This window comes from Silene latifolia, unplaced genomic scaffold (assembly GCF_048544455.1).
Source record: "Silene latifolia isolate original U9 population unplaced genomic scaffold, ASM4854445v1 scaffold_233, whole genome shotgun sequence".
NCBI lineage: Eukaryota > Viridiplantae > Streptophyta > Magnoliopsida > Caryophyllales > Caryophyllaceae > Silene > Silene latifolia.
This window is the reverse complement of record NW_027413184.1, coordinates 118,135-190,223: the sequence shown is the minus strand read 5'-3', so window position 1 is coordinate 190,223 and position 72,089 is coordinate 118,135.

Here is a 72,089-nt window from a genome sequence, read left to right as displayed (position 1 = left end):
ATGAATCATCCGTTACGTATTCTTAAAAATGAGATTTAAACATGTGATCATCATGATCGACAATTGTGATCGCATTATTGTCGGGGACACTCCAACAATCTCCCACTTGTCCTTGACAAGTGTGCATCACCAATTCTCTTGTCCAATTACTATCTCCCACTCAATGCAAGGTTCTTTCAGGTCGTACTTGCAAGTGATCACATCGAGAGTGGTTTCCTCGATCTGGAGAATAACTGATTGACCGGAATTATCTACCATAGATACCTTCCGAGCGTGGCCACACATTTCCAGTTCATTACTCCTCGAGTGGCCCTGAGATATTGTTTTAACCCTGACAAGGGGGTGGACAATTCCTATCGCACTATTCCCTTCGACTAGCCACATCCATCATAACCCAAAATATGCCTATTTGACCCCATTTACGAAGGTCGTAGAAACATAAATCAAAGTTAATCTGAAACCGTTCCACCTTAGGCGAACAGTCTTTAGTCAAAAGAATTGACTAATTAGAATACTATAGTAGCTCTCGCCACGGCCAGGCTTTATAAATTTGCCAGAACTCTATAAGCGGTCACTGCCCGACAAAGTGTTCCTAACAGTCTGCCTATGTGATCGACTAGTCATCTTACATGACTCTATGGCACTTGAACTTGCTATCAATCGCATCACACTCTAGTCACTTCGAGACGTCACCTCATACAAGTGACTATGGGCAAATACCATGTTAATCCGAGTTCACTTTAACGGGGTTCAATATTGTCTCTACAACCCATTTGGATGTAACAAAGTATAAAAGGAGTTTTTAGATTTAAAAACTCGAATGACAAATGTGATTATATCATATGAATAGTCAATACCTGATTACTACTTCATATTTTTATAATCAATTTTCATCTTATATGTAGTTGTTCATCTCAATGCAATTGAAATGACATATGACATGACTCATCATGTTAAGCCTATGAGAAGGCTTTGGTTAGTAGGTTTTATCAACTTCTTGTACCTTACTCAACCTTACTACATACTCGTTTTCCTTTGTAATGTATACATTTGCATTACAAAACTTTCTGAGTACGTGTCTAGATCCAATCTAGACATAGGCCCTCTAGCCTTAGAATAGCTCCCACTGTTTTCACAGTGTGCATGACTCATCCCTCTTGCACATCCCATGATTGCAAGTGTACTCAATTTCCGTTGTAAATATTTCTCATTGTTCTTTATTGCCTAGAACGATTCTTGAAAATCTATTTCTTAATTAACATAGCCACAATGGTATCTTAACCATCCTAATGTATTTTGATTATGGTTTTGTCGGAAACCATGCGCAATCTCAATTGTCAATTGTCATTTGTGTAACACCCTTACACAAAATTGCATCAAAAACACTTTGCTTTACATCCTTAATGCTTCTGCAGGCACTTAAGGGTAATCTTTATGGCTTACTTGGTAACTATTACTTAAATTCGATTTTAAAACAATTCATCATACTCAAAGTATATGAAGTGTTGTATATCATTACTCATTTAATTGATCCGGCAGCGGAAGCAAATGGAATCAATCAAATATGTTCAACTTGATTGAACTCGTCATGAATCTTATCAACATAAGACTTCTTATTTGACGCTAATATCATGTGGATTTATCTTCATAAATCTGGATATTAAAGATGTATTATATTACTCCAAGTCTTAAATCATTCCCAAAGATCAATATGTCATCCATATATTAGACTAATTAAAATTTTTGTAACTCCCACTAAACTCCATGTATAAACACAACTTCTCGACTTATCGAGAAAAGTTTTTTAACATGATCAAAACATTGATTCCAACTCATTGATGTCCTACTTAAGACCCTCTCTTAAGTTTCACTTTATCTTAGGATGACAAGAATCTACAAAACTCAAGACATGTATTGAATACATTCCTTCTAATTGAAAAAGTGGGTTTTAGATTCACTTGCTATATGTATATCATCATAATGAAACACAATCCCTAAGAAGATCCAAATAGACTTAAGCATTTCAACTAGTGCAAAACCCTTTGCAACCAATCAAGCTTTGATATCTAACAATTCACTTGGAATTTATTTCGGATTTCTCTTTACTTTCTAAAAGTAACTCTAATTCATCATCTTCAACAAGTGATGACTTTAACCTCCTAGGTTTTGAAGAAACAACGTCTTACAAAACGTCTCACATAGCCAAGAAGGACCAGTTTCTTGCGACATAACATTCTTTGTGGCTCTTGAATAATTTTTCCCACTCTGTCTTCTAGAAATAAACTTGTATTCTAGAAAGACAGCTTCACGAGCCACAAACCCGTTGTACTCGTGATTATAGTCAAGAAAAATGAGCATTTGTTTCTTTTGAAAACTTACAAACATGGTACCCTACCATTTCATATCTCATATGATTCGTTTTAGATTTAGTGGAAAAATAATTTAGACAAAATGATAAAATTCCCAAAAGGATCAAGTAACTCAAAGTAACTTGATTGAATTCCAAACCATATCGAATAGCGTTTGATTTCTTTATCCAATCACACATTATCCCATAATGCGTGCTAAGAGAGATTAATTTGTGATACTATATCACATTTCCTTTGGCTTATATCAAAGTCTTCACTTTGATAATCCCATCACGACTAAATCGTGATTTTTTGAACTCTTTGAACTTCTTCAAAGATTTCTTTATTTATCTTATTAAGTGAACACATTAGTGTCAACTTAAATCGTTGGTAAAAGTAAATGATCAACCTATTCTGTATCAATGATTTACATTCTCGATCTCCTTTTCAACCAAAAGCACGAGACCTCTTGCTTTGAATACAAGATACGCATATACCATAAGATTAATAATCTAATGGTTCCAAGAGTACTCGATAACTCTTTGCGTTCATCATTCTAGAATTTAAGGTTTAATCTTGGGTTACCAATTTGAGTCTTGCATCATCTACATGATATATCATTCTAGTTTGGTTTAGAATATAATCACCTTGATAATGGGCTAGCCATACATCAAATCATGGTGTATAGGGTCACAAAAGTGAAACCTCTTTTGTATCTTAACAAGTTTATATTCTTATTTAGAGTTTATGCACTTAATAGTCACAATTAAGTACAACTCTAAACCCAAAAACTAGATTGAGTACACAATGACTCTATCTCTCAACATCATTGTTGCTAGTCTTCATATTCTAATCATCCTATGTATCAAATACAATGATGAAAACCTCCACTGGTTTCTAATATTGACGAAGTAGTACAAGCAAAATTTATGTCAATCAAATAAACATTTAAAGAAGAAGGTCCCATTAGATGTCCCACAACTAACTTGCTGATTCTTCAATAATTGGGGGTAGTTTCCTTTCTAGTGTCCAACATTTAAGACAATGGAAACTTTATCGGTCGGGATTGATAGGTTTAGTATCGTTATTCTCAATAACTTTACTTTTAACATTACCTTGTATCAATTCCATTCTAATTTTACTTCTTTAAAACCTTATCCTTTTCTTAACGGTTTAAGAGAATGCTCCCACTAATTTCAATGAGTCTTTGCTAAGAGAAGCAAAAATGAAAATCATGAAGACTACTCTTCATTCGTCCGTTTAGTCTTAAAACTTTCATTGAAGTGGTTGCGGTATTTTGGTCAATATTGATTTCAAACAAATCTAGTTACCAAAATGATGTAACGTTTCAAAGTACTTAACTCAATTAAGCATATGAGAAACAATTCATTGTAAGTAGATATGTTAGTCAAGAATCAAAAACCCTTTTGATCACGAATAACTTTTATCTATACTCTTCACAAGAGATCCTTAGCAATGGTTCATATGAGGTTTTAGAAGCAAATTCATATTTGTCTTTAGTTACGATGTTTTAATGGATATTTGAATCAAAAATCGAAATGATATCGTATATAAATTGTGGTAAAGAAATAGAACAATATGATAACGGAATAGTGGAAAACTTAACATTTATCGTTTTATTAATACTTATAAATAACAAGTAAAGCATTTACATAGTGACCTCTACCCAACTATGATAAATGATTCCAAGATCCAAATTCATATTAATTTGGGCATCGGTAAAGCCGAATACAACCCTCCTCAATATAACTCGGTGGATTAACTCTTTAATCGATTCTACTTTTAGAACTCTTGGTCGATAAAATTACATTAATATTTATCTTTAGCCCGAAACACATCCGGCAACCGTTGAGAATACTTTCGTTGAGTTCAACCCAAATTTCGAATAAATGTGTCCATGATCCAAATTTACATCAACTTGGGCATCGGTAAAGCCGAATACAACCCTTTTCTTTATAAATTCGGTGGGTAGACATTTATCACCCACTTCCCCTACGTAACAAGGTTTGTACCCCGGTAGGGCCGAGTGCACTCCCTCATGAAATAGGTTTTCATGGTTTCTACTTTTTGGTAAGGCTAAGTCTCAATTGTTTATTTTAGCGAGAGGTCATGTCAATTTATTATCTATCACGTTTTAAGTGAACTAAAGCGGTAAACTACGATAATTGTAATTGACACGGTCGATAAACTCGATATAAAATGCATGTTTAGTTATGGCGATTTAGGGATGCATGCAACATATAAATAAAATGCAAAGCATAAATAAAATCCTAGTATGGCTTTCCTAAAATAGTAAATCAAATAAACTATTACAAATTCGGAAACCAACTCCTTTTGTGACACCCTCACTTATCGCGGAAAAGTAAACACGTAATTCTAGAATAAATCTGCATGGATATGTTTGTAATAGGTTCAATTGGGTAAAAACCTGTAATTTTTAAAACCTGAACCTGTTATAAAGATATCCAAATTGTAAGGTTTCAAACATATAAGGTCTAAATAGAAGTTTCGCAACATAACCATTGCTAAAGTCGTGAATAGCAAATTATACAACCAAATGTAAAGAGGGAGACATATGTCCCTAAAATGTATGTGACATAAAAAGTGTTTAAGGGTCACAATAAAATAAAGCCAATCTAGGTTCCAAGGTTACTTTGCTCGCTAGCTCGTCCATGTACCCCATATATGCATTACCTACCTGTCATTCGCATTTTATACAAATACGAAAGCCACGGTCGATGGGGAGTAACTCCGAGTTCTCCCGAATTAAACACGAAATGTCATAATTAATATAACATGTAAACATAAGAATATGAATACGAATCACACATAGCCTTAGCATATAGATGCTAGACAATCGTGCTTATCATGTGAACAACAATATAACAACACATAGTCCTAGCATGAGAATACTAGACCGACTCATACTACACTATCATGTGAATCACGTAACATCCAGGAATCCAAACTCTATCAACCATAGCGGGAGATTCCCTTTTCCCTGATTCATTTCAAACAAGCTTGCATCTCACCTTCTATGATTCATAGAATCATCAAACAAGAAAGGACAATATATCAAAGACAGGCATAAGTTCTTAGCACCGTCAATAGTCACTCTGTAACTCGAGTCTATACCACGAGGTAGGGAAGGTAATCGAACCGGTATCTTGGCTCAGAGGTTCTATCAAAACATGGCCAAGACACAACACAACCCTAGTCCTAAATCACAAGACACCTAGACATGCGGATACACACCACCGCACCCAAGACCCACAATTTTATAAAACCATGTGAGTACCCTAAGGAGTCCACCAAAGGGTTGGCTAGTACTTAAAAAGTGACCACTTACTCTCAAAATAAGTAACGAGGTCATGCCCCAACTTGGATATAAACCCACCAAGTCAGGAACACAAAGGCTATTGAGCAGTGAACATACACTCGTCAAAGACTATAATGGCCTATCTATGATGAAGGCCGAAATACTCACCTAGGACCTAAATAAAACCAATCTAGGTCCCAGCTTGAATACTTTAGCCCGCACCACACAAGACAAGTAGGACACCCAATTAACCATAAAAGGGGCAAAGAGTCCAAACTTGTACCCACAAAAGATCATACACACCCTAGTATATGAAAGGCTACGCAAGAGCATATTCAGCTGACAATCCAACAATATCTCCAATATCAATAATAATCCAAATTCCATCTAACCGTTAATCTCATAATTCATGAGAACAAGCTAAAATGGCAACAAGGCAAGAAGACTCAAGTATAAGGCAACCAATTCATCCAACAACTAACATGTGAAATGATAATCACAAATATTAAGGCATAAACATAAAACATCCAATCTCACCTCAAAGACAAACCCTCGACCCGAGTCCCGCGACGGGTCATCGGTCAAATCGAGGCTGACCGGTTTAAACCTAGTTTGACCAAACTCGTTCGGTCAATCTGCCCACTCGAGTCTTGGCCTACTTTGGCCCAAATCACAAATTTTATCGCAATATTATTCTCATGCTATTTCCAATTTCTATCATGTGAAAAACGAAAGTAAAACATTATCAATCACCTAAACACTTATCAAACAACAAACACAACATCAACTTGAGAATAGTTACCTTACGCTAGCAAAGAGACAAGTAATAACTTGAGAAAGCTTCTAAAACCCAAAATTACTCTTCATCTTCAACCACATATGAGCCACCTAAAATAATTATGTGAAAGGACGATATTAACGAATTATCTTTATATAAAATATGAGACGGAAATTAATTTAATTATATTTTAAATAAACCAAACTAGCGTCAAAACAATTTATAGACACGGCTCTAAAATTATTATGACAACCTCAAACTCGGACTAACCACCAACTACACATGGCCTCAAACTCGTGACTTAGCTAGGCCACGCTTTTCCTGGCCACGGCCAGGCCATCATTAGATCGCTAAGCTACTGGCCAGGCCATGCCAAAGCCATCGACTCGCCTAAAAGCAAGCCACAAGGAGTCCGACACGACCACCACCCGACTACCCATAGCCACCCTTCACCCTACTTCATAGCCTCGACCCAAAATCAGTCCAAAACAGAACCCAAAAGATGCCTAAGTTCGACCCCAACTCCAGTCCTCAAATGCAAAGTGAAAACCCACGATGACGGCTCTCGTCCCGCCCAAAACAGTACCAATCGTCCCCTTAAAACTCCATTCTCGCGCCTAAAAACAGTCCTAGCTGAGCCAACTAAGTCGGCATTTAAAACGGTTTTAGAGCGGAAATCCACAAGTATAAAGCAACTCAAAAACAAAAATTTAGTCCCTAAAGACTACCAAAATCGCCCCAACACAAAGTCTAAATCAGTCCAAAACAATCCCTACATGTCAAGATACACTTTGTCTCAACTATAAAACACACCAATTATCACCCAAAACAATCCATACATGTCAGCATACACCGTCTTAAATATACCACTTACTAGCTAGCATCCCAAATGATCCCTAGAGGTCAGTATACACCGTCTCAATCATCTCCACATATCAGTATACACCGTCTCAACTATACAACTGACTAATTAACATCCATAAGGATCTTTATATATAATTATACACCGTCTCAATTATAAAACAGACTAACCAGCATTCGAAATAAACATATTTTACAAGTAATATTGAGTAACCTATCATTATTACCTTTTTTTCGATTGAACTAATCATTTATGACTAACAAATCTTCTACCGGACTGTCTCTATTTTAGTACATACAACCGTCTTATAATAAATAAAGCTGAAAATATAAATTGGGTTTGTAGAAATACATAACGAAAATGAATGTTACTTACATCGGAATGACGAGAACGACGAGAGGAGCGCTATGGAACAAAAATAGTTGAAAACGGATAAGGAACGGGCAAATGTACCGACGTCGATTAACAGATCAAATTTTGAAAAGGAAATAAAAATCGCCAGAAGAAGAAAAAAAGAACGAAGAAGAAGAAAAGAGACGTGAGAAATTGAAATGAGACAATGAAACTAACTTAGCCTTTGCTATTTATTATACGTATCTTTCTTCATCGTTAAGTAATTTCGCTCGTTTTTAAAACCGTCTCGAGTTAATAAAATCGGTTTTAGTAAAAGTTTCAGTAATAAAACGGAATCAATAATAAATAAATTTAATGAGTGAAAATAAAATAAACTCAGCCAGCTAACGGAAATAATAGGAATTCGATTCGAATCGGAGTTATTAACGATTTTTACGAAACTAACGGATATTAATAAAAATTGCTAATTTAGTGAAATAAGCTCAAAATAGCTAATTGGACGGTTTTGTTCCCAAAATCCATCTCGGGTTCACTTAAAACAACTTTCATAAGGACTCGTAAAGAAACGGAAATTATTAAATAAATAAACTCGAACTAACTTCAATAAACTCGAACTAACTTTAAATAAACTTATTAATGATTATTAAAATTAACGTATCGAATTATGATGAAATTAATTAATTAGCTAAGCATATATATATAAATCGTTAAATGATGTAATTAAATTCAAAATAGCAATTAAAAGAATTTTATCCAACTTAATAAAATACGGGGTGTTACAATCACCCCATCTTTTAAAAAGTTTCGTCCTCGAAACATGAAAGTATAAATGAAAGGTTATAAAAATAAAACTGGAATTGGAATCGGTAACCAAAACATTTTAAAGGTTATTTATCGTAAGAATCAAAATTCTTTCAAGAGCTTCAACTAAAATTTTCTGTCAGAACCAGATTCTCATCAAAGGAACGGAAGTGTTCTCTTTACGTATTCAAGAACATCACATTCCAAATCAAAGATAAGGTCAAAAGGCAAATCATTTGTATAAATCAAAAATCAAAATACCTTCAAAAACATTAATGAAGAGTTTTCAAAAATATAAGTCTCATTCATGGAACGGAAATGCTCTTGTCGCGCACACAAGAACGTTAACTTTCCAAGTCAGAGACAAATTTAGAACAAATACTATTCGCCGACAAGCGTAGAACAAGTTATCAAACGTTTCCAATAACTAGTTCTAACATCCGATCAACGTTAAAATCAAAATAAGAGAAAGGTAATCTACTCAAATTTTCTTTTGCAAAAAGCCAAAATAGAAATAAAGGTTTCACTTTTAAACTAAAAGGGGAGTTAAATTCCTGAAATATAATATTAAACTTTGACAAAGGCATCATGATTAGATCAAAGTGAATAGAAATTGGATAAAATTTACAAATATCTCATGTTTAGCAACTCAAAACCATGATAAAGAAGTCTATACTCAAAGAACAATTAGAGAATTAAATCGAATTTTCATTTTTAAATCCTTAAAAAAGGTTAGGTTTGCGAAGTGACATAAACTTTTAAGAATGAATCGAAACTGGTAGCTTGAAAGTTTAGAAGTTGTACAAAAAGGAAAGTAACTTAGATAGCATAAAAACAAAGTATGTTAAGAGAGCTCAAACTTAACCAACAAGAGAGCTATAATGAATTTCATAGGGTAAAAATTGAAGTCAAATTTACAAGGTTGTCAAAGATAGAGTTTCACAAGATACGAGTGTCAAACTTAAAGGAGGAGCAAGATGAAGCGAGGAAATGAGGTATGAACGGTAACGCTTATGATCAAGGAGAAATGGAAATTAGACAACAAGGAAACACCAGATACTCAAATCTCAAACAACAATGTCATCACTCCCAAGGGTTTCCTCAATCGCTTATGTTACCTCATCCTAATCTATTCCCTAAAACAAGGTACTCCACTATAAGTGTGATCTCATCGCTCCAAAGCCTCAAACATCCAGAAACAACTTTCACAAGCCTAAGGTCAAGGCTTCCGACAAAGTTATATTCGTATCCAACTAGTGTCAACTATGGGTTCCTTAAAAAAAATAAACCTTCAATCAAGAATCCCAATACCAAGCTCTAAACTCCAAGAGAAGGTTCCTCAAATATTCCACAAGGTTCTCATTTCAAAACAAGGTAGTAACATACCAACCCCAAAATCTGAAAAATCAATAGGATCTCAAGTTTCTCTATCCTTTTACTTATCAAGGATTCCCAAAAGCGGAACTACACTCAGCTACACTCAGCTACGACATCATCCCATCATCTCAAGTACTCAATGCGACCTCAAGGTCTATAAAACTATAGGGTTAACAAATTCTTCTCAATACTAAGACTCTCTCAACTCAAGAACTCTCAAGAGCCAACTATACCAAATCACATCACCAATCCATTATGGTCATCAACATCCCAAGGAGTATTCTTTCAAATTTGACATCCTAAAACTTACTTACCATCAAATTCCCAAGAAACAAGGTCTTAATTGTAACAACACTTCATCACCTCAAAGTTCATAAAACCATAAATTGAAACTATGTTCTTTAACCTAACAATTGGTGTCAACCATACCGTTACCCTTTCTAGTTATTAAAACAAGTGCTAAAACTTCCCAATAATGTAGCTTACTCTCACTCTCATACCATACCTCAAATAGTAATCAATATCACTCACTAAAACCAACTAATAATCCCACCATTAGCTTTTCTCATTTGGTCATACACATTATCAAACTCTCATGTCCAAAGTGATTATGGAAGCCAATCACAACTCGACTTACTTAGTCAATCCTATATCCTCAAACCCACCATTTAGTTTCATCCCTTTTAAGTCAAGTACTAAGCACTAGTATCCCAAACATAAACAACAATGCCATGTTCCATAACCTTAGTAACCAATGCAACTCACACTTGACACACAAAATCCACCAATCCAACGTACTCACTTTATCAAGGATCTAGGTATAAGAATCACTAAGTATGTCTCATCACCTTACCTAAGTCTTTCTAACATCACAACTTCTCAAAACCGGGGTTATAGGTCAACCAGAAACAACTCCACAAGCCAAATTATCCAACCAAGGTTAACACCCCACAAAAGAAAGAGAACTATCTAAAAGGCGTTAAGGAAGGGTAAGCAAGGAACAAAGAACAAGTTAGGAGTACAAGAGTAGCTTTTAAAGTAAAACAGAAGGGAGTTTAGAAGGAGGATAAGCACCAAGAGATTAAGAATAAGGCGAGATACAAAAAGAACGAGAAACATCTTCAAAGGTTGAACAAATCTTCAATCCTCAGCAATAGGCACTAAATTTTGATCTTCGTAAAATATAAGTGTCCTTTCAATGGAACGGAGATACTCTTGGCGATCACTCAAGAACATCAATATTCCAATTCAAAGACATAAAAATACATTTTTACACCAACAAATGATAAAACTAATTATCAGACGTCTCCAATAACAAGCTTTAACACTAATTGATGTTAAAACCAGTGAAAAACATTAAAATATTTTCAAAACCTTTAGTTCAAATTTTTTTTATAATAAGGGTAATAACTCCATTAGCTATAGATAAGCTCACGGTCATTGATCCAAGAACGCAACAATTATTAAATGACAATCAACAAACAGGTTAGTACCTAACAAAGAGCAAACACAAAGAGACTACAACATAAGGTCTTAAGTCTACCCATCTTACCCATCTCTCAAGTTTATTATTTTAAGGTCAAGTTATTTATATTGGGATGCACAAACGTGCGTCGGGAGCAAATATGCTCTGATACCAACTGTGACACCCTCACTTATCGCGGAAAAGTAAACACGTAATTCTAGAATAAATCTGCATGGATATGTTTGTAATAGGTTCAATTGGGTAAAAACCTGTAATTTTTAAAACATGAACCTGTTATAAAGATATCCAAATTGGAAGGTGTCAAACATATAAGGTCTAAATAGAAGTTTCGCAACATAACCATTGCTAAAGTCGCGAATAGCAAATTATACAACCAAATGTAAAGAGGGAGACATATGTCCCTAAAATGTATGTGACATAAAAAGTGTTGAAGGGTCACAATAAAATAAAGCCAATCTAGGTTCCAAGGTTACTTTGCTCGCTAGCTCGTCCATGTACCCCATATATGCATCACCTACCTGTCATTCGCATTTTATACAAATACGAAAGCCACAGTCAGTGGGGAGTAACTCCGAGTTCTCCCAGCCACGAAATGTCATAATTAATATAACATGTAAACATAAAAATATGAATACGAATCACACATAGCCTTAGCATATAGATGCTAGACAATCGTGCTTATCATGTGAACAACAATATAACAACACATAGTCCTAGCATGCGAATACTAGACCGACTCATACTACACTATCATGTGAATCACGTAACATCCAGGAATCCAAACTCTATCAACCATAGGCGGCTTGCATCTCACCTTCTATGATTCATAGAATCATCAAACAAGAAAGGACAATATATCAAAGACAGGCATAAGTTCTTAGCACCGTCAATAGTCACTCTGTAACTCGAGTCTATACCACGAGGTAGGGAAGGTAATCGAACCGGTATCTTGGCTCAAAGGTTCTATCAAAACATGGCCAAGACACAACACAACCCTAGTCCTAAATCTGCGCACACCTAGACATGCGGATACACACCACCGCACCCAAGACCCACAATTTTATAAAAACCATGTGAGTACCCTAAGGAGTCCACCAAAGGGTTGGCTAGTACTTAAGCTGACCACTTACTCTCAAAATAAGTAACGAGGTCATGCCCCAACTTGGATATAAACCCACCAAGTCAGGAACACAAAGGCTATTGAGCAGTGAACATACACTCGTCAAAGACTATAATGGCCTATCTATGATGAAGGCCGAAATACTCACCTAGGACCTAAATAAAACCAATCTAGGTCCCAGCTTGAATACTTTAATCCGCACCACACAAGACAAGTAGGACACCCAATTAACCATAAAAGGGGCAAAGAGTCCAAACCTGTACCCACAAAAGATCATACACACCCTAGTATATGAAAGGCTACGCAAGAGCATATTCAGCTGACAATCCAACAATATCTCCAATATCAATAATAATCCAAATTCCAGCTAACCGTTAATCTCATAATTCATGAGAACAAGCTAAAATGGCAACAAGGCAAGAAGACTCAAGTATAAGGCAACCAATTCATCCAACAACCAACATGTGAAATGATAATCACAAATATTAAGGCATCAACATAAAACATCCAATCTCACCTCAAAGACAAACCCTCGACCCGAGTCCCGCGATGGGTCATCGGTCAAATCGAGGCTGACCGGTTTAAACCTAGTTTGACCAAACTCGTTCGGTCAATCTGGCCCAGCTCAGAGTCTTGGTCTACTTTAGCCCAAATCACAAATTTTATCGCAATATTATTCTCATGCTATTTCCAATTTCTATCATGTGAAAAACGAAAGTAAAACATTATCAATCACCTAAACACTTATCAAACAACAAACACAACATCAACTACTAATGTGACATTAATTCGTCGAGTAACTCGGAATAGTTACCTTACGCTAGCAAAGAGACAAGTAATAACTTGTGAATGCTTCTAAAACCCAAAATTACTCTTCATCTTCAACCACATATGAGCCACCTAAAATAATTATGTGAAAGGACGATATTAACGAATTATCTTTATATAAAATATGAGACGGAAATTAATTTAATTATATTTTAAATAAACCAAACTAGCGTCAAAACAATTTATAGACACGGCTCTAAAATTATTATGACAACCTCAAACTCGGACTAACCACCAACTACACATGGCCTCAAACTCGTGACTTAGCTAGGCCACTGCCTAGGCCACGGCCAGGCCACTGCTAAGCTACAGCCAGGCCATCAGACTCGCCTAAAAGCAAGCCACAAGGAGTCCGACACGACCACCACCCGACTACCCATAGCCACCCTTCTCCCTACTTCATAGCCTGACCCAAAAATCAGTCCAAAACAGAACCCAAAAGATGCCTAAGTTCGACCCCAACTCCAGTCCTCAAATGCAAAGTGAAAACCCACGATGACAGCTCTCGTCCCTGCCCAAAACAGAGTACCAATCGTCCCCTTAAGACTCCATTCTCGCGCCTAAAAACAGTCCTAGCTGAGCCAACTAAGTCAGCATTTAAAACGGTTTTAGAGCGGAAATCCACAAGTATAAAGCAACTCAAAAACAGTCCCTAAAGACTACCAAAATCGCCCAACACGAGTCCAAATCAGTCCAAAACAATCCCTACATGTCAAGATATACCTGTCTCAACTATAAAACACACCAATTATCACCCAAAACAATCCATACATGTCAAAGATACACCGTCTTAAATATACCACTTACTAGCTAGTATCCCAAATGATCCCTAGAGGTCAGTATACACCGTCTCAATCATCTCCACATATCAGTATACACCGTCTCAACTATACAACTGACTAATTAACATCCATAAGGATCCCTATATATAATTATACACCGTCTCAATTATAAAACAGACTAACCAGCATTCGAAATAAACATATTTTACAAGTAATATTGAGTAACCTATCATTATTACCTTTTTCCGATTGAACTAATCATTTATGACTAACAAATCTTCTACCAGACCGTCTATTTTAGTACATACAACCGTCTTATAATAAATAAAGCTGAAAATATAAATTGGGTTTGTAGAAATACATAACGAAAATGAATGTTACTTACATCGGAATGACGAGAACGACGAGAGGAGCGCTATGGAACAAAAATAGTTGAAAACGGATAAGGAACGAAGTACCGACGTCGATTAACAGATCAAATTTTGAAAAGGAAATAAAAATCGCCAGAAGAAGAAAAAAAAGAACGAAGAAGAAGAAAAGAGACGTGAGAAATTGGAAATGAGACAGCAGCCTGCTAGCCTGCTATTTATTATACGTATCTTTCTTCATCGTTAAGTAATTTCGCTCGTTTTTTTAAAACCATCTCGAGTTAATAAAATCGGTTTTAGTAAAAGTTTCAGTAATAAAACGGAATCAATAATAAATAAATTTAACGAGTGAAAATAAAATAAACTCAGCCAGCTAACGGAAATAATAGGAATTCGATTCGAATCGGAGTTATTAACGATTTTTACGAAACTAACGGATATTAATAAAAATTGCTAATTTAGTGAAATAAGCTCAAAATAGCTAATTGGACGGTTTTGTTCCCAAAATCCATCTCGGGTTCACTCAAAACAACTTTCATAAGGACTCGTAAAGAAACGGAAATTATTAAATAAATAAACTCGAACTAACTTCAATAAACTCGAACTAACTTTAAATAAACTTATTAATGATTATTAAAATTAACGTATCGAATTATGATGAAATTAATTAATTAGCTAAGCATATATATATAAATCGTTAAATGATGTAATTAAATTCAAAATAGCAATTAAAAGAATTTTATCCAACTTAATAAAATACGGGGTGTTACACCTTTGGTCCCTTGAACTTCGGTCTTGGCACGCATTTCAAGGCAACAATTTCTTTAATGGATCGCCTTCTCGAGTGGCACCGTTTTCAAGGTACTCCAGAATAATTAAATTACAAAATGAATTACATAATTTCTTATTATAAATTTGTAACTAAAATAAAAATAAATCTATTAAATTACAAAACGGTGATACGAGATCACAATAATTACAACCGAATCGATATTCCCATACATTTCGAGTAATATCAATTAAAACTAAGGCCATACTAAGTAAAATTACATAATTCAAAAATTACATTAAATTAAAATATGACAATCATAAATAAAATGCAGCATTATAATATGTATGAACATGCTCGATTTTATGCTAAATCACCTTTAAAGAGCCAATATCGTATATTAATCGGTTTTTACGGATTTGCGTGATTTAACCTTTTAAAAATCACAATAATTACATAAATTCATATTTATGTACAAGTTAATTACCCTAACCATCTTAGGACTCAAAATTAGTCTCCACAAACATTTTGACAATAATTAAACTTGTTTCTTAATATTGTTCATAAATGGACCCAAAAATACAAAATTATGCTATAAACTTCAAATTAAATCATAAAAATTTCAAATAATTTGAAAATTTGAAATTTAAACTCATGAACATTCTGGAAAAAATACCATGACACTCATAATGTTCAAAACTTATGTTAAAAATTTCGAAAATTTATCGAGAAAAACAATGTTGCGGTTTATCGGTTTTAACAATTATGACCATAAAAATATAAGAAAAATTATATTCACCAACTTTTCACTTTTAGATCTGAAATATATAATAAAATGCAACATGTGACATTTTTTCTTTAGTCATGAAGTATGTTTTAGCATTATTACTAATTTTAGTCACTATTTATATGATTTTTCATCAAAAATTCATAAATCATGCAGAAAGACTTCATTATATCCAAATATTTTACACACATCTTATAAAATTTTATGTGACAACATACTAAATTTCCATGACCAGATTCGAAATATAACTCATATTAACCTATTTACCCATTTAAATACGATTTTAACTTTAAAAATCCATATTTCGAGCAAAACAACTCATTCTATCATGACAATTTAATGGCCATCAGTAGATAATATATGTGAAAATATATCCAAAAACCACTGAAAAAATCAAAGTTTAGCTATTTTTCGTCCAAAAATGACATTTTTATCATAAAAATCACATTTTAATGCCAATATTATATAAAATGAACAATAAAATCCATAAATAAACCAAAATGTCCTAAAAATCACTTAGGACCAGAAAATTTTAATATGCAAGGTTATTTTTAGGTTTATCTTCATAAAACCAAATTAATTAGTTTTGTATGTTAATCATATAACTCGGAAAAACTATAAACCGATTTGCATGCAAATAACCTAAAGCTCATGATACCGCTTGTTAGGATTCGTTAATCTCATTATTTTACATATTCATATATGAAATGATTTATTTAGTCATAAAATAAATTGTTGATCTTATGCATGCAAACTAAATAACAAAAATGAGAAAATCGTTTTCTCACCATCAAATTTTCGGCCATTTTGGGCACCAACAAGATCTCTTACTTGTTAGTTCTTGAGCTATAATAAATATTAGGATGATCCTCAAAAAATCCCAAAGTAGAGATTCTCCTCTTGATTGCACCCAAGATTATCCCTTATCCCCACTAAATAATATTTGCTAGATATTTGTTTAGTAGTTTACCTTAAAATTGATTACTAATACTCATATATTACACTAATAAAATTAGTAATGTGATTGAACAATTTTGAATCAAGATTTCTCAAGTTTTAGAGAAAGATGAAGGAGTAGAGAGAAAGATGCATGTGAATTTCTTTTTCATGCATAAAGAGAATAATTAGAGAAGAAAAACAAAAGTCCCCTTAGCAAGTAGGAGGGTGTCACGGTTTTTGGGGAGTATATGGACCAATATATGGTCCTTCCCTTTTCCCTTTTGTTCTTATCTAAATGTGTAGGTATGCTAGCTAGTAAGACTAGGTATGATTACAAGTATTTTATCTCATAAAATAAATCAACCACAATCCACTACTACTACCTTCATTTCGGTCCATATATAAAATGGATTACCATTTTATTTTGTCAATTTGTCACTTGTCACACAATATGTCACATGTAGTATGATACATGTTATTAATTAATTTAATGCATATTTATCACATAAATATCATTTTATAAATTAATTAAATTACATACAACAAATTGACTAGTGATACTTGATCACATAAATAAAATGGGTCATTTAATTATAATTCACAACATCTTGTAATTATAAATAACCATTCATTCTCATCTCTATTGTTTCACAAACAATAAATAATTTTAGTAATAAAATATTTCAATTACTAAAATAAATCTTATTTAATCCCATTATAATAAGATATCAATATTCTCTCTCTCACAAATAGAATTGTTCAATTTTAAGGAATTGATTAACTTGTATCGTCATACAATTAATCAACTTTACAGATTAGGGCATCATCCTTTAGGTGTGACCTTAAGGGATCAATTGACCACCACCGTCCCACGACAGTAACGTCAAACTCTAGCAAGCCAATCGTTACCGATTAATGTTGATCAGTTGACTATAAAATGAATCATCCCTTACGTATTCTTAAAAATGAGATTTAAACATGTGATTATCATGATCGACAATTGTGATCGCATTATTGTCGGGGACACTCCAACAGATTCCTCGATCAACTGAGCATGGGCTCGATCAAGGAAGTTGGTGACTCAATTGAGTAAGGCCAGGCTCGATCGAGGAACCACATAATTTCATATTTTCCGCTATTTTCCTTAAGTCAGTTATGTTTTATTATAAATACCCAAACCGTACACTAGTTTTATTTACGTCTTATTTTACCTAGTTTCGTATAGCTACTATAAAACTCTCTTAGAATACTCCTAGTTTAGTTTATTTATTATTCGCATCGGATCTATTGTTTTTCATTATGGTATTGTTCTAATCTTTCCTCAATTATTATTTCAATTACTTGTTCATCTTTTATGCTTTTAATCATGTTTTTCATTAATCTTATTGTTGTTATTCCCTTTATCATGACTAGCTAAATCTATTATTTAGGGTGAAAGGGGATCTAGGAGGTTAGAAAAGGGTTAACTTATGAATTGATTATTAAATTGCTTTGGATTGTTGTTCAATTATTGTTTTACTTCTAATTAGTTAATTACTGATCAGAATTGATTAATTAGTCTTGCATAAACTAGGATTTTCACCGACCGGGTTAAGACTAGTAAAGGCCACGATAATTGAATTGGACTGACTTAGTAATAGCGATTGCATGTTAAGTTAGATCTAAAAAGACATATTAGAATAAACCGATCATATGACTTTCAACAATAATATAAATTGATCAATCAATGAATTAAACCTTACCCTTGGATGACTACCTAGTGAACTCGATCTCTAGACTCTTTTAATATATTTGAATTCATCTTTTACTTACATTGCAATTAGTTGTTAGATATCAAACAAACAAAACTCCCATAAATTGGTTACTTTAAGACGATCTAAATATAAACAAACTAGAATAATTACCTCGCCTCCCTGTGGATTCGACCCTGACTTACCGCTAGCTCTTTTGTTAGTACTAAGCTAGGATATATTTGAAAATAACCTTATAAAATTTGGCGCCGTTGCCGGAGAGGCAACAATTTTTCTCTTTGTTTTTGTTTATTTTTGTCTTTTGTCTCAGGGAGCATCTGTTCCTTGAGACAGTTTTATCTTTTCTTGTTGTTTCGTGTATGCCCAGGTCTAAGTGGTTAGATATTATACCTTTTGATCCAGAGCCAGAGAAGACTTTTCGGTACACACAAAAATTTCAAAGAGAAGTAAGTTAGGTGGAAGACTTGAGTAGACTTGACTACGAGCGGTATACATTCGCAGAAGATTCGTCCTTTGAAGAGGACACACTATTTCTGCATCCGTGGTTTTTACAACACTAAAGATGCCGACATTAGCCAGTCATTCCGAACCCACGGTTGATTCCATTCCTAAAGGCTTCAAGCTCCCTACCACCGATAAAGGGACTTTTGAGATCAAGCCTTCTTACATAAGCTTAGTAGAGAGGAATTTATTTGGAGGAAAAGCAGGAGAGGACCCCGCAAAGCATATGGAGAAATTTGTTACATATTGCTGTTCTATTCCTTTGACAGCTGGGGTGACTCAAGATCAAGTGAAACATACCTTATTTCCTTTCTCTTTGAGAGATGATGCAGTTGAGTGGTTACGGAACTTAGATACGGAGGCCGACACAATCACTAATTTTACTTCATTAGCTCTTGCATTCTACAAGAGGTATTTTCCAACACAAAAAACTAATGCTCTTAGATGTCAGATTACAAGTTTTACGCAAGGTCCTACTGAGGACTTTAATGAAGCTTGGGTTCGTTTTAAATAGCTAGCTCGGTCCGTCCCTCACCATGGTTTTCATATTTGGTTCCTTTGCAACCAGTTTTACAATGGGTTGTATGAGGATCATAGAGCCTTGCTTGACTCAGCTGCTAATGGGAGATTCTAAGATAATACTAATGACGGTAATGCTTGGAAGTTGTTTGATCAGATAGCTACTCACACTACTGAGTATGGCAATCCCAGAGGACGTAAGAGATGAAGTGGTTCAGATAGTGCTATTGCGGCACAGCTGGAGTCCTTAACGGCTCAAATAGTCGAGTTGAAGACTACTCAATCTTTGAGTAATAAGCAAGAGACGGTTCACATGGTTCAACAAGAGGTGTCCTGCGAGAGATGTGGGATAGATGGCCACACTGCGTCCAAGTGTATGAGTACCATTGATTAAGTTCATGCCTTCCAGTCTTTCAAGCAAGGTACTCCTTATTCTAACTTCTTCCCTGAAAGGAGTCAGAATGCTTATGCTCAAGCTCCACAATAAAGTGCTTATATTATTCCTTCAAATCGTAGTAACCAACCACAAGGAAATTTTGTTCGGCAAAATCAAGGAGGTTTTCAACAAATGCAACCTCCTCCTCAAGCTCCAAATAATGAGATGGTAGAGTTAAGAGCTCTCTTACAACAAACTTTATCAATGCAACAAAAGCAAACGGCTCAAATTTCCGAACTCATGGCTCACAACAAGATGTTGGATACTCAAGTTGCTCAAATGGCGGCTCAAAATCCTTCAAAACAATCCGGCCTTCCTCCTCAAGGTAAACAAGTGCATGAGCAAGTTAATGCTATTTCTTTGAGGAGCGGTACTACCTATCAAAGTCCTAGCATGCCCATTAATGATGATGAAGTTCCCTACATGCATCCTAAGGGATTGGGTAATTTGGAGCTAAGTGACGATGAAAAAGAAATTGACGATACTAAAACACGGGATTTGAAGAAAACCGAGAAAAGCAAAAAATACGGGATTGCAGAAGATCCTTGATCGAGTAGCACAAGGCTCGGTCGAGGAACCAAGCTACTCGATCGAGTTCACCTCAGGCTCGATCGAGGACCCCCCCGGTGATTTTTCGCGTGTTTTAGCTACGACATTGGACAAAAGTAGGTTCCTCGATCGAGTCTACCTAGACTCGATCGAGTCACTCCTGTAACTGACAATGATGCTTCTAAACGTAGTTCTACAACTAAAGAAGCCGAGCCAATTTAAATTCAACTACCTTTTCTTTAAAGATTGCAGAAATCTAAACTTTAACAACAGTTTGGAAGATTCATGGAGGTAGTAAAGAATCTTCAAGTGACAGTACCATTTACTGAATTGGTAACTCAAGTGTCGGCTTATGCTAAGTTTTTGAGAGAAATTTTGTCAAAGAAGCGGTCTTTTGATGAAGTGGAGACTGTCGCGTTCACACATGAATGTTATGCCGCATTACAAGCCAATTCTCCACCTAAGCTTAAGGATCCATGGTGTTTTTCTATTCCTTGTACTATAGGCCCTTTAACTATTGATAATGCTTTATGTGATTTAGGAGCGAGCGTCAGTGTCATGCCATATAAAATTTGCAATCAATTAAATATGACTAAGCTTAAATGTACTAACATAACTATTCAATTGGCTGACAGGTCTATTAAGTACCCTATGGTATCTTAGAGGATGTGCCAGTTAAGATAGGGAAATTTTTCATTCCAGTCGACTTTGTAGTGAGACATATAGCTGAAGATTCTCTTGTTCCTATTATTCTAGGACGACCATTCTTGCATACACCAGGGGCGGTTATAGATGTTAGGCATAGGAGTCTTACGTTCAACATTGGAGATGATACTATCACTTTTGGTCTTGACAAAGCATCACGTCCTCCTGATTTAAAAGCTTATTGTCATATGATTAATGCTCTTGATCCTACTTTTGATGATTGTCTTGCTTTATGTTTTGACAGGAATCCATCTGACGCCGCTGTTGCTGCTACGTCATATCCATAAAGTAAGGAAGTGGATGAAAAAGAGAAGTTGATTTATGGAGATGAACCTCCTCCTGAGATGGTTTCCAACTGTGATGCGAGTGTTGACATCGAAGCCGAGTTGGATGCTTTGGAAGCTGAGATTTTCAGAGAGGAGCCAGTCAAAGTTTTTGATGAATCTCCTATGACAGATGAAATGCCCTATCTCCTTCCATGTGATAATGACTTGAAGAATGATGAACATTGCTCATATTTTATATTAGATTTTGAGTTTGATGAGCAAGAACTTTATTTGTCATTTACTTTCTCTTGGACTATTTCTTGGTGCTACTTATGCTTGTGCGTAGCACATGCGTTACTTTTTGATTTACTGTTACGCGCTTTAAGTTGTATTGATTGTGATTTGTGTGCGCATTTATTTTAAATGCATAATTTGTGCTCGCCAGATGAGTACTCGATCAAGTGCTTGTAGGCTCATTCGAGTACCCACGCTTTTTAGGTCAGAAACGTAGCAAGACAATGATAGGAATTGCGCGGTTGATCTTTCTCCCCTATTTTTGCAGCTGGTTTGGGGGAACTCCTACGCTCTTACCCGGTATTCTCTTCCCTTGTACCTTCTTTAATTGTATTATCTATTTCTTGCCCATTCCTCTTGTTAATTGTGTCCTTTAGATTGCTGGAAATTTTGTGTGATTGTTATGTCATAGGCGTCACAATGAGGACACTGTAACATTTAGGTTTGGGGAAGGAGTCTTTAATTATGTTGTGTGAATTATTTATGTTTTGTGTATTTATATCAAAATCCATAAAAATTAAAAAATTTCAAAATCCAAAAACATGTTTTTACTTTGTTTTAGGTCGAGTCTTGATGAATTAAAAATAACAATGATGTTAAATTGCATTGTTTTTGCATTTGAATCCCATATAGTTGTCCATGTACATTGCTTTTGACCCGTTATTCATGGAAACAAAGCTCATAATTAAAGTCTTAACCGTATTGACATGACTTATGCTAATTAGATTCGACACAATTATGTTGGTAAACTACTTAAATTCTGAGGTCTATAAAGCTTCCTAGGCCAGGAACATCAATAAACTGGTCTCATTTGTCAAATAGGCTTGAGTGTGGTTTATCCTTGTGGAATATGTAATATCAAACTGCATAAGTGTGACATTGATTTCTTAATACTTTTATTGCTTTCATTTGACTAAGTACATGTGGATAGGTGGTTCTTACCGTTCAAACAAGCCTTGCATTATCCTTTTTGTTAGCGCGTTTGAACCCTTGTAGCCATTCTATATGCTACATTTATTAGCTACAATCTAAGAATTTGCCTACCTTATCGGGACAGTCACAGTTGCTTGTTTATCATGTCTATTTTACAACTATGGTTAGGATTGGGACTATTATTGTCAATTGTGGGTGTAGTACTCTAAAAAATGGGTTCATTTGTTATTTTAAGATTTGGTTTTGGTTTAGCGCTGCGACTACCGTCTTATCTCCACATTTCCATAACGTGCCTTGGCACAAACCATTTCTATCCCTTTAACCCATTTGTCACCCTTATTTTCCTTGATACATGTACTTTTGTCTACATTGTGATTGCATACTAGTTGGGGAAATCTCTATCACATTAGATTGCATGCATGTTTCATAAGTTGAGTGAGAGTTTCTACTTCTTTCTATCTTCACATATAACTTACCCTTACAATACTTATGAGTGCATGAGTGAATTCGCGAGAATCCGACTAATTTCCCTTGCAAGATTGAAAGGTATTTGACATTTGTCTATAGTATGGTGACATGAAACTTGAGCTGCGTTTTCTATTTCCCGTACATTTGAATTTGTTTTATTGGTACACTTTGGTCATTGCTTTGTTACAGATATGGATGGCTTGGGATTTGTATGTTCATCAACATTAGCTCTGAGTTATTTATTCGCCATTTATATGATTGCCTTTTGTATTGTGTGTTGCTTTGCTTGAGGACAAGCAAAGAGATGGTTTGGGGGAGTTTGATTAGTCATAATTATATACATATTTATGCCTCCCCTTAATTGCTTTTGATACGGTTTTCGTGCTAAATTATATTATTTGCATGCCTTTTATGTTAGAACGTTGATACTTCCGCTTTTTGATGTTTAATGCAGGAATGATGCATTTGAGGAGCAAAGGAATGAAATGGGCATCGCGGAGTAGGCATGGAGGAATACACGGAGCATGGCACGGGAATCCATAAGAATGAAGGAAGAGAAGTTAAGAAGACAACACGAAGAAAGAAGAGGGAACAGAGTGATTCCTCGATCAACAGATAATGGGTTCGATCGAGGAAGTTGATGACTTGATCGAGTAAGGCCAGGCTCGATCGAGGAACCACTTAATTCCATATTTTCCGCAATTTTTCTTAAGTCGGTTATGTTTTATTATAAATACCCAAACCGTACCCTAGTTTTGATTATGTCTTATTTTACCTAGTTTCGTATAGCTACTCTAAAACTCTCTTAGAATACTCTTAGTTTAGTTTATTTATTATTCGCATCGGATCTATTGTTCTTCATTACGGTATTGTTCTAATCTTTTCTCAATTATTATTTCAATTACTTGTTCATCTTTTATGATTGTAATCATGTTATTCATTAATCTTATTGTTGTTATTCCCTTTATCATGAGTAGCTAAATCTATTATCTAGGGTGAAAGGGGATCTAGGTGGTTAGAAAAGGGTTAACTTATGAATTTATTGTTAAATTGCTTTGGATTGTTGTTCAATTATTGTCTTACTTCTAACTTTAATTACTGATCAGAATTGATTAATTAGTCTTGCATAAACTAGGATTTTTAACGACCGGGTTAAGACTACTAAAGGCCATGATAATTGAATTAGACCGACTTAATAATAGCGATTGCATGTTAAGTTAGATCTAAAAAGATATATTAGAATCACCGATCATATGACTTTCAACAATATAAATTGCTCAATCAATGAATTGCTCAACTCTTTTAATATATTTGAATTCATCTTTTATTTACATTGCAATTAGTTGTTAGATATCAAACAAATAAAACCCCCATAAAATTGGTTACTTTAAGACGATCTAAATATAAACAAACTAGAATAATTACCTCGTCTCCCTGTGGATTCGACCCTGACTTACCGCTAGCTATTTTCTTAGTACTAAGCTAGGATTTATTTTGATTAAGGCCAAACGACTGAAAATAACCTTATCACTTCGCACAACAGCCTCTGGATGTTTCTAAAGGCCCGCTGGGCACTCTCGGCCCACTTAAACTCTCATTTCTTCATGCTTTCAGTGATGGGAGTAGTAATGGCACTAAAATTCTTGATGAATCTCTTGTAAAAGGAAGCAAGGCCATGGAAACCCCTTACTTCAGTAATATTTTGAGGAACTGGCCAAGATTTAAGTGCCTCAATCTTGTCTTGGTCAGGAGAGATCCCTCTGCCACAGATTATATATCCCAAGAATTTCAACTCCGTTGTCAGGAATATACACTTCTCTAGTTTACCAAACAGCTTGTTGTTCCTCAGGATTTTTGTACACAGAGTCAAGGTGACTCAGATGCTCATCTTCACTTTTGATGTAGATCAGGATATCATCAAGGTACACCACAGCAAACCAGCCCAAGCATGGCCTCAGCACTTCAGTCATCGGCCTTATGAATGTGTTAGGTGCATTGGACAATCCAAATGGCATTACAACCCACTCATACAACCCTTACTATGTTTCGAATGCAGTTTTTCATTCATCTCCCTCCCTGATCCTTACTTGATGATAACCTTGCCTGAGATCAATCTTGGAAAAAACCCTGGCACCACTCAACTCATCAAGCACGTCATCTACCCTGGGAATTAGAAATCTGTATTTAATAGTTATATTGTTGATAGCTCTACTGTCTATGCAAATCCTCCATGTGAAATCTTTCTTGGGTACCATCAAGGCTGGTACAGTAGAAGGGCTCAATGATTCCCTCACAAATCCCTTAGATATCAACTTATCAATTTGTCTTTGGAATTCTCTGGTAGCATCAGGATCACACCTGTATGCAGGTCTGTTAGGGAGTATAGATCCTGGCACAAGGTCAATATGGTGCTCAATGCCTCTCAAGGGTGGCAATCCACTTGGTAGCTCAGTAGGAAACACATCTTGGTACTGCTCAATCAATGGTTTAACCCAATCAGGAACCTGAGGTTCCTCCTTGTGTGCAATCTCCTTTGACAGCAGGATAAGAACAGGTTGCTCTTGCTGTATTTCCTTAATCATCTCTGCTTCAGACAGGAATAAGACCCCATTGAGTCCATCAGTCATACTGGGACTTCCATACCTCTTTTGGTTAGGAGGTAGAGGAGTCAAGGTTATCTTCCTGCTACCTTGCTTAATGGAATAGGTGTTGCTCCTCCCTTGATGAACTGAGTTATTATTAAATTCCCATGGCCTTCCTAAGAGTAGGTGATAGGCATCCATAGGAACTACATCACACAGAATCTCATCCTTGTAAACATTCCCAATTGAAAATGGGACCAGGCACTTACTTGTCAACCCTGACCTCAGCTCCCTTGCTCAACCACCTAAGCTTGTAAGGGTGTGGGTGCTCCTGAGTACTGAGATTCAGTTTTTCAATCAAGGTGACAGATGCCACATTAGTACAGCTTCTTCCATCAATGATTAGGTTACATACTCTACCCTGAATAGTGCACCTTCTTCTAAAAATTGGGGACCTTTGGTCCTCTTCCAATGGTGCCTGCTGAGAGTGCATCACTCTCCAAAGGACAAGACTGTGACTTGTATCAGGGTGAGCCAAGATCACATCCTGACTAGGTCCTTTCTCAACAGTCATCTCTTTCCCACTAAGATTCTCCTGTTCAGTCTCAAATATACCATCTCTTTCCCACTCTTCCACATCCATGGTTGTCATAGTCCTCTTAGAAGGACAATCCTTCCTGAAATGACCAAAACCCTGACACTGGAAACACTTGATCATGTTCTCAGTTGGGGTTGGGTTAGGCTTTGGGTTCAGGACTCCCTTTCCTTTATCAGGTGTGGGTTGGGTTGCAGGCTTAGGTGTCTCACTAATCCTGACACCAGTGTAAGGCCTGAACACAAGTTTGGTAGCAGGTTTATGATAGATCATAGATCCTAATTAGACTCTCTAATTAAAAATCAATTATCAAATAATTTCTGTTTATGTGATCTATGTAACATGCATGCAATATTAAAGCATATTAATATAAAAGATGAGAAAAATAATTTTCCTTACATTGGAAAATGGTAGTATTTGGGCACAACCAAGATCACCCATCTTTGTTGTTCTTGAGCTATTCATATTGGCAAGATCCTCCTAGAATCCAAGTCTCCAAAAGAGAAGACCTCCTTACATGATGCACCCAAGAACTTACCCAACAACCTTACAAATATTAACTAGATATTTGGTAAGATTACCTTTGAAATAATATGTGAATAATACTAACTCTTAGTATTAATTTTAATCACTAACTATTAGTAATTTTATGTGTGTTTATTTTTAGAGAGATGTAAGAACTCTTTTCAATTTTTCTCACATGCAAAATGTTCAAGTGTATAAAAATGAACCAAAAGATGGAGTGTAGTAGAGGGGAGGCCGACACATGTAGAGGGGAGGTGAAGTGTTGATTTTGTCTTATTTTAATATGCCCAATGGAGCATAGATTTGAAAAGAACAAAAATATTATGGGAAGTGGAATTGTGGAAGTGGAATGATTATGACCAAAGCAACACTCAATCCCATTTACACGATTTTCATGACCCACTTATGGGTCCATATTGGTTCTTATATTTGTCGTACAAATACGTGTAAATTTTATTTAAACATCGTTTTATGTTTAAATTCTTCCCAATTAATTTTGTCTAAAACACTCCGTAAATATACGTGTACAGCTACACATATATTTTACGTACAAATACTAATCATATTAGTCAATTAGTACTAATTTAATAATTAACTACTTAATCATTAATTTCCCTCTCAAATAATTCATTATTTAATTATCGCATAATTAATTAATAATTTTCGCGCCTTGAGTTCACAACTCAATATCTCTCTAAATTAATTAATCAACTAACTCTTAGTCAATTTATCAAGGGACTAATTAAACTGTATCTCATACAATTAATTAATTTTCGTGTTGGGGTTCGTTCCTTTAGGTGTGACCGAAAGGGATCAGCTGAACATCGCCGTCTCATGAGAGTAACGTCAAACCCTAGTTGGCCAACCGTTACCGATATACGTTGATCAGCTGACTAGTATTGCCAATGAATATCCCATGCATATTCCTTAATGAGATTTAATAATATTATCACGCACTATTGTGGAGGACAAAAACTCCAACAATCTCCCACTTGTCCGAGACAAGTTGTGCGATGATTATAACACACAATTGTGGATAACTCCTTATCCTAACAATATCCTGCTTGTACCATAGAAGGGTGTGTTACCGATTCTCTTTTGCGTTTTAATAACAATCTCCCACTCAATGCAAAGTGTCTTTCAGGTCGCACTTGCACATGAACATATCGTGAGTGGTTTTCTCGATCGGGAGTGTGACTGTAAGACCGGAACAATCTACCATATATTACTTCCGAGCGTGGCCACGCATTTCCCAGTCACAACTCCTCGAGTGGCCTTGAGATGTTTAAACCTAACGTGGGTGGACAATTCATGTCTGCCCTATCTATCCTTTTGCACAATACAGATCACCATGACCCAGTAGATGTCCTTTGGCCCCCTTTCACGGCACAACCTAGGACAAAAACCAAAGTCACTCGAAAACTGCACTTGCTCAGATAATAGTCTCCAGTTTAAATAATCGACTCATAGGAATATCATAGAAGTCCCTGCCACGACCAGGCGTTTGTAATAGATCTAAGGGACTCTATAAATGTCACTGCCCGACAAAGTGTCCAACAGTCTGCCTATGTAAACGACTAGTCATCCTTATGACCTTATGGTGCTGAACCTACCATCAATCGTCTTACAATCTAGTCACTCCAAGACGTCACCTCATTAAGTGACTAGGGGCTAATACAATGTTCATCCTATTCACTTGAATTGGGGTTCAACATTGTCTCCACAACCAATTCGGATAAATAAGGTATTCATGTTTTCTGTCAAACTGAATAAATGAGTTCTTAAAGAGACTTAAACAATGAATGCGATCATGACTTACGTAAATATTAATACTCTATCCAATATTTACATAACGATCTTCAGCAATTAAGGTATATTCCTCAATCACATTGAGATGACATAACCATCATGTCTACCTTATGCCAATGGCTTTGGTTAGAGGATTTAGCAACAGTTGCATCACTCTAATTTCCTTTTCTATTTTCCTTTTTGTTCTATGCAATCTTTTAATCACATAGAGCCTTTCTGAGTACATGTCTAACCAAGTTTTTAGACTCTGGTTCTAAAGCCAGTCAAACACTCCCACTGTTTTCACAGTCTCTCGGGAGACGATATTCGGCTAACAGAACTACTCTAGTTCCATTAAATTCCGGATATCAACTATCTCTTTTACAACATCGGATGTTGTAATGTACTTAGCTTTCATTCATGATTTGTACGTATAACACTTATACATACACATCCTTCATATGACATCTTTTATGTATGACTCCTCATACATATCTGCTTTATACATGTATAACTTATTATACATATATGTATAACTTCTTATACATATTATTCTTTATGCACATAACACTTTTACATGCTAACCATTCCTTAACGAGGCTCATAACATCTTACAAGCATAGGAATGTAATCGTGTAACCCTTTTACACCAAATTCATTAATTCCTCCAAACTACAAGAGTAAATCCTCAGTGCTTCTCAAGTACTCAAGGATGCTCTTGATAATCATCTAGTGACACTCACTAGGAAATGATTGGTAATGACTTATCATATTCTCAACATGATAAGTCCCGACAAGAGAAGCTTTTAGCATATTTAATAGATCCTGCAGCGGAAGCACAAGAGATCATATTAATAGTTCAACAACTTGAACAAGTCAAGAATCTTATCACATAAGTCTCTTGACTATAATGCTAATATCCATGGAGATCTATCTCATTAGATCCGGGTATTTAAGATGCGCCATGCTACTCTCAAATATTCACCTAAGAATATTTCTTGTCACTAATATGCCAAACACATATTTAGAACAAGAAATATCACCTCGGCTCCCACTAAACTCCATGTATCATCATGGTACCTCGACAACTCGAGTAATACCATTCTGATTGACTACATGATTGAACCCTAAGTTCCAACTCTTTGACGTATATATGATCACAAAATAGATCTTTCAAGCATGCTAAGCTTCTTAGCATTGACAAGATCAACAAAACTTCTCCCTTCATGAGTAACATTCAAGGAGAAAGTTTCGTTATTCTTTTGCCGAACTCATCCTCATGAGAGGCTATATTGCTAAGACCATACGAATTGATAAAGGCATTTGGGTTGTCGTAAACTCTCTGTAACGAACTCAAAATTGAAACATCTTATGTAACCTTTATAACAAGATCAAGGTAACCTAATTTGGTGCAAAGTATTCGCCCCAAATCAAGTCTCGAAAAAATCTCATATTTCCTTCCTTATCACATCTTGTGGAAGAAGACCAATTCGAATTGCATGGTGTCACGCCATCACATGGAGTTCATACTATAGAAAAGCCATTGATGAGGGTTGAAGATTCGTCACTTTTCGAAAAGTAACGCAATATTATCGCAAAATTATCTCCTTATAACCACTGAGTCTCAATAAAGAACGTCTTCTTGCATTGTTCTTAGTTTGTGGGTCTTGGACTTCCGTAAGTTCAAAATTTCTCCCACTCTGTCTTTCAGAAAATGAAAATCTTTCTAGAAAGACAGCATTACAAGCCACAAACCAAGTGGTTCAATTTTGGATAACCCTCACAAATACATAAATTGGTTCTGAACATAAATATTTATGGTCCCAAATGTATAAAAATGACAAGTTAGGGACCCTCCCTATCCATATCTCATATGGAGTAATTTAGGCTAATATAGTCGGGTTTTAAAATGGTGAGAAAAAAGCTTACAAAATTGCGAAAAACCTCAAACTATATCTCATAAAGTTCGGTTTATCTTCTTAACTACACCATACTCTATGGTGTCCCTAAGAGAAGGTATATGTGAACTGGTTCACTGTAATGGACCCGACTCGGTCACATTAGACCGTGTGCATTATGGATAATTGTGCATAAAACACAATGATTATGCACATACCATTTTGATTGGGTGCACTTCTTATTGTGATTTTGTTCTTACCCATACCCATGTGTATTGGGTGGAATAAAAATAAGAAAAGAAAAACACTCCCCTTTGGTTCCCCCTCCAACCGTCCTCCCCATATAGACAATACATTGGTGTTGTTCATTTTTACACTTCACTCAAACTTTTTGCATGTGGAGAAAATAAAATGTGTTCATCTCTCTAAAAACCAAAATATTATAAATCACATACTAAGAGAAGGTATATGTGAACTGGTTCACAATCTTCTTAGTGATCATCAAGGTCATTACTTGATATTACTCAATTTGACCTTCAAAGTCATTACTTTGAAATTTCCGATCAACATTTTGATCTTGTCGTTCTTTTGGTTTACTACTTCATTTTGAAAATATTACACGTTTCAAAAATAACTTTTATGTCTTATTAAATAGATATGAAGTATTCATATCCACTTAACATTGCGGTAAAAGTAACAAAGTATATATAACCTACTATTGGCCTTACACATCCGTATGTATATGGTCAATCACCTCACTATTGTGCTTCTTTTCTGCAAAAGAAAACATAATTTATACACACACACCATAAGATTCTCAATCAAATGGTTGTTCGATGTGCTTATCGTTTATTCATTTAAACGAATTTACTTGAGGTTTGATCAATTGGGTTCACCGGATTAGAGACTTTAAAATCTACAAGACAGTATAATATTTAGTTTTTGTGAAGAATGTAAAATACCTCTAACTTGAGTGGTCTAAACCAACCACCAAGTTATCATAGGAGTAGGTACAACCTATTGTTTTAAATCACCTGAGTGATGCCCTCTATGTGTAAACATAGATGATTACATTCTTTTAAAACCAAATTTAGCTATATTTGTCCCTATCAAAATCGTTGCTACTCTAGCATCATTTCGATACAAAAATGTCCTATGCTAGACGTCTTACGTTTTATCAATTCATGTAAACTTTTTTACAAAGAAATGACCCATACTTGATATCGCATACCAAGATAGTGGAACTAGCCTATCCTTTGAGTAGATGTTTATTTCAACTTTGTCCTATCGCATACATCTAGGGTTACTTCTTCTTAACTCCCACTCACTTTCACATTCCTTTTTGCTTCAACAAGCAAAAATGAATCTCATGAAGATCTCTCTTCATGTCATTCGTGATATTTTATACACTTAGTAAGAGTAAATTACTATAAAGTGAGTGCAACATGTGGCAAAATCTCAACTTCTTGCGAAATTGGACTACCTAACCGTTCAATTGTCATCATATGCCCAAACTCTTTAGCGCATAAACAATCGATTTGGCCTTTCTCGAAGTGAGCCATTTAACGGTATCATATTGGAGTATTCTATGTGTTTTTGAAAACTCTTTTCGCAAACTTTTGAATTACTCTTGAGTAATTAAAACTAATATGTCATCATCATGACGGAGGTGTCACTTTCGAAATCAAGACTCTCTTGATAAAATGTGACTCCCTTTTAAACTCGTAATAAGAGTTTTCTACATTAAACCCCTTTTTAAATATGTATGGATGTTAAGTTGTATAATAATCGCAATAATTGTTGTAAGCTTATATAGGTGAATTGGTAATGTAATACTACGATTTTACGAGTCTTTGGGTACTCTATCGAGTGGGGCTTACTCTGTCGAGTAAGTATGTTTTTATACGAAACATAGTCAGTCTGATGGGTACTCGATCGAGTATGTATGGCACTCGATCGAGTAAGGGGCACTCGATCGAGTAAGTTACTTACTCGATCGAGTAAGTTACTTTTACGGGTTGTTTTAGTCAGGTTTTGGTAGTATCGCGTGATAGATATATTAAGCTTTCCGTCACTTTCTTCATCATTTGTACTTTTTATAAAAACCTTTCAAAGAGAAAAGAAATTAAGTTGTCTACGTCGTCGCGTTACCATCAAATCCCAAGGGCTAAGGTTGTCGGATCGTCACGTTCTTTACACCGTTGAGTTCGTCGTTTCGAGGGTAATATCCTTGTATAGTTTTTATGTTGTTTCTTTGAGTTTGGTTAAAACCCTAATTAGGTAAATTAGGGGTTTTATAATTATATTGTTGTGTTAGTGATTGTATGAATATGTGTATAGGAGGAGGTTTCGTAGAAGAAAGATTTTGAGACAGCTGCTAGATCGTCTGAATAGTGATTGCATTCCAGGTAGGGTTTTCCCTACTCGGTATTAGTCACATAATGTGGTTTGGTGTTTGTTTGTGATTATTGTAAAGTATCATATTCGTATTGTGACGGTTGTTGGATTTGGTTGTTGTTGACTGTTGTTGATTGTATCTGTCTGTGTTCTTCGGGGTGCGTCCCTGGCTGAGTAAAGTCACTTGCGGGAGTGCCTTCACTCCCATTATTCGCCTTCTGTGGAACCCGCCACAGAAGGGATGTGCACATTAATGGATTTGGGTTTATCGCTCGATGGAGATGAGCGGGGCTTAGGTGGGAATGGCTGCGGTCCCCCACTGGCGGCGAGGAGTAACCTGTTGCGATGGGTACTCTGGCAGGGCTACACACTTTAATGTGTAGTCAGTATTGTGGAGTGGGTGATGGAGTTCGGAGTATACCTGTCACGATTGAGCTGTGTTGATTTCTGTCCGATTGTGATTATAATTGGGTGATTAGTACTGACCCCGTTTAAATGTTTTGAAAACTGTGGTGATCCATTCGGGGGTGGTGAGCAGTTGTTTGACAGGTATATCTTGGATACGCTAGGGATCTAGCTGGGGATGGAGTCATCACATATCAGAGTCTTTAGTCTTCCGTTGTGTTTGTTAAGACAGTTTCATTCAGTTGGTTTATAGTTTGAGAACAGTTGTATTTTACTTTACAGTTGGTTTTATTATGTAATCACTTAAACTTATTTAATAAAGTACGTTTTGTTATTGTCATTTGATTATCATTGCCTCGGGAAACCGAGATGGTGACATTTCTATACCTGAGTGGTCCTGGTAAGGCACTTGGAGTATGAGGGTGTTACAAAGTGGTATCAGAGCGACGATCCTGAAACTCGTAACCAATGAACCTAATGAACATAGGGAGTCAAATTAAAATGAACCCGGGATAGAAGTTGTAGGAGCTAATGCAAAGGCTTGGGAGACGTCCTAAAGTCGCGAACTCGCCCGACAATTTTGAACCGGCCACATGGGATATGAGTCGAGATCGCTATGTGTTTACCTTGTGTGTTGTGTATCTATATAGTAAGGTGTTGTATGAATCGATGGATGCATGCATGTGGAGGATGTGAGATGTGTAGTGAATGATGATATGATTATGTATGTTGTTGGTTGAATATATGAATGACATGATGGATGATTTATGATCTGGCATAATAAGGAACATGTGATTAGGAATGTTGTGTCGTATACGTATATTGTGGTTGCGTAAAGTCATATAATGAAGTTATATAATTGTTTTCTGATGTTTCATATGCACATGTTGGATGAATTAATTGGAAAAGATAGAGTTACAATTGCATGAGAATATGAATTTCGTAATTAAGAATATGTTTATGTGACGAAGTGGGTTTGTAATATATTAACATGGAAATAGGATTTGTAATGTATGAGTATGTTTTATTTTACGAAAAGTTATAAAGTTAAAGTATCTGGTAGTACATGATTGATAAGTTGAATGTTATATGAGCATGATGGATGTCAATGTCTGGCGTTTGGTAGGTAGCAACATGTGGTTGGGAATAGTGGTTTTACAAGTATCGAGTCGCTTTTGTTCACCTTGTTGATGTTTAAGTTGTTTGAAAGAAAAAAAAATCAAATAGTTATGTTGTCTGATTACAACAAAGTTGTCTTTAAACTGTTATAACTTGAGATTCCTAAATGATTTTAATGTGATTCCAATTGGAGGTGATATATTGTTCTTTTACGATTCTAACGATAGGTCACACGCCCAAAACGACCAAGAAACGAGTGAGTTATGACCGTTCTACGAAAACTGGACAGTGCTGAGAAATGCGTAGGGTACTCGATCGAGTGGCCCTCACTCGATCGAGCACCTCTTGGTACTCGATCGAGTAACCCTTACTCGATCGAGTAGCCCCGGTAAATTGTTTTACGTACTTCTGACCTTCACCTACTCGGTCGAGTAAGTCACTTACTCGATCGAGTGGCCTGTACTCGATCTAGTGACCTCTGTATTGGGTCATATGCTTATCCTTTGACTTCGTTGCATATTATGTTTAATTCAAAGGTGTTATTTTGCTTCTTTATGCATTGTTTTACATGTATGTTGGTCTTGATACGTAAGTCACCCAATCTTATGGTGTAGTGAGTGGCACCTGTGGTGAGTAGGAGTTCGGTGGGAGGACATGAGTTATATGTGTTGTGATAGATAGTGGAAAAAGAAAAGAAAGATTGGTATGGTTTATTGAGGCATGAAGCATATTTTGTGAGATGAGATGAGTGATATGATTGTGTGTTGAGTAATGTAAAAGTAAATGAATGTGGGAAAGGGATGATGTGAGTTTATGGAATGTGAGAATGAAAAGATTGAAATGAGGGACGCAAATGGTGGTAACTTGAGATTCGCAAGGGATTATGGAGGGAGGTGGTTAGGAATTGTGTTGGTTAAGAATATATGTAATGAAAGACCATTTTAGAGGGATTGAGAAAAGTGGTATATAGTGAACTTAATGGAGATATGGCGCGACGTGGATTTGCAGATAGTGAGTGAGTTTGGGAATTTGTGTTATCAAGAGGTGAAACTAATGTGTGATTCCTTGGGCAATTAATGGTATAAAATGAATTTTGATTTCTAGAGATGTAAAAAGGGAGATGCAATTGTTTGAACATTAAACGTTGATTCTATGGACAGATTAGTTGCAAGGGTGAGTGATAGCATAATAAGAGAATATCTATGGTAAGAAAGAGGGAGATGATATCGATATAAAATAATGAGATGTGAGTTTTGGAGCAATGAGAAGGTAACCGGAGCACTAGAGAGTTAGATAGAAATAATGAAGAGTTGAATTATTAAGGGATTTTGTCGAGGGTAAAAGAAAATAATGAGGGGAGTAAAACTAGGAACATGTTCACCGAGGTTATGTGATATAAAGTAAGGAATCGTCGAGATGTATGATACTATCATGAGGATTTGAGTTTACAGTTATATAGAAGTTCCAGGACAACATGATAATCATGAGTTTCGAGGAATTAAAGAAAGTAAAAGTTGGGTAAAGAATTTGCACGATATGAGATTTTGGTGGTGAGTCGGGTGACGATACAATTAAGGATGGAATTGGAAATAGTGTTGAGGTGATTTCTGTTGATGTATTTGATGTTCGTTATTTTGGATGATAACCAAAGATAGGAAAGAAACTATGATGTTTAGAGATGAGTGTAAGAGGCTTGATGTCCGAACGATGGTAGGGTTGAGGGGTTGTCACTAATGGTTAAGAGTGATGATAAATAGGAAAAATGGCCATTCTAAAGGGGTTGATTTTATAGAGACCCGATTGATGAGTACGGTTGTGAGGAAGTATGAGGTGTGGTCTTAGGAGGCGGTTGCTAGTAGTTGAGTACTAGTTGAATGGTTATTCTTGGCAGGAGGTGATGGTTATGCGAATGGGGAAATATGTTATGAGGGGCATATGAGTTAAGCTCGGGCGACAGGTAACCTTTGTTGAGTGGTAACTTACGTGATCAGGATTGACTAGTTGGATGTGATTATGGGTCTAAGATGTATATAAATGTTTGTGTGAGGTTGTGACCTCACGAGAAGCGGTATAATGTGATAGTTATAATGTTGTTATCTGAATGTTCTGTAATATATGTTGGATACGGTAACTTAATGAAATGATGATCAAAAGTGATAGTTTAGGTGGTCTGACATGGCTGGTTATACTTGCATGTGTATTCATGATATATGTTTATTCCGTGAAAAGGTATGGATGGTATGCATGAGATTCTTGTCTATTATTCCGTATGATATATGGTGTTGTGATCTAGTAAAGCAGTCTTGAGTAAGTTTTTCTTGTCCTAGATGTTATATTGAGTCCGTGTTTATGGGATTGTGTATCTTGTGATGTCTATCGGTGTGGTTGTGGTGCCTCGGGTGGTGATCCGGGCACGGTACTTAGTGTTGTGATGCGGGTATTTTCGCACTGCGGTGTGGCTGTTGGTGGCGGTGTTGCGATGCCATCACCGGTTGTGGTGGAGTAGGCGAGATGATTATGATACGAGTTTTCGAAAGTACATACCAGTTAAACATAGATTGTTGTTTTGTTTGTTGTTGTTCCTTGTGAGTTTTGGTTGAACATGTAGACTGTTGTTTTGTTTGTTGACATTCCTTACCAGTTTCTGTTTGGGAATGAGGGTAGAGTATGATATGAAAGAGAGTTGTATATGTTTTCGTTGTTGTCATGGTATAGTGATATTCTGTTGATGGGACACAGTTGTGAGAAGTTGTTACAGTAATTTTGATCTTGTTTTAAGATGAGGCATCGGTACTCATAGTCATGGTAAGTGATTCGTGGAACATGTGTTGTAATGATCTAAAAGCGGCAGGTGGTTCATAATCTTTTGTTGAGATAGTGAGTGCAGGGTATTGGGAATTGGTGTCATGTTAAGTTATGTATGAGTTTTGCGGTAATGAAAGAAAAGAACTTGAGGATCTAGTGTGAGTGTACGTAACAAGTGTGGATCGTGAGTTATGCTTTTGGCGATAGGAGTTTTAAATAGTTTATATAGAGAGGTATGTCATGTTGCGGTAATTTGGAAGAGTTGAAGTTTTGGGTTAAGCTAAAGATTTTGAGGTATAGGTTAGGTGGTGTGACGAGTGAATTGAAGTATGAGAATTGTTTAAGTAAGAGACCCTTAGATATATGCATGACGAGTGTTTAGATTATAGGTGGTTATCTTTGACATGCGGTGGTGATGAGGATAATGAGAAGATATAGCTAGGATTTAGTATTAGTGAGTTACGAGGACGTAACATTTATCTTAAGAGCAGAAGGATGCGGCAAAGAGAGTTTGATGGTTATAGATGTTGAAGTATATTTGGAAGTTTGAGTTTTAATGGAGAATAAAGGATGGTTTTCTGTTGTGGTTGATTTTGTTAAAGGTCATGACCGTGCTTGTAGTAGTGTGATGTCTAGGAGTGCGAGAATATTTCAATAGTGTTGACAGTTGAATGATGATGATTATGAGTTCGATAGTTTTGACAGTTGGAAGATGATGTTATGAGTGTGAGTAAACTTCGAGGACGAAGTTCCTTTTAAGGGTGGTAGAATGTAACATTCCGTTTGATATCTATGAGTGTCTTGATATTGGATTTGCTAGTGGATGATATATTACGGAGCTAGCAGCGTTTGTGAACGGTAGTTGGTAGTGTATGGAGTTACTGTTGAGAGAGATATAATGGAGTTGATACGATATCGTGAGCCATGTTGTGGAGGTAGGAATAGTTAGTGGAGTTGGTGTTACGAGTTCATGTTTGGTTGGAGTTTTGTTTTGAGTTCTTAGTTACGTTGTTGTGTCTTGATCGAGTTAGTATGTTTGTTTTTGAGTATGGGTTGAACTTCGGGGACGAAGTTCTTTTTAAGGAGGGAAGACTGTAATACTACGATTTTACGAGTCTTTGGGTACTCTATCGAGTGGGGCTTACTCTGTCGAGTAAGTATGTTTTTATACGAAACATAGTCGGTCTGATGGGTACTCGATCGAGTATGTATGGCACTCGATCGAGTAAGTTACTTACTCGATCGAGTAAGTTACTTTTACGGGTTGTTTTAGTCGGGTTTTGTTAGTAACGCGTGAAAGATATATTAAGCTTTCCGTCACTTTCTTCATCATTTGTACTTTTTATAAAAACCTTTCAAAGAGAAAAGAAATTACGTTGTCTACGTCGTCGCGTTACCATCAAATCCCAAGGGCTAAGGTTGTCGGATCGTCACGTTCTTTACACCGTTGAGTTCGTCGTGTCGAGGGTAAGATCCTTGTATAGTTTTTATGTTGTTTCTTTGAGTTTGGTTAAAACCCTAATTGGGTAAATTAGGGGTTTTATAATTATATTGTTGTGGTAGTGATTGTATGAATATGTGTAAAGGAGGAGGTTTCGTAGAAGAAAAATTTTGAGACAGCTGCTAGATCGTCTGAATAGTGATTGCATTCCAGGTAGGGTTTTCCCTACTCAGTATTAGTCACATAATGTGGTTTGGTGTTTGTTTGTGATTATTGTAAAGTATCATATTCGTATTGTGACGGTTGTTGGATTTGGTTGTTGTTGACTGTTGTTGATTGTATCTGTCTGTGTTCTTCGGGGTGCGTCCCTGGCTGAGTGAAGTCACTTGCGGGAGTGGCTTAACGCCCATTATTCGCCTTCTGTGGAACCCGCCACAGAAGGGATGTGCACATTAATGGATTTTGGTTTATCGCTCGATGGAGATGAGCGGGGCTTAGGTGGGAACGACTGCGGTCCCCCACTGGCGGCGAGGAGTAACCTGTTGCGATAGGTACTCTGGCAGGGCTACACACTTTAGTGTGTAGTCAGTATTGTGGAGTGGGTGATGGAGTTCGGAGTATACCTGTCACGATTGAGCTGTGTTGATTTCTGTCCGATTGTGATTATAATTGTGTGATTAGTACTGACCCCGTTTAAATGTTTTAAAAACTGGGGTGATCCATTCGGGGGTGGTGAGCAGTTGTTTGACAGGTATATCTTGGATACGCGAGGGATCTAGCTAGGGATGGAGTCATCACATATCAGAGTCTTTAGTCTTCCGTTGTGTTTGTTAAGAAAGTTTCATTCAGTTGGTTTATAGTTTGAGAACAGTTGTATTTTACTTTACAGTTGGTTTTGTTATGTAATCACTTAAACTTATTTAATAAAGTACGTTTCATTATTGTCATTTGATTATCATTGCCTCGGGAAACCGAGATGGTGACATTTCTATACCTAAGTGGTCCTGGTAAGGCACTTGGAGTATGGGGGTGTCACAGGTAAACCATGTTACCAATCATTGCTAACGAATTCTTTCAAAGAAACCGCTTTCTATGAAAGAACGAAACAAGTTTAATAATTAATAGAGGATGAAAGGAGGATGAAATGTGTGATGCCATAGTAAATACATTAATGAAAAAGAACGAAAAATAGGAAAAATTAACATTCAATGTTTTAAAAACTTGATAAACATTTTTAACAAGTCCATTTATATAATGACCTCTCACTAAATTATATAAATGATTCCAAGATCCGTCTTTAGACAAAAATAGGCATCGTTTGGGCGAAACATCCCATAATTGTGTAAATTCGTTAAGTCAACGGTTGACTAATTCTACCTCTAGAACTCTTGGTTGACGAATTTCCTTAAATCCATCTACTAGCCCCAGAATACAAGACCGTCTTATACCCCGTTGAGTCCAACCAACTTTGGCGCGTGATAACCGTTTATCACCCTACTTACCCGAGGTAAAAAGAGAACACCCCGCTTGGGCGAGCGTGGCTCTAATGAACAAGGGATTTATAGGTGTTACTAATTGGTAAGGCTAATCTCAATTTTAGTTATGTGAGAGATCTTGTCAATTTAGTCATAAATTCCCTATAAGTGAACTAAGTCGGTGAATGTAAATGACGGGAATTGACAACCGCGAAAATAAAATGCATGTGAATGGCGATTTTGGCATGCGCGAAAATAAAAGCAAGCAAGCATATGAAAAATCCTAGTATGGCCTCCTAGTTAATAAAAACTAGACTATTACATATCAGAAACCAACTCCTTGGTCCCTTGCCTCTTCATTCCAAAAGTGGCTCCTTCTTGTGGGATTTGGAACACCTTTCCAAAAATAGACTCCGTCTCGATGTAAATCCGTCTTTTGGAAACGCCGGTAAGAATAACTATTACAATTGAATTACATAGCTATTCCTATTATACATTAATTAATAAAATAAATAAAACTATTAATTAATTACAAACCGACGATACGAGATCGTATTTAAATTACAAACAAATCGCTATTCCCATTCATTTCGGGTAATAACGATTAAAATAAACTAGGCCATACTAGGTACAACAAAATAAATACTTTAAATAAATGAAAATCATTCATTCAACGTAAATAAATATGCTTAAAATGCTATAAAATGATGCCAAAATCGCTCTATCTTACAATCGTTGGTATCTTGCTCGGTTTTGTGGATTTAATCGATTTTTAACTTGTAAAAATCAATAATCAACTCTTAAATCTCATTTAAGTGCAAACTAATTTTCCAAACTATTTTGGATCTCAAAATTAGTCCTCTCTAATTTGATGATGAATAATTAGTTTGATTTAGTGATATTTTGCTAATTTAATCGGTAAAATCATAACTTTTAAGTAATAAATCCAAAATAATTGAAAATATTACCAAAAATAAAACTTAAAATTTTGAGTATTCTGAAATACTCCCAAAAACACCAAAAAGACAGAAAAATTGCCCAAAAAATTCGGATAAATGTTATGAAGAAAAAGATCGATATTTATCGGTTTTTAACCACTAAAACAAATAAACATCAAAACAAGGTGAAAATACATTTTAAATTTCACTTTTAACTTTTAAATCATATTTTTAAATGTACATAAATTTTTGTCAAGGGTAGGAACAAATGTTTCAAATATATGATTAATTTATTTCACTTTAATCGACTTTTATCTCATAAAATCAATAAACATGCAAAACTTCAAACTAACCTTCGAAATTTTACATACAATCTGTAGAAAATATGCATGAAACACCATAAAAATTTCATGACCCGAATCAACATTTAACTAGTTTTAGTTAACTCTTAACCAAAATACGGATTTTTGACTCGGTTTTCTACCAAAAATCATTAAAAATAGCAAAATAACTTCACAAATCACCAAATTTTACCACAAACCTTTTGAGATCAGTAGGTATGCATGTCCAAAAAATTTCATGCTAAAACCTCTTTTAACACCATTTTTGATTTTTCCAAATTATCTCATAATTTGTTTAATATGCTTAAAATCAACATGCAAATTACAAGCCTAATAAGCTCTAATACCACTTGATAGATCATAGATCCTAATTAGACTCTCTAATTAAAAATCAAATTATCTCATAATTTGTGTTTATGTGATCTATGTAACATGCATGCAATATTAAAGCATATTAATATAAAAGATGAGGAAAATAATTTTCCGTACATTGAGAAATGGTAGTATTTGGGCACAACCAAGATCACCCATCTTGGTGTTGGAGTATATGTCCTCAACAATAGTGCGATCACATGTTTAAATCTCATATTAAAAATACGTAAGGGATGATTCATTTATATAGTCAACTGATCAACATTTATCAGTAATGATCGGCTAACTAGAGTTAGACATTACTGTCGTTTGACGGTGGTGATCAGTTGAACCCTTAAGGTCACACCTAAAGGACAATTCCCTTAATAGACAAATTGATTAATTGTATGACGATACAAGTTAATCAATTCCTTAAAATTGAACAATTCATTTGTGAGAGAGAATATTTATATCTTATTGTAATGGGATTAAATAAGATTTATTTTAGTAATTGAAACATTTTATTACTAAAATTGATTATTGTTTGTGAAAAAATTGAGATAAGAATGAATGGTTAATTATAATTACAATATGTTGTGATTTATAATTATATGACCCATTTTATTTATGTGATCAAGTATCACTTGTCAATTTGTTGTATGTAATTTAATTAATTTATAAAATGATATTTATTTGATTTATATGCATTAAATTAATTAATAACATGTAACATACTACATGTGACATTATTGTGTGACAAATGACAAATTGACAAAATAAAATGGTAGTCCATTTTAAGTGAAGTGGACCGAAATCGAGGGAGTTGTGATGCATTGTGGTTGATTTATTTTATGATATAAAATACGTGTAATCATACTTATTGCATCATAGCCTTACATACCTATTTCTTGTGAAGACCAAAAGCTCTTGGCCTATTTGCCTTGCTCCCACCGGTTTCCTCCTCTTATTATAAGAGAATTGTTCTCTTATTTTAACTAACATATTCATTCATCATCTTTGCATGCAAACTTCTCTTCCTTCTCTCACAACTCTCTAAAATAGTTTTAGAAAATCAAAAGGTTGTTAATAATAAATTCTAATCACAATATAAGATTACTAATGTAGTAAAAAATATATTATTAGAATTAATTTTAAGGGTACTACTATATTAATCTATTTAATTAATATACTAGTTAAAGGGATTAGTCTTGGGTGCAATCAAAGGAGAATCTCTACATTGAGATTTTGGAGGATCATCCAACATATTATAGCTCAAGAACAAATAAGGAAGGTGACCTTATTTGTGCCCTTAATTTCGAACCACTATACAATGTAAGGGACATTGTTTTTCTTATTGATCTTTCATTTTGTTATGCATGCACTAGATCTAAAGAACAAAGATTAAGAAGTTAATTAGTTCACTATTAGAAGAGTCTAATAAGAGGTATATGAACCTAACAATTGGTATCAGAACATAGGATATTGCATGCATATTCGGTTATTGTTTTTCCGAGTTAAAATGTTAACATATAAAATTAAAAATTTGTGATTTATAAGAGTAAGTCAAGAAATCATGATGCATATTATATATTCTGGTCCTAAAATGTTTTTAGGTCATTTTTATGATTAATGGTATTTTATTGCTCATTTTAATGATTTTTAGTGATTTTATTACATTTTTATAAGTAAAATGAACTTTTATTCACTAAAAATAGTTAAATCTAACTACTGGCCGTAATTTTTTAGTATGACCTCACATGAATATTTTATGTATAGTATGTAAAATTTCATATTAATGTGATTAATATTTCATGATTTATTATTTTTATGAGATAAAAATGGCATAAATGGAGGTTAAATGACTAAAAATGGCTAAACTTAGTTTCTGACCTTGAAACTTTTATATGACCTCACATTAATATTTTACTTATTGTATGAAATATCTCGTATTAATTTGATTAATATTGCATGATTTATGATTTTTATGAGATAAAAATGGATTAAAAGAGGTAAAATGCTTAAATATAGTTAAACTTCGAACCAGGCCATGAGATTTTAATATGTTGTCACATGCATGATTTAAACACTGTATGTAAATTTTTAAATGAAATGATTTCATTTAGCATGATTTATGAATTTTTAGAGTAAAAATGGCATAAATAGTGACTATTTTAGCATAAATAGCTAAAACGAATTACATGGCATGAGAAAATTATTTTAGGTTGAATTAAAATCCCAATTATCATATCTAAAGTTTTAAAATTGATTGGATTAATTTTTGTATACTCTAGATGTTTTATGAGATAAAACCGATAAATTGCAACTATATTTTCTCGAAATTAATTCAAAAATTTTAACCATGATTTTTGACATTATGAGTGTCATGGAATTATTCCAGAATGTTCAAAATTTTAAAATTTAAATTTTGAAATTATTGTAATTTAATTTGGATTTATTTCATAAATGTTATGATTTTAAGATCAAAAATGAGCATAAAATTATATCAAGTTGAATTATTGTCAAAAATTGAGTGATGACTACTTTTTTAGTCCTAAGAGTGTTAGGATAATTAACTTGAGCTTAAATTTGATTTAAGTATTGATTTGTGATTTTAAGAAGTTATTATCACGCATTTCCATAAAATCGGGGTATATAATCAATATAAGTTAAATAGGGCGATTTGGCACATAATTTGGCATGATAGATACATATTATAATGCTGCATATTTCAATTGTTGAATGTCTTTTATTTATATAATTTTGAATTATGTAATTTTATCTTAGTATGACCTTAGTTTTAATCGATATTACCCGTAATGAAAGGGAATATTGATTCAGTTGTAATTTAATGTGATCTCGTATCACTTTTATTTTTAATAGTTTTTCATATTACAAATGTATAATAGGAATAGCTTTGTAGTTTTATTATTATTTGTAATCAAGGAGTTTCTTCAAGACGGTGCCATTCGGAAAGGCGTTCCGACGAAGATGGTGTTCTTGGGAGGCATGCCACTTGAAGATTCAAGGGACCAAAGGAGTTGGTTTCCGAATATGTAATAGATTATTTGATTTTCTATTTTAGGAAGCCCATACTAGGAATTTATTATTATTGCTTTGCATTTATTTTAATATGTTGCATGCATTGCCAAATCGCCGTAGCAAAACATGCATTTCATATCGACTCATCGACCATGTCAATTATAATTATCGTAGTTCACCGATTTAGTTCACTTAAAATGTGATAGATAATATATTGACAAGACCTCTCACTAAATAATAATTGAGAATTAGCCTTACCAAATAGTAGAAACCATGAGTCCCAATTTCATAAGGAAGTAGGCTCGGCTCACCGGGGTGCTAAACTTGTTACATTGGGTAAGTGGGTAATAAAATGTTAGTACATCGAAATTTGGATTGAGCTCAACGGAAGTATTCGTGACCGTAGTCGCATGTGTTCCGGGCTAAAGATAAATAATAAAGTAATTTTTATCGACCGAGAGTTCTAGAAGTAAAATCGATTAAAGAGTTAATCCACCGAGTTATATTGATAAGGGATGAATCGGCTCACCCTGTCCGAATTGATATGAATTTGGATCTCGGGATCATTTATAATAGTTGGGTAGAGGTCACTATATAAATGCTTAAAACTTGTTTAAAACGTTTACAAGTATTATTAAAACGATAGATGTTAATTATTTCCTTCATTTCCGTTTTTGTAGTTATTTATATGCAATGGATTCATCTAATACTCTTACACCAATCACCATTAATTCATGGCTCCAATCATTCGATGAAAAGTGCTCCGAGTATGACAATGATACGATTAGAGAATTACGCTTTGGCATTGGTCAGGACGGAAATCCTTGCTACTTTACCACTACCACACCTCCCACTCCAATATTTATGCCCGCCTCTTTGGTAAGAAAATCTTGTGAAGAAAATCTCACTAATCCTAAGGCATCCTTGCTTGAAGAAACAAGGAGAAATATTAATTTCAGTGGGAGTTCTAGCAAGAATGTTCTTGCAAACCGAAAGGAGTAATGGTATTATTAAAGGAAAGGCAAATATGGGTAAGAAACCCAAACCTGATAATGAATTGAAAATGGATAGTGAGACTACCACAACCAAAACCAAGAAGGGTGTCCAATCTTACGAAGAATGTCATTATTGTAATGTCATGGGCCATTGGAAGCGAAATTGCCCGAAGTATTTAGGAGATATCAAAGCTGGACTTGTCATTCCAGTTAGGGTTAAGGAGTGTGGAAGCACTTAGCAAGGGTAACATGGATCTCCAATTCGCAAATGGAACTAGAGTAGCCGCCATTTCAAAGGGAACCCTTGTGATTCCCTTAGCTAAGTGATTTTAAATTGCATCTACATAATGGTGATTATGTACCCATTTTGTCTAAAACATTATTTCCATTTCTATGTTAGACATGGAAGGATTTTTCTCTCGCCATCAAAAAAAATCGTTGTATTTTGTTTGAAAATTGACATGGCCGGGAGCCATGTCACTTCTCTTAATGATATTCATGTTTTAGACACTTCGAACTCAAGCAAAGATATCTACATAATACGATCCAAAAGACTCAAACAAGTAATCCAGATGATTTATACATTTGGCTTTTTTCGATTAGGTCACATAAACGAGAAACGCATTAAAGGGCTAGTGTCGACTAGATTTATTGAACCATTTGATTTTCAATCATATGGAATATGCGAATCTTGTCTCCTCGCAAAATGATTCGTACTCCCTTTAGTGGTAAGGGGACACGAGCAAGTGATTTGTTGGGACTAATACATGCAGATGTATGTGTTCCAATGAGCATCACCGCAAGGGGAATTTATGACTACTTCGTCACTTATACCAATGATTTAAGTAAACAAGGGTATGTTTACTTAATCGAAAATAAAGTGAAGCATTTGAGAAATTTAAAGAACTTCTAAATGACGTAGAGAACCAATTAAACAAAGTACTAAAGCATTATAATCCGATCGTAGTGGCAAAGATCTAAGTAATAAATTTGATTTATTAAATGTGGATTATGACCTTGTGTCACTTTTTAGGTTCATATACTTATTATTAAACTCTTCTAATAGTGAACTAATTAACTTCTTAATATTTGTTCTTAAGATCTAGTGCATGCATAACAAAATAAGAGATTAATAAAGAAAATAATGTCCCTTACATTATTATTTTCGGATTTATGGGCACATGTAAGGTCTCCTACCTTCACTTGTTCTTGAGCTATAATGAGTATTATGATGATCCTCCAAAACTCTATATTAAGAGTTCTCCTCTTGATTGCACCCAAGATTTAACCGTTATCACTACTAAATAATATTTGCTAGATATTTATTTAGTAATCTACCTTAAAATTGATTACTAATACTCATATATTACACTAATAATATATTTGTAATCTCATTGAACAATTTAGATTATCATTTCTCAAGTTTTAGAGAAAGATAAAATGAATATATGAGAGAGGTATGCATGTTTTGCATGTAGAATGAATGGAGGACTGTTAGAGTAAATGAAAGAACCAAAACTACTCATATAAGAGTAGTATGGCCGGCAAGCATAAAGCCAAGGAGGGCATCTTTGCTTTTCCTTTTACTCTTATCAATATCTTAGGTGTGTAAGGCTATATGATGTAGGTTTGATTAATTTATTCTTATCACATAAAATAAATCACCCACTAATGCCTACCACCCTCAATATTTCGGTCCTTTGTGTAAAATGGACCTCCATTTTATTTTATCAGTTTGTCACTTGTCATACAATATGTCACATGTAGTATGTTACATGTTATTAATTAATTTAATGCATATTTATCAAATCATATCATTATATACATTAATTAAATTACATATAACAAATTGACTAATGATACTTGATCACATAAATAAAATGGGTCATATAATTATAATTCACAACATCTTGTAATTATAATTAACCATTCATTCTCATCTCTATTGTTTCACAAACAATAAACAATTTTAGTAATAAAGCATTTCAATTAATACAATAAATCTTATTTAATCCCATTAGAATAAGATATGAATATACTCTCTCACAAATGAATTGTTCAATTTTAAGGAATTGATCAACTTGTATCGTCATACAATTAATCAATTTTACTGATAAGGGCATCATCCTTTAGGTGTGACCTTAAGGGATCAACGGATCACCACCGTCCTACGACAGTAACGTCAAACTCTAGCAAGCCAATCGTTACCGATTAATGTTGATGAGTTGACAATTTAATTTATCATCCCTTTCGTATTCTTATTATGAGATTTAATTGTGATATTAAATCATGTGATCGCACTATTGTTGAGGACACATATTCCAACAATTAACCATAAGATCAAACTAATATGAGTCGGTTTGAGTTATCGAACTCAATTTTAGGAATTTGCAATCCAAAACGGACACGTTATTAAAAACGAATGGTCAACCCAGGAGATACCTGAAATAGAGAGTCTATTTAACATATGACATGGATCAGGCTCGCATATTACATGAATCAAACTGCCATGATAGAGCTGGTCTTTTATGTGCTAACACGTCAGTCTAGACAAACTTCCAATTACTTCACCATATATGTTTGTAACTCACAAAGCTATCTCTTAAGAAGATAGATGTATTTCTAAGAGATAGAGTGGGAGTAGATTAGATCATCACAAACATGACTTATAGTTATTGTGTTACTTTTTGAAAGTAATGGAACTATAATCTATAAAGATAGAGTGGGAGTATAGCACACATGTCTTATTGTTAAAATGTTGCTTTTCGAAAGTAATGGTATTATGACCTTGTCCCAAATCGACCTTGTTAAAAACAAGCCATAGCATTACAAATCCAAAGATTGTTACTCAAGAGTAGATTTACTTTAAGGCGAGGGTCTCTTTAAAAGTAAATAGAGCTTTAGAGTACCTAAGTACATAGATTGACATGAAGATGTTAATCAAGATAAATTATGTTAGGAATTGCCGCATTTCATTTTAATGAAGAATGGCAAATGATATTAAAAATTCGCTTTTCTAAAATGGGAATTTAGAAAAGGAATGTGTATGGAACACAAAATCTTGGATAAAGATCTAAGAATCCTAACATATTATGCAAAGCTTTCTTAAGTGAACCTAGAATGGTCTTAAGCAAGCATCAAAGGATTATACTTTTCGTTCATGTGATAATTGAGAATGGTTTCATTCACATGATTGAAGAATCATGATTATACATGAAGTTAAGTGGGAGCGAGAATTATTTTCCCATGTCTTATATGTTGATAACATATTACTTATTGAGAATAATGTACCAATGCTCTCTTCTGTGAAAGAGTGATTGGGAGACTAGGAAAAGGTGAGATGTATTCTACAATTCTGAATCTATGTGAGAGAATATTGGCATAGAGTTGAGAGTCTTATGATGATAAGATCTTTCATATCTGTTTAACATCAACAAGGTTGAGTAGGTTCTTCATGTTTATGAAAGTGGAATTGCTATGATGGAGTCATAGTCATTCACTGAACCTATTAAGTTGTCGATCACATGAAATCGTTTGCTAATGTTTCCGCCATTAGAACGATCATGTATGCCAACAGACGCACATGCCATGATGTAACATATGCTTAGAGCATAATAAGTCAATAACAAGTTAATTCCAATGATGGGCTTGTGGAAGCCTTAAAGAACATCTTTGAGATTCTTGAGAAGAATTAAGGATTCGTTCATATGTTTGGATGATAAACTACGTTGTGTGTTGAAGGGTTGCACAAACTTTATTTTCCAAACCAATTAGGATTTGTTGAAATCCTAGGCTGATTTTATTGACTTAAGAGTAAGAGACTAGAAAAGTGTTTTAGTGTCGTACATTGCAAATTCTACAAAAGGAATCTAAGTAAATTGTGATAAAATGGTCAACGTATGGAATGAGAGTAGATTCGTCTACCAAAGACTTTATCACAAGTTATGTGATAACAGTGGGAGTATCTTTCAAGTTAAAGAGCCCAAGTCGGGTAAGAAGACTAGACATATACTTAGATAAATTCATGTTATTAGAAATAACATTGAAAAGAAGGAAATAACAATTAATAAAGTTAGAATATATGGATATATGGTATATCCACTTACCAAGATTTTATTGCATTTCAACTAGTGTAAAAGGTACACTAAAGATTATAAGATATGAAGTAGTAATAGTGTATTGACTATTCATTTATAATAATCGCATTTATCGTTTGAGTTTCTTTAAACTCACCCTTTACTTTGTTATATCCAAATGGGTTGTAGAGACAAATTGAACCCCATTAAAGTGAACTGGATTGACATAGTATACGCCCCTGGTTACTTAAAGGAGGTGACATCTCGAAGTGACTAGAGTGTGTTGCGATTGATGGCAAGTTCAAGTGCCATAGAGTCATATGGGATGACTAGTCGATCACATAGACAGACTGTATAGGACACTCTATCGGGCAGTGACCACTTATTGAGTTCTGGTAATTCATAAAGCCTGGTCGTGGCAAGACCTGCTATAGTATTCTTATGAGTCAATTCTTTTGACTAGAGACTATTCGCCCAAGTTGGCACAAATTTCTGATTGACCTTGATTTATGCTCTACGACTATCGTAAATGAGGTTAAATAAGTATACTGTGGATAAACAAAGGGAATAGTACGATAGGAATTGTCCACCCCCTTGTCAGGGTTGTTTGAAATCTCAGGGCCACTCAAGGAGTAGTGAACTGGAAATGCGTGGCCACGTTCGGAAAGTATCTATGGTAGATAATTCCGATCAGACAGTTACACTCCAGATCGAGGAAACCACTCTAGATATGATCAAATGCAAGTACGACCTGCGAGACACCTTGCATTGAGTGGGAGATTGTAATAGGACAAGAGAATTGGTGACGCACACTTGTCTCGGACAAGTGGGAGATTGTTGGAGTATGTGTCCTCAACAATAGTGCGATCACATGTTTAAATCTCATATTAAGAATACGTAAGGGATGATTCATTTATATAGTCAACTGATCAACATTTATCAGTAATGATCAGCTAACTAGAGTTAGAAATTACTATCGTTCGACGGTGGTGATCAATTGATCCCTTAAGGTCACACCTAAAGGATAAATCCCTTAATAGACAAATTGATTAATTGTATGACGATACAAGTTAATCAATTCCTTAAAATTGAACAATTCATTTGTGAGAGAGAATATTTATATCTTATTGTAATGGGATTAAATAAGATTTATTTTAGTAATTGAAACATTTTATTACTAAAATTGATTATTGTTTGTGAAACAATTGAGATAAGAATGAATGGTTAATTATAATTACAATATGTTGTGAATTATAATTATATGACCCATTTTATTTATGTGATCAAGTATCACTAGTCAATTTGTTGTATGTAATTTAATTAATTTATAAAATGATATTTATTTGATAAATATGCATTAAATTAATTAATAACATGTAACATATTACATGTGACATATTGTGTGATAAATGACAAATTGACAAAATAAAATGGTAATCCATTTTAAGTGAAGTGGACCGAAATGGAGGGAGTTGTGATGCATTGTGGTTGATTTATTTTATGATATAAAATAGGTGTAATCATACCTATTGCATCATAGCCTTACATACCTATTTCTTGTGAAGATCAAAAGCAAAAACAAAGATGCCATTTCTTGGCCTATTTGCTTTGCTCCCACCGGTTTCCTCCTCTTATAATAAGAGAATTGTTCTCTTATTTTAACTAACACATTCATTCATCATCTTTGCATGCAAACTTCTCTTCCTTCTCTCACAACTATCTAAAATAGTTTTAGAAAATCAAAAGGTTGTTCATAATAAATTCTAATCACAATATAAGATTACTAGTGTAGTAATAAGTTTATTATTAGAATTACTTTTAAGGGTACTACTATATTAATCTAGTTAATTAATATACTAGTTTAAGGGTACTACTATATTTATCTACATTGGGATTTTGGAGGATCATCCAACATATTATAGCTCAAGAACAAATAAGGAAGGTGACCTTATTTGTGCCCTTAATTTCGAACCACTATACAATGTAAGGGACATTGTTTTTCTTAGTGATCTTTCATTTTGTTATGCATGCACTAGATCTAAAATACAAAGATTAAGAAGTTAATTAGTTCACTATTAGAAGAGTCTAATAAGATGTATATGAACCTAACACTTGGTTGTTCTTGAGCTATTTATATTGGCAAGATCCTCCTAGAATCCAAGTCTCCAAAAGAGAAGACCTCCTTACATGATGCACCCAATAACTTACCCAACAACCTTACAAATATTAACTAGATATTTGGTAAGATTACCCTTGAAATAATATGTGAATAATAATAACTCTTAGTATTAATTTTAATCACTAACTATTAGTAATTTTATGTGTTTTTATAGAGAGATGTAAGAACTCTTTTCACTTTTTCTCACATGCAAAATGTTCAAGTGTGTAAAAATGAACCAAAAGATGGAGTGTAGTAGAGGGGAGGCCGGCACATGTAGAGGGGAGGTGGAGTGTTGATTTTGTCTTATTTTAATATTCCCAATGGAGCATAGATTTGAAAAGAACAAAAATATTTTGGGAAGTGAAATTGTATAAGTGGAATGATTATGACCAAAGCAACACTCAATCCCATTTATACGATTTCCATGACCCATTTATGGGTCCATATTGGTTATTATATTTGTCTCACAAATACGTGTAAATTTTATTTAAACATCGTTTTATGTTTAAATGCTTCCCAATTAATTTTGTCTAAAACACTCCGTAAATATACGTGCACAGCTACACATATATTTTACGTACCAATACTAATCACATTAGTCAATTAGTACAAATTTAAGAATTAACTACTTAATCATTAATTCTCGTCTCAAATAATTTATTATTTAATTATCGCATAATTAAATAATAATTTCCGCGCCTCGAGTTCACAACTCAATATCTCTCTAAATTAATAAATCAACTAACTCTTAGTCAATTTATCTAGGGACTAATTAAACTGTATCTCATACAATTAATTAGTTTTCGTGATGGGGTTCGTTCCTTGAGGGGTGTCCGAAAGGGATCAGCTGAACACCGCCGTCTTATGACAGTAACGTCAAACCCTAGTTGGCCAACCGTTACCGATATACGTTGATCAGCTGACTAGTATTGCCAATGAATATCTCATGCATATTCCTTAATGAGATTTAATAATATTATCATGCACTATTGTGGAGGACAAAAACTCCAACAGGTTAGGTACTGTGGGTTTGGTCTTTCCCATCTTTTCAACTCTCAATGACAAGTTGACAACATCATCATAAGACCACAGAGATTGCATCCTAACCTTGCTAGCAATACCCTTATCTAAGCCTTCCAAGAACCTAGCAATCCTTTGCTTAGGTTTCTCATTAATCTCACACGGTAAGGTCAATTGCTCAAACTCCCTCAGGTGTACCTCAATGGGTCTCTCATCTTGCCTAAGTTTGGAAAGTTTAATAAAGAGATCATGAGTATAATCTTTGGTGACAAATTTACCCAGCATCTTTTTCTTAAGCTTAGACCAAGACCTAAGTGGTTTTTTCCCTTCCCTAATCCTTTGGTGTTTCATATTATCATACCACAGAGAAGCATAACCTTTTAATTTCAAGACATCAACTTTAAAGGCTTTGACATAAGTGTAACCTTTATACTTAAAGATTTTCTCAATATCCCTAATCCATTCTAATAAATCATCAGGATTTAGACTACCAGAAAATTCAGGGATTTTTACCTTTAGATGCTTGTCTGTGTGCTCAGGAACCTCCTCCTGAGTCCTGTTGCTTTCTTCAAAGTTTGACTCATACTCATGTAGTGGTTGTCCTCTCCCTGCTCCCACAAAGAAGCCTCTTCCTCTTCCTCTGGCAGGTGGCTGTCTTCTTGGATCATGGTTTGGAAACCTCTCCATTACAGTGTGGACAACATTGAGTAGTGTATCCACATTTCCTGAAAGAGTTTCTATCCTGGTTTCAATACCAGTAAGTATCTCTTTACTCATGGTTGTTTTTGTATTTTTGTTGTAGGTAGGGATAATGAACTCACACTTTCTCTCAACCCAAGACTAACAAAAAGATGGAATTGTATTATAACCTTGCTTTGGTTCCAATTTGCAGTGTAATACCATAGGACAGTTACTATTCTAAGGTAGAACAGGCTGAATTAAATGACTCTTTGGATTTTTGGACTGGTGGCTAGATATAATCATGACCAAAAGCTCCATAGCAAGGCACATGAAACTTAATATAATAATTTAACAAATTTAAGACTCGAACCCACAGCAAAGCACGGGATTAAGACTCAAACTTGAAAATAACACAACTGAATAAATCCATAGCAGTGCACAGGATTGACTCAATTATGCTAACAGACTTTGTTCAACTAACTACAGCAAGGCACAAGTTAGTTAACAGGCCTGGACTCAAACTACAGCAATGCATAAGTTTGAAAGTTGAGAGAATTCTCAAGGTTTAATTTTCCATTCATCAAAAGTCTGCTAAATTTAATAGAAGCCCGATCCTTATGTAGGCCAGCTTTAGGTTACAGTCCTGAGTACGATTGACTCAAGGGCTACAAATCCATCTAGGAAACATACAATATAAAATAAATATATGACAAAGCCAGTCAACTTAAAAGCAAGGTGAAATCAGAGGTGAAACAGGTGAATGTCAGTCCCCTTTGTCTTGTTCTGGTGCAGGCTTCTTGTTCTGATGCATGTCTGTGGTGGTGCTCTTTTTAGAGTTTCAAAAACTCTAATTGTCTTTATTGTTTTGCAAAAAGGTGTTGGGCAAACCTGCATTCTTCCAATTACCTTGAGCCTTTCACTTTAACCCTTGTCGAATAGTTAAGGAAATGTGATAGTGACATTGATAGTGACATTCCTCTTACTGCTCATCTGTCTTCTGCTTGTTATTTAGGCTGCTACTACTGAACTAACTAGGCTAGATTAACCCTGGATTTCAGTCTTGTGAAGTTTAGTTGAGGGTTCTATCAGCTGGCCAGGTAGGCAGCTGATAGCTAGACCTTGTTATCCTCCTGAAAGCCTGAGCGTTGCCTGAACTGGAACCTGGTTGGCTCTGGCCTGAGCCTTGGACTACAATCAGCTGAGCCATATATGTTAGCTCCTGCTGCAACTGGTGCCAAACTGCAAGGGACATGCCCACGACACCACAACTCACAAACAGATATCAGGACACGCCCAGACAGACCGGGCCCAGAAGCCAACCGGGTTCCCTGCCAGACGTCGTGTCTCAACTACACGGGTCCCTCCTGTAATACCCCGTATTTTATATAATCAATTAAACGGATATTATTATATATTAGTTATTATACATTTTATATTACTAATTAAGTCGGGTTAATTGCTGAGTCGATAATTACGTTAGATTATTTTACTTAACTCGCGTTGTATCGATCTAAGTTAATTGAGACGGGTTTATAAGGAATTCGAAATGTGAGCTAACCCATTTGCCCTCGACCCATTTGAGTTTACCCAATAACAGGTTCAGCCCAATTAACCCTAAACCCTAACCCTAATTATAACCTAAACACTACAAACCCTTCCCTCACCCGCCTCCCTCACGCCTCCCTCTTTCATCAGCTCCAAACTTCAACCTTCCCGCAATTCGAGAGAGAGAGAGAGTGTGTGTGGTTGCTGAAGGCGCAGCAGGGAAGAACTAGGGGCTATTGTCGATGACCGTGGGCGGCCCTGGTGGCAGTTGTGGCGGTAGGAAAGGTAAGAGTTCAACCCTTCTCCTCTGTTTTCGCATTTCTGTCGGGTTTTTGGGTGTTGTTTCGTGACTTAGAGAGGTGAGGCTGGTGGTTGTTGACGGGGTAAGGGAATTGGGTGGTATGTGTCGAGTGTAGTGGTGGTGGTTAGGGAGGTTTTAGGTGGTGTTAGTGGCTGTGAAAGGCGGCAGCGACAGGGGGGTAGCAACGGGTTTAAGATACGGGTTTTCAGGCGAGTTAGATGGTTAGGATTGGGGTGGCGCCACCGTGGACTCGGGGGAGGTCGAAACGACGGCGCCATGTCGTCTGGATTCGTGGGCTAACGGCGAGCAGGACTGTGGTGGTTTGGCAGGGGATAGGTGTTGGCTGCGGTGGTGGTAAGATGAGAACAGGGGGTGGTTGGTGAGGCTCGGTGCTGAACCAGGCCAAAAGACGGCTCTGGTTTGACTCGCCGGCGACAGTCGACCCTAGTGGGGGTGGTCGTTGGTGGCTGGGTCAGAGTGGGGGTTTGGGCTGGTGGCTGACATGGTGGAGAGGTGGCGCGTGAGAGCGTGGGAGCGCGTGTGAAGGGACGGTGGTTGATGACAGGTGTTTTTAGTTTTGAAACCGGTTGTCGTAGATTTAATCATTATAATTCATTAATTGGTCGTATTCTTAATTAATTAATTTAATTCCCGAGTTATTTAAAATAATTAGAGACGGGTTTTGAGTCGGGTTGTTGAGTTGTTCAATGTTTGATTCGGGTTTTTCTTAATCGCATAATTCGTTTCATCCTTTAATTATCGATTTGGTTTTAGTTCCGAGTTATTTAAAATAAAATAATAATTAATAATAATTAATTAATTAGAGACGGGTTTAATAGAAAAGTTACTATATCGGGAAAGTTTCCATTTTTAGGAAGTTCTATCTTTAATAACTCTCTATTTTGGGAACGGGAATAGTTAAGTAATTGTTATCATTTAATCATCTTTTAGAGGGCGAATTGTTGTGGAATATTACTGGACACTCGACTATCTGACTGCAGTACTGAGGTTGGGAAATACACTTGACTTATTATAGTTGTTGTTGAATTGTGTTGACTTGTTTGTGTTTCATATGACCAAACTGTGAACGTTGACTTGATTCGTGGTTGTTGGCTTACGTTATGTTTCATATACTGGAAGGTGATTGACTGACTTGATCGTATTGAGTATGATATCACAACATCGGGTAACCGGCATGATTTTATGATTTATCAGTTCAATGATATATATATATTGTGTTGCATTAATTTCTTTTGAGCATTCATATACATTGGAGATGGAGGATGTTGTGGTGATGTGGTGTGGTGATGATGATGTTGTGATAAGGCCCAGGCGGGTTCTGCAGGACTTGCCCTGGTGTCCTCAGCTGCGAGCTGGCAGATCGGCTACGGTCGATATATATAGTCTACCGGGGATCGGTATGGCTGGGCGTTCCGGGTTATGAGTTATGAGATATGAGTTGAGATGGAGATGGAGGTGACGGAGGAGCATGCATATCATATTTTGTTGCTTCATTGTTTTCTCTACTCAACCTCGTGGTTGACCCTGTGTATTCGAGAACACCTGTGATGACCCAAATATTGGCGAGCAGACTTGACAGGTTTAAAAGATAGAACAGGAGCTTGGTGGGCGTGAGACACTGGATCGGAAGACTTAGTAGCTAGATCATCATCTAGAAGACTTTCACTTTTATTTATGTTAGTTCTTTGTAATTGACGTAAAAGAGGTTTTGTAATATTTAAGTTAAAAATAATTATGTATTTTGCCTTGGAGTTTAATTTGTTATTCACTACCTCGGGAAACCGAGATGGTAACAGTCCGGTTTATTAGGGAATGTCTTGCTAGAGGCTCCTTTATAAATCGGGGTGTTACAAAGTGGTATTAGAGAGAACGATCTTCAGGCCTAAACCAATGAACCCAATGAACATAGGATGTGTCTAAATAAAATGAACCCCTGGGAATAAATTGTTAGGAGCTCACAGTGCGGTTAAGAAGGCGCCCTTAATACGTACTCTTTTGCCCTCTCAGTTTTGAACCAGGTAACCCGAGATAAATTGAGTGAATGGGGTAGTTAGAAGGAAAACCTTGGATATAATCGAGTTGATGTACACCTTGAGACCCATATATTCTAACCATTCTTCAGGACAACGTTACGGTAAGTATTTTGTATGAATGATGACGTGATCATATGATGTTGTGGAGATGAGAAATAAATTTTCGTGTTCAGGTTGATAATCAATGAAGTGTTGGATTGTGGTAATCGTGAGCGTGAAAATAATTGCGAATTGATGATATTTATCTGGATGGATGTTGAATGACGTGTTGATAGTGCTATTATGTCTAGCGATATGCGGTTATGTGATCCCGAAGCCATGCTAGTATAGTATTGTGATAATAATGAGACACACTATTGAATTGCATGTTTCTAGTCATAGCAATCGTGATTAGATGTAAGGAGTAGATCGAGATGCGAAGGGATTCTATGGGATAGATGTTTACATAAGTACAAAGTGTGAGATTTAAGTTGGGATGGGTTAGTATACATAGTATGTTCATAAGAGCTTGTAACATAGTAAAGAATGACTTAGAGCTGAAACTCGTTTTGTTTGATGTTACTCTTTAATTGACCTTACTGCCATTTCTTTTCTGTCTATTGCCTATGGATGAAAATTTTATGAGAGATAGCCTCGTGAGTTAATATTCATTTGGCGTTGATTTCATGCTTATAGGATATACGGATTAGGAGTAATAAATATTTTAGTGGGCTATGGTCGGGAAGTTCCTGTGCAGTGATGTTTTGACAAATGATTCTGTAAAAATCCTCATTTAAATTGTGTTAATAATTTTTCCATAATTCCAACTCCATCGATCTGAAGATTCGCATACGTTTTCAAATTGATAAGCCACGAAAATTCTTGATGTCTCTATATTAAATGGTAAGTTTTGAAAACTGACCCAAGTTTCGGACCAATTGCTGTCACATACTTTTTGGACCAACTAAGTTGTAAAATTCCTTAAAAATGGAATTCTTGTGCTTTAGACCTAATTCTTTTTTTCCCTGTGTTTTTAACTCTCCGTATTTTATAAAAGACTTATGAATCAAGTTTTAATCGAACGGTTATTTAATCGTGGTCTTTGGAAGTTACTACATGAATCATGACTTGTAAAATGTGCGTTCTATGTTGAGTTTTCATACAATTGTTTGGTTATTTCTTGAGCCTTACTAATGTGACCTTATAATGTTTTTTTTTTATATCATGATAGTAGCATGCAGGTTCAGTAGTTATGTATCTTAACAAGTGATAAAATTAAAATTTAGTTGATAACATTGTTGGCATGATAGTATGAGTGAAATTGAATAGCGTAATTTGATTCTTAATCGAGGGTGAAATATTTTATACGAGTCCAGTTGTTTGCATATTTTATATATGTTTGGCATGTCGTAATATCTCTGGTGTGTTCATCATATTTGCATAGTGGTCGGATATATATAAATATAAAACTACATTGTCATATCTTGGTAAAGTTGATGGCGTTAAATGATAATTTGATTGTTCTAATACACTCGCATGAATATTTATAATAATTATGTTTAAATGTTTACACATGGATGGTAGTAATGATTATGTCTAAATGTTCACACATGTAGGATGTCATCTGAGTTCTAATGTCTTTCATGTGAGTTGTGTGCCTATAGTTATACTTATTACTTTCATTGCATTAAATTATTTCAGTTGAACCTAAACCTATAACATGATAATAAACAGTGTTGTTATTCCTTATTGAATGTGTTCGTTATTATATTGTCATAAAATGCTAAAGTGATTCTTGCAATTGTATGGGCGTGATATAGAGGAAACTGTTTGATGTAGCACAACATTTGGCATATCTACATTCTCGAGTCGTTACTATCAATTATATTCTAATAAAGATTGTTTATGATAACTATGTTGACAATTATAATGGGACAACCCTTTGATGATTCACATGATATGCATTGGTTTAAATGATAGTCGTTATAGTTACGTTTAATTGAGCCTACGAGTTGTCTAATTATTCAAATCGTGCAAATCAGAGAAGTTGTTCAAGTTGCTAATCTTTTATCATAGCTAGTGTTCTACAAAGTATATGATGGCAAAAATATATGTTTAAGCTAATTATACGATATCTTTTGTTTTGCTGAAAATGAGTTATACTCAGTTGCTGGACACAATTGAATGATATGGTTGCTAAAATGTTAAACACATGTGTGATATGGAAGTAATGTTGTTGTTGTCATAGATCATATGTTGTTACTTTTATTGGGAAATATGTTTTCAGAATTGATATCGTGCAAACAATTTTGATAATTTAAAATATGAATTATGAGTATGTTGTTGATTGCTTAAATTCATCGGCCTAATTCGTGACCTAAACCAGTGAGTGAGTAAATGGTTGTACGGACATGTCAATAAGATCCTGTGATTGTGATGGATAGTAGTGGTAGATCTATTTTCTGTGATATGTTTACAAATGTGAGAAGTTTCTTAAATTGTTTTGTTGATTTTACTCTCGCTCGTTCATGGTCTATAATTGATCATCAAATTTGTTTAGTTGTGAAACCGTGTAAACCTTGGTTCCTTTCTTGTTGTTCTTTTAGTTTGATGTTGTGTTTTAAGTTAAGCAAGAGCTAAGTAATAAATGTTACTTGTTGACAATCAGTTAATTCCATAATAAAACCTTGTTTCGACTTTAATGTTAATGCGCAATCTCTTATCGTGTGTTCTTTCCTGTTACATGTGGTTGATAGTGATTTTGTTGCATATGTATATGAAAGTTGAAAAGAGGTTACGAGGACGTAACCATGTTTCTAGTTGGGTAGGATTGTAAAATCTTAATGTTTATGTTGCACTTGTTGGTAGATTGTAGTTTTGATCAAGTTGATGTTTCGTTGTGGGGTACCTATGCAAATGAGTTCTATATGTTTTGTTCCTACTTTTGTTAGTTGGTTGATGTGTAAAAGGAGAGTGTAGTTAAACTATTGATATTGAGATTGAGATTGGCCACTAGTATTGAGTTGTGGGGTCTTTGAGCCGAGTTATATTTACGGGCGTTATGTTTACGGTCCAGTGTGACCATGGTTATTGAGTTATTTTGAGTTTGGAATCGAAATTGAGATGGAAAGATGACGGTGTTCTCAGGTGGTTATTTAGTTGTTATACATTTGTGTTCTCAGGTAGTTATAGTTGTAGTTAGTTAGGTTAAGTGAAGATGAGTTAAACTTCGGGACGAAATTTATTTTTAGGAAGGCAGAATGTAACATTTCGTGTCTGTTATGTTTAATCGATGTGTCAAAAGTGTGTGTTAACTGTGTTAGAAATGCGTGACGTCCGTATGTACGATATACAATACCCTTCTGATGTTGAGTACGGGAGCGAACTTCGGGACGAAGTTCATTTTAAGGGGGAAGACTGTAATACCCCGTATTTTATATAATCAATTAAACGGATATTATTATATATTAGTTATTATACATTTTATATTACTAATTAAGTCGGGTTAATTGCTGAGTCGATAATTACGTTAGATTATTTTACTTAACTCGCGTTGTATCGATCTAAGTTAATTGAGACGGGTTTATAGGGAATTCGAAATGTGAGCTAACCCATTAGCCCTCGACCCATTTGAGTTTATCCAATAACAGGTTCAGCCCAATTAACCCTAAACCCTAACCCTAATTATAACCTAAACACTACAAACTCTTCCCTCACCCGCCTCCCTCACGCCTCCCTCTTTCATCAGCTCCAAACTTCAACCTTCCCGCAATTCGAGAGAGAGAGAGAGTGTGTGTGGTTGCTGAAGGCGCAGCAGGGAAGAACTAGGGGCGGCCCTGGTGGCAGTTGTGGCGGTAGGAAAGGTAAGAGTTCAACCCTTCTCCTCTGTTTTCGCATTTCTGTCGGGTTTTTGGGTGTTGTTTCGTGACTTAGAGAGGTGAGGCTGGTGGTTGTTGACGGGGTAAGGGAATTGGGTGGTATGTGTCGAGTGTAGTGGTGGTGGTTAGGGAGGTTTTAGGTGGTGTTAGTGGCTGTGAAAGGCGGCAGCGACAGGGGGGTAGCAACGGGTTTAAGATACGAGTTTTCAGGCGATTTAGATGGTTAGGATTGGGGTGGCGCCACCGTGGACTCGGGGGAGGTCGACACGACGGCGCCATGTCATCTGGGTTCGTGGGCTGACGGCGAGCAGGACTGTGGTGGTTTGGCAGGGGATAGGTGTTGGCTGCGGTGGTGGTAAGATGAGAACAGGGGGTGGTTGGTGAGGCTCAGTGTTGAACCAGGCCAAATGAGACCCTGGTTTGACTCGCCGGCGACAGTCGACCCTAGTGGGGGTGATCGTTGGTGGCTGGGTCAGAGTGGGGGTTTAAGCTGGTGGCTGACACGGTGGAGAGGTGGCGCGTGAGAGCGTGGGAGCGCGTGTGAAGGGACGGTGGTTGATGACGGGTGTTTTTATTTTTGAAAAGGGTTGTCGTAGATTTAATTGTTATAATTCGTTAATTGGTCGTATTCTTAATTAATTAATTTAATTCCCGAGTTATTTAAAATAATTAGAGACGGGTTTTGAGTCGGGTTGTTGAGTTGTTCAATGTTTGATTCGGGTTTTTCTTAATCGCATAATTCGTTTCATCCTTTAATTATCGATTTGGTTTTAGTTCCGAGTTATTTAAAATAAAATAATAATTAATAATAATTAATTAATTAGAGACGGGTTTAATAGAAAAGTTACTATATCGGGAAAGTTTCCATTTTTAGGAAGTTCTATCTTTAATAACTCTCTATTTTGGGAACGGGGATAGTTAAGTAATTGTTATCATTTAATCATCTTTCAGAGGGCGAATTGTTGTGGAATATTACTGGACACTCGACTATCTGACCGCGATCTTGGTAGGGAAATACACTTGACTTATTATCGTTGTTGTTGAATTATGTTGACTTGTTTGTGTTTCATATGACCAAACTGTGAACGTTGACTTGATTCGTGGTTGTTGGCTTACGTTATGATTCATATACTGGAAGGTGATTGACTGACTTGATCGTATTGAGTATGATATCACAACATCGGGTAACCGGCATGATTTTATGATTTATCAGTTCAATGATATATATATATTGTGTTGCATTAATTTCTTTTGAGCATTCATATGCATTGAAGATGGAGGATGTTGTGGTGATGTGGTGTGGTGATGATGATGTTGTGATAAGGCCCATGCGGGTTCTGCAGGACTTGCCCTGGTGTCCTCAACGAGTGAAATGCGGATCGGCTACGGTCGATATATATATAGTCTACCGGGGATCGGTATGGCTGGGCGTTCCGGGTTATGAGTTATGAGATATGAGTTAAGATGGAGATGGAGGTGACGGAGGAGCATGCATATCATATTTTGTTGTTTCATTGTTTTCCCTACTCAACCTCGTGGTTGACCCTGTGTATTCGTGAACACCTGTGATGACCCAAATATTGGCGAGCAGACTTGACAGGTTTAAGAGATAGAACGGGAGCTTGGTGGGCGTGGGACACTGGATCGGAAGACTTAGTAGCTAGATCATCATCTAGAAGACTTTCACTTTTATTTATGTTAGTTCTTTGTAATTGACGTAAAAGAGGTTTTGTAATATTTAAGTTAAAAATAATTATGTATTTTGCCTTGGAGTTTAATTTGTTATTCACTACCTCGGGAAACCGAGATGGTAACAGTCCGGTTTATTAGGGAATGTCTTGCTAGAGGCTCCTTTATAAATCGGGGTGTTACACCTCCAAACTCAAGTCATTAATGTGCACATCCCTCTTGGAGTGGGAAGCTCCAAGAGGTGACTCAAGCGGAAGACGGTCTCCCAACCGCCTTCCGTCACCTCAACAACAACCAAACAATCACAATTGTCATATTATCCAATATATAAGACAAATACAATAAATGCAAGATGCCACACAATATGCCAATTACCGACTCATCCAATCTTCTTAACCAATATCATGTTATAATGCAATTACCATTAAAATACGACTCGCATGACCATTCAAACATATATTAAAACCGAGTAGGATTAACCTACCTTTTAGCAAATCCCTCTAAACAATAAAGCATCTGGATACAAATATGCTCCTCCATAAAGTTGGCACCTAATTACGATAATTAGATATCATTACTAACTAATCTAATATCTAATTAAATATCAATTCAATTAATTAAATATAAACCCATCTTAAGCTATTTAAAATCCGACTCGTACTCACACCCGAACTCCCTCCTTATAACCACCACTTCCGCTCCCATCGTGGGCCATCACCACCGGCCATGGTGGTCCACGTCCAGCACCTAGCCGCAGCATCAACAACAACCAAGCTCGACACAACAACACCGTACAACAACACTACATAAACCACCACTAAAGACCGCCACCACCACCGTCGCATCCCCTGACCACGGTGGACCAATCCACCATCCCACAACCACGACAACAACCACTATAACAACCAACATCCACAACAACAACAACAAACATAACAAATACTCAAAGAAGTCCGTGTAACCCCCCTTTGACACCCACTTTCGACCACCTAGCACCACCCATTACCACCACTACAACCCCCACACAATCCTCGACAGAACTCACCCAAGGTCAGCCCTAGACAGCCACGAATGGTGGGTTAAAAATCCGTCCTTACACGGTCACATAACAAAAACAAAACCCATATAAATGCTCAGTCAAACCACCATTTGGACGGTCAACGGTGGTCCTATGGTGGTTGACGATGGTCCTAGAGTGGGTCAAGGGCGAGGCGGGTCAACGGTATAAATTAAATAATATATAAACTAGTTTAAGACGGTTTTACCTTACGATCTCGAGACGGAGGGACAAAAGACGATCTTCCTTTTTTCTCCCTTTTCTTTTCTCTCTTTCTCTCTTCTTTCTCTCTAAAATATTTGTGTAGTGGATGAAATGAGATTGTGTTTTGATAAGGTGAGGTTAGGATAAGGTGAGGGTAGATTATATAAGGAAGTGTGTGTGTGTGTGTGTGTGTGTGTGTGTGTGTGTCTATATATATATAGGGGCGGGATCCCGTACGAACTAGAGTTCAGTACGAACCGTACGAACTAACTCAAAAATCCTTTGTATAAGTAACCATTGGATAAGATCAACATAAGGCTTAGAATACATTTCCAAATGCAAACTACGAACACCATTGACTGATACTTTACCATCACCATTCACTGCAAGTCATCCGACAACACCGGCGACATCACCGGAGCACCGGCGGAACCTCTTATCTCTCTGTCCTTGAAACCGTACCTCCCTTTTCATCAACTTTCATCCCCATTTTTGTAACTTAATACGACCGCCAGTGAGAAACGCTTCCGGCACTCTTACAAATTGTGATTTTAACTATAGATCTACTGAAAACAAAGTAAAAATTCGAAAAAATAGTTGTAATTATTCCCTAATCGGAACATTTGGACTCGGAAATGTCTTTGTCGGCCAATTACGGGTCAACTGGTGGTGCCGGAAGAAGAATGGCGACGATGATGCGGTGTTTGTGGGTGGTATGAAGTGGTAACAGAACGAGTCGAACGGGTGGAGCTGATGGCTGCTTGTGACGGTGCTTGGGGTCGATTTTAAAAATCTTCTACCAAAATATCTTAAAAATCTCATTTCAAAAGTCTAACTGTAAAAAAAAAAAAAGAACACTGATTGAGCAAAATTCATCTACACTAATTCATCTTACAACTATTTGACATCTTACAACTATTTGACAATATTTGGATTACAAAAAGCGGTTGAAAATTCCAAAATATCCAAAATACTCTCATCAATATCCACAAAATCTATACCTCTAAATTTCATCCATCTTGTAGCAATATCCTGAAGAAACACCTGCATAAAAAACAAGAATAATATGAGACTAAATTAATTTAACTCTATAATAACTAAAAAATTTGATGTGTATCAACTAATCTAAAGGAGTGTATCTAGCTTGGCCGAGATGTGTATCTAGCAAGGTAAATGTCTGTATATAACAAGTTAAAGGAGTGCATCTAGTATGCCATAGATGTGTATCTAGTAAGATAAAGCTATGTATCTAGCATGCCAAAGGAATGTACCTAGCTTGCCAAAGGAGTGTATCTATCATGTGTAATAACCAATCTAAAGGAGTGTATCTACACTGTCACAAATGTGTATCTAGCAAGTTATAGGTGCGTATCTAGCAAGGTAAGGGAGTGTATCTAGCTTGCCGAAGATGTGTATCTACCAAGGTCGGTCAACAATTGTGTTTACGATAATTCAAGACATTACTTTTATGTTGTTCTTCTCCCATTTTAGGGCTGGCTGAATGCTGTTAATGATGATGGATAAGACGAGTGGGAGGGTGAGTTTACGGACAAACTCCTTCACCTTTGCTGTTGGTGAACACCAACGGGTACTGTCTTTGTAGCATTAGGAGCAAGAGATCTCTAAATTCATATTACGCATAATGGTAATAGGGTTGAGAAATGGAACATTTCATGCCAGACAACAGTTTAATGAGTCATTCTAGGTTATTCCACCACATTCTAAATTCTGAAGCCATAGAATGACAGGTGTTTTTGTCCCAACCCAAATTCTCGTTAGTCATTACTATTTGATATTCGGCATTTGATTTAATTATCTGTGTAACTAAGAACATTTTTTATAGGACGGTCTCAAATAAAATTTGTACCTTAGCCCAGCTAGAACCTTCAATTTAAACTATGGTGAAGCAGATGTAGGCAAAGAGAATAGAATGAAAGAACGAAGGGGGAAAATAGAAAACAATTCGACCTGAAGTTTTTGATGATATTGCTGAGCCAAATCTGGAGGGCAGTGTGCAGCAAGAAAAATCTTGGATACAAATTGAGCGACAAAGTTCTCTCCATATTTCTCATACATTACATCTTGGGCTGTAATTATTTCTCCAAACAATGCAAGCTGACAAAGAACAAAATCAAGATCTCTTAGAAACCAAAATAAAATACCCAGAAAACATCGGGGATGAAAACAGAACCCACATTGATGCAATATAAACTAAAAAAACATAAACCCACGCCAAAATATCATAGATACAATATGATCCAAATATAACCACACTGAAATATGAAAGAAAAGCTTACAAAACGCAGAAATTAGCATAATAAATTCATCAAATAGCTGCTTGGGATTAAAAGCTATATAATGACAGCAAAAAGTCGATCAAACAGAGAAAATCTCCACATCAACGCTTATAATAGTTCCACTAAGATACTTCAGAATACAGAAAAAGAGAAAAAGAAAATACAACTAAGCTTGCATCAATTCTATACTGTCCTAAAATCTACCACTTCTGAAGAAAAATAACTATTAGTACTACGTAGCACGCAAGGCGTAGAAAGTGACAGGTAGGAGGTAGCAGCAAGACATGTCCAACAGTCCATTTAAGCAAATGACACTTCAATCAAGAAATCACCAAAACAATTCTAAGCAATTTGCGCCCAAGTAGCTCTCATACACCTGAACCAAACATTACATTCAGAACATAATTCATCATTCATAAAAAAATAATCGAATCAAATGGACAGAACCCAACGTCTATTCAGCGACGAGGACAGAATGCATGGGAAGCAAATAAAAAACCAATTTTTTTTTAACTAATAATCATATTAGCAGTTGAACTCCCTTTTACTGAAGTAACCAATCTCTACAGAGCTTCCTCTTCAAAATCCTCATACATAGGACAAACAGGAAAAAGCTGAAGATATTCGGAACAATGCAGACAAGGAAATGCGAGATAGTGGGAGACACAGACCTACCTTAGGTTGAGAGTCATAACTTATACTCAAAATGACAAAACTACAACTAATCCATATCCAAAACTAAAATCACTTGAGCACAAGGGAAGCTAATATAGTAAGCAATAAAACCATTCAACAATAAATGGTTAGTTACGATGGTGAAGGGCACTCCTCTAGCTGCTTAACAAATGTGCATAGTATCTCGCAACATTTGTAGGCCAACCTCAGAGAGTAAATCGATAAATTTAACAAAGCAAACATCAAATTAGTCGCATAAGAGACACTACACTCAAAGGAACCCACACTCTATAATCATCCAGCAACAAACCCCAAGCATACAAAACATCAAATTAGGTAACCTAAATATCAGAATCCGCATAAATGGAAGCATAGATGTATAGAACCCCAGAACTTAAATTAAGTTGCTTATGAGATTATTAAACCTGACAATATGTGAGCACTACGATTGTCTATCATCATCAATGTGTACCTAGCTTGCCAAATGAGTGTATCATCCTACCCTAGGCGACTAAAATCAGACAATGCAACAAAACAAATGTCGGCGACAGCTCGGTCACCCTAGACGACTCCAGCGACAGGGCTGACTACTCCAGAGAACACACAACGCCCTAATTTCATCTTTCTCATTATACATCCTACCCTCCACCACCATTAGCCATTTAAGCCAGGGCTACAAACTCGCTTGCCGCCACCACCTCAACAACCACCGAAGTCGTTTCCAGCTTACAAGGACGTTTTCTTACTTGAAATCATCCAACTAAATCATTATTGTGAGTGATTTTATGAAATTGTAATTGGTTTTTAGTAGATCTATGTTTTCAAGCACGAAATTTTTGAAATCGCTGGATAAAAATGAGTAAAGACTGCCGACTTACGTTGAGGAATGGTGCAAATAATGAAAATAGTACAGAGCTAAGCGGAGAACGACAAGGACTCACCGACATAGACGGCGTATGGTGTAACAGCCCTAAATTTTCACGACCAAAATAGTAAAGTAGAGATGGAAAATTCACGGCTGTCACTCCACACTTAGCTGAAAATGCCTAGTGCAAGGTAAATACAGAGTCAACCTTTAAAAAAACAAAGTACATGTCTCAAAACTTTATCAAATAATTAAAACGTTGCAGCGGAAGACTTAAGTCTTACAAAATCTAAAACAATAAATAAAATTCAAATCCAATGATATTATAAAATTATAAATAGTGTAAGACAGAGTCTTTATTCAAAATCCTTCCACGCTCGTACAATCCCCGGATCCAGTATGCACCCATGCAGCATCTCAAGCATCTCAAATGTACCTATCAACTGTACCCAAAACATAAATAGGTACATGTTCCAGTGGGGGAACGACCCAAAACATAAGGACGTCAGCAAAGCTGAGTTTAAGAAAGTAAGAAATATTGACAAATTCAAAAACAGTATTGTAAATTAACAAAGCTTTGAAACCAAAGTAAAACAAGAAGTATATTCCAAGACCAATTGCCGTAAATCCAATAATATTAACCAACCAATTCAAAATCAATAACTTTTACCACCTATGTGCCAAGGTCCTACCCTTGACACGGTCTAGAGGCACCACCTGTGCTTTGTTAGACTCATAAAAGTGCGCACCTCTCACATTTGGGCGGCGGGGATGGAACCGCCAAAGGAGAAAGTCTAACTACCTAGCGAGTGGGGGCCGGACAATCCCCACCCAAATGAACTCGGGCCAAGAGTTTAGTTTCGGGACGTAATACCAGGAGTGTTAGAGACGACCTTAAACCATCTAGACCAGAAGAAACCAAATTTTCCAAAGCGGCTTGAGCCGAAACCATTCCAATGTGTAATATTCAAAATTTAGAAATACAAGTAAAATCTCATCGATGCCAAAATATTATAAAAAAACAGTTTAATGATTAAACCGAACATGCTCTTTACTTAAATTTGAAAGGGAAAAAGTCCTTACCTCTCGAGACAGTCAATCCAAGCTAAGCTTAATATAAAAATACTTTCTCTTCAAATCCGCAAGCTACAAGTAATACAAGTTACCCAATTACTACGCTACTTAGTGTGAAAGTAACTCCAACTTATCAGACGACTCACTATTACATCAAAACGCTCAACCATTGACCTCAGACTAACAGCTAAAAACACGAAAATATACCACAAGTGTCTCACTATACACACTGACAAAACTAGTTTATTATGCTCTCAAGATCAGTGGTCCTAACTAACCTTATCAACCTTCCTCTTTGTCTCAATACACCTGATCCAACTAAGGCTTAAAGGCAAACAAAATCACTTATTAGCTTGTCCACCTCATTCCATTCTTTAAAATTAAGTGACCATTTCTCTTCTCTACGTCCTCCAGGTAACAACTCCAAATTGACCCAAAGTAGCTACTCAGGTAATAAGCACATTAATTATAACTCAGTCAATCCAATTCCCAGCCTAAACCTTCAAACTCAACTACACTTACAACTTATGTCACGATCTCGCAATTTACGTAAACTAAGAAATTAGTATACTGCACAACCGAACAATCGAATTAATATTGTCATACCAAGTAGGCTAAAACTAGCAACACCAACACACTCCCCAACAAATTTCTTACCCAACTCTTAACATTCCATAGCATAACCCAAGCGTCAAAAACTCGGTTAATAAACTGAAATCAATAAGCTGAAACTGAACTTCCGATCGATCACATTCATGACTCAAACAAAAGTATCACTCAATACTCCACTAACCTCATATTAACACTTGGTCCTTTACTGCATTGAACCCAGTTGCACTTGTCTCATACCCTATGTAGCTATTGAACCACAATCAATTCATACCAACAATCTCCATAACATTTGTATTCCTCCGTAATAGACAAATCAAATAAAGACTTACAATTTGTTTCATCCATATACAAACAACACTCACTCGAACCTAATTTACTCAACTAATCCACCAATCCATACTCATACAGTAATTTACAGACCATAATTAAAATCTCAAATAAAACATGTTCAAACTTTATTGTATGAATTATTCAAATAAATAAATCTATAGACAAAGACACTTACAAAAGATTTATCCAGTGCGAAAAAGAGGGAAACGAATAAAATCTGGTTAGAGTTCGGCAATTGCTCGGAGAGTGACGGCGTGCTGCCAAGAACAGAATAAGAATGGTGTAGAAGCAGGAGATCAGAAAAGTGATTTGGGGTGAATGTGAATTAGGGAAACAAGAGGGTAAATTGATAGCAGGAGACGGGTTATAGGGTTTTGACAATTTTTTTTTCTTTTAAGACGGGTCAAAGTCCAATGCAAAAATTCGGGCTTTATACAAAATAATTTTCCTCAAATACTTAAAAACGATGTATAAATAAAATAAATGTCATAGCGATACTTAAATTTTAATAACTTTAATTAAAAAAAATCATTATTAATAAAATAAATGAGGGAGTAACCCGTAAATATAACTTGGAAATAATGGGGTGTTACAGACTTCCCTCCTTAAAATAAAGTTTCGTCCCCGAAACTTAAACTCTTTCGCTAGAACAGGCCCCAAATACCTTTATCTTACACATTCAGACTTCGGTACATAACTTAACAATATCCCACATTTCTACCAACTCCTATTTCCAAAAGATACTATCAAATACACTATGCCACAAGTTTCTCGTTGTTCTCACGACCCAGGTAAAAGGACTGCTAAAATAGCTAAGAGCATGTCGACTGAAAAGAAAACACTTTTTTTTTCAGAATTCTATATTTCATATGCTCCAAAAAAAAGTAAATAAAAAAAAAAGTAAAAATCTCATGAAGTGCTCAAAGTGCACATACCACAAGCCTCTGACCACAAAAATAATAATTTCAAGACGTGCTCAAAGTGCACAAGCAAACCAGAGACCACATACCACAACGATACACATACTGATTAGTAAGTCGCATAAGAATAACTAAGCGAAATCAAGGATGGAGAGTACATTAACTTTATAGCCAAACTTAAACAATAACATACATGTATGAAGATCATAAAAGAAAAGTAAGCGTACAAATCTCAACCCGCTTAAAACAAAGCTTCGTCCACGAAGCGTAAAATTATCTCAGGTAAAAAGGTGAGGGTACTTGTCTCTCATGGCGGATTCAACTTCCCAAGTAGCTTCCTCTACATTATTATTATTCCATAAAACTTTCACCATGTGGGTTTCACGTCTACGAGTTTTACGCACCTTAGTATCCAGAATTTGTACCGGAGTTTCCTCATAAGTCATCGTTTCATCTAGCTCAATAGTCTCCGGATCCAAGACGTGAGATGGGTCACTAACATATTTTCTGAGTTGAGAAACGTGAAACACATTATGAACTCTCTCTCTAAGTCAGCTAATACGCTCCAAAATCTCGTACGGCCCGATGAATTTTGGGCTCAAATTTCCCTCCTTAC